The 72,089-nt window shown below is 40.0% G+C and overlaps 1 protein-coding gene across 2 annotated transcripts; it reads right to left on the reverse strand.

The window, feature by feature from the left end:
* Positions 1-9,318: 9,318 nt before the first annotated feature.
* Positions 9,319-38,109, reverse strand: LOC103298007 (guanylate-binding protein 6-like). Of its 2 annotated transcripts, XM_054721292.1 has the most exons (11): positions 37,992-38,109; positions 29,246-29,449; positions 27,989-28,116; positions 25,379-25,488; positions 24,968-25,164; positions 14,902-15,147; positions 13,280-13,560; positions 12,360-12,572; positions 11,316-11,418; positions 10,804-10,997; positions 9,319-9,925 (listed from the first exon to the last, which is right to left on the reverse strand). In XM_054721292.1, the coding sequence occupies exons 2-11, from the start codon at positions 29,433-29,435 to the stop codon at positions 9,713-9,715; spliced, it is 1,875 nt and encodes a 624-aa protein (XP_054577267.1). In that variant the 5' UTR covers positions 29,436-29,449; positions 37,992-38,109; the 3' UTR covers positions 9,319-9,712. The 2 variants fall into 2 exon arrangements, with proteins under 2 accessions (XP_054577267.1, XP_054577268.1); XM_054721293.1 differs by lacking the exon at positions 37,992-38,109 and having other exon boundaries at positions 27,989-28,090; positions 29,246-29,288.
* Positions 38,110-72,089: the final 33,980 nt, after the last annotated feature.

Below are 72,089 nucleotides of genomic sequence, written 5' to 3' on the forward strand. Positions count from 1 at the left end.
TCTCTTTCATTATGTTTTCAGTAAATGCCATTCCCAGTGGCCTTAATTGACCTACAAGATTGCTTTTTCTGGCTGGAAAACCTTTAGATTACAACATTTTAAAACCTAATTACTGTTCACTGTATACTCATACAATGCTATATATATGTCAGTTATATTTTACTAAAGCTGGGGAAGGGAGAATGACAATAAAAGGGTAAAAATGTAGAGGAGAAAGAGAAAAATAATTGTATTTAAGAGTTCCAGCAACTATATTTGTCATTTTCCAGAGCAAATGTATGGCACTTCATTATGTATGTATGTATGTATGTATGTATGTATGTATGTATTATTTCTTAATTTGTTTTTAGTATTTTAAATCTTTAACAAACAGGCTGGTAAATTTAAGAAGCTGCCAGTTGGCCTATTTTTAGGTCTGAATGCATGGCCAGGAATAATCGGTTTTGGCGGTCCTGATTCATATTTACACAGAAGTGAAAATGAGTTTATTAAAACAAATTGTCTTGTCACATTTTTCTACACAAAGTCTTAAATCATTAAAAGCTTGCATTCTCCATACCATGGCTGCAAGATCCTACATATTCTGACTCCTCCCTGTCCCTCTCCTCATCACATGTTATCTCAGCTTCAGATACCAAGCACACCCAACACATCACCAAACAGGACTTTTGTACAAACTCTCCTCTGTCTGAAATTCTCTTCCCAAACATTTTTTCTAATTGTGTTCACCAAAAATTTATCTTAAACTTCATTTTTCCAATGAAGGATTGCTGGCTGAATGGTCTAAATCCAGTTTCCTTTCTACACTTACTCATAGCCCTCTGTATGATTCCTTTACAATGCCTATTAGGAATTCAAATATTACATTTGTTTGTATAACTTGTTTTAATGTCTTCTTTCTGATATAAAAATACTGCATGAGCACAGGGACCATGTCTGCTGTGCTGATCATGGACTCCTCAATGCCTTCCCAATCCCTTCCCCAAAGCTCAGCTACGGTCAGTGGTCAGTACACATGCACTAAGTGATTAAATGCAGTCATGTTTAAAAGTACCCATTTGATGTCATCCAGGATTATATTTGAGGGTTTTTTTCTGCATTGTAACCTTGCAAAAACATCAAAATTCATCAATAATACAGAAAACATGAACTGATAAAAGTGAGCTTTTGTCCTATCTAGTAAAAGAGTAATATGCAAATTAATCATCACTCCACTACACCGACAAGCCATCCTCACCAGCCATCAGGAGTGAGTATGCAAATTAACCCAACCAAGATGGCTGTGGCCACAGAGCTGCAGAAAGCAGGAAGCTTGAATTTCTCCAGCAATGGAGGAAGCCAAGCTTTCTGCACATCCTGGCGGGCCCAGGCCTCCACTCAAGGCTACAAAGTTTCAATTATAGAAGATAAATAAATCCCAACCAAAATTGCGGCAGCCATGGAGTTGGAGAGAGCAGAAGGCCTGAGTTGCCCCTGGCGATGGAGGAAGCCAAGCTTCCCCATCCCTGGCCTGCCTTGGCCTCTGCTTAAGGCTACAAAGTTCCAATTATAGAAGATAAATAAATCCCAACAAAAATGGTGGCAGACACGGAGCTGGAGAGAGCAGGAGGTTTGAGTTGCCCCCAGTAATGGAGGAAGCCAAGCTTCCCCAGCTCTAGCCTGCCTTGGTCTCAACTCAAGGCTACAAAGTTTCAATTGTAGAAGATAAATAAATCCCAGATACCAGGGCCTACATTTGGGTCACTGGGGGGCGTGGCTGGCCTGCAAACAACCACAGGCCCCTCACCCAGGCCACCCCATGCCCCAAGGGAACCCCCACCCTGATCCGGGACACCCTTTCAGGGCAAACCAGCCAGCCTCCACCCATGCACCAGGCCTCTATCCTATCTAATAAAAGAGTAATATGCAAATTGACCATCACTCCAACACACAAGATGGCTGCCCCTATGTGGTCAAAGATCCTGCCCCCATGTGGACACAAGATGGCCACCACAAGAAGGCCAGCAGGGGAGAGCAGTTTGGGGGGGACCAGGCCTGCAGGGGAGGGCAGTTAGGGGTGACCGGGTCTGCAGGGGAGGGCAGTTAAGGGCAATCAGGCTGGCAGGGATGCAGTTAGGCATCAATCAGGCTGTCAGGGGAGTGGTTAGGGGTGATCAGGCTGGGAGGCAGAAGTGGTTAGGGGCAATCAGGAAGGAAGGCAGGCAAGCAGTTGGGAGCCAGCAGTCCTGGATTGTGAGAGAGATATCCGACTGCCTGTTTAAACGGGCAGTTGGACATCCCTCAAGGGGTCCCATATTGGAGAGGGTGCAGGCTGGGCTGAGGGACACCCCCCCCCCCGTGCACAAATTTTGTGCACCAGGCCTCTAGTTAATACTCTATTTGTTGCTATCATTCTTATTATCACAATCATCATTATCATTATCATCACCATCACTATATGTGTTAAGTTTGCCTTTGATTGATCTGTCATACAAACAAAACCACTGTCTCTAAATTAAAAATGTATATTGTAAAACCAAGGAACTTTTTAGGTTGTGCTAAAATTTGCTTTGTGTTGACATTAAAGATTTGGATATTATTCTGAATTAAATTATTTACTTACTGTCATCCTATCTAATAAAAGAGTAATATGCAAATTGACCATACCTCTGCTACGACCACAAGCCATGCCCACAAGCCAATCAGGAGCAAATATGCAAATAAATCCAACCAAGATGGCTGTGGCCACAGAGAGCAGGAGGCAGGCTTGGGTTTCACTGGGAATGGAGGAAACCAAGCTTTCTGCCTGCCCTTGCTGGCCTAGACCTCCACTCAATGCTACAGAGTTTCAATTATATATCCAAACAGAAATGGCGGCAGCCAGGGAGCTGGAAGAGCAGGATGCTAGGGTTGCCCCTGGCAATGGAGGAAACCAAGTTTCTGCAGCCCTGGCCGGCCTAGGCCTCCACTCCAGGCTATAAAGTTTCAATTATAGAAGATACATAAATCCCAACAGAAATGGCTGCCACCACGGAACAAGCAGAAGGCTTGGCTCTGCTCCAGGCTACAAAGTTTTAATTATAGAAGATAAATAAACCCCAGATATCAGGGCCTACGCTTGGGTTGCTGGGGGGTGTGGCCAGCCTGCAAACCACCACAGGCCCCTCGCCCAGGCTGCCCCACACCCCAAGGGAACCCCCACCCTGATCTGGGACACCCTTCAGGGCAAACCAGCTGGCCCCCACCATGCACCAGGCCTCTATCCTATCTAATAAAAGAGTAATATACAGTTTGACCATCACTCTAACACACAAGATAGCTGCCCCCACGTGGTCAAAGATCCTGCCCCCATATGGACACAAGATGGCCACCACAAGATGGCCAGCATGGGAGGGCAGTTGGGAAGGACCAGGCCTGCAAGGGAGGGCAGTTGGGGGCAATAAAGCCTTCAGGGGAGGGCAGTTAGGGGTAACCAGGCTGGCAGAGGAGGGAAGATGGGGGTAACCAGGCCTGCAGGGAAGGGCAGTTGGTGGGGACCCAGGCCTGCAGGGCAGAGCAGTTGGGGGTGACCAGGCCTGCAGGGAAGGGAAGTTAGGGGCAAACAGGCTGGCAGGGAAGCAGTTAGGCATCAATCAGGCTGTCAGGGGAGTGGTTAGGGGGTGAACAGGCTGGCAGGCAGAAGCCATTAGGGGTAATCATGAAGGCAGGCAGACGAGCAGTTAGAAGTCAGCAGTCCTGGATTGTGAGAGGGATGTCCGACTGCTTTTTTAGGCCCAATCCCATGGGATCGGGCCTAAACGGGCAGTCGGACATCCCTTGAGGGGTCTCAGATTGGAGAGGGTGCAGGCTGGGCTGAGGGACATCCCCCACCGTGCATGAATTTCATGCACTGGGCCTCTAATTCTAAATAAAAATTTAAAAACGCCTTTGACATTTTGGCCTAGTGGATAAAACGTTGGCCTGCAGACCAAAGAGTCTGAGTTCCTTTTCAGTTAAGGGCATTTGCTGGGTTGCAGGCTCCTCCCTGGTGCAGGTTCTGGTCAGGGCTCATGCAGAAGGAGGCAACCAATCAATGTGTTTCTCTCACATCAATGTTTCTTTCTGTCTTTCCCTCTCTCTTCCACTTTCCCTAAAAATCAATAGAAAAAATAACCTCAAGTGAGGATTAACAAAAAAAACACTAAAAATTTTAATAAAGTAGCACATACTTCCTTACTCATTAATAAAGCCACAACAAAAATAGAACTGAGACCTGATAAAGTATAAGTGAGTCAGTGGTTTGGATCATGCTGCTTTTAACTTTTCCACAGAGAGTCAGGCAGGTTAAACATATTTTGAGATAAAAAGACATCTTCCTTAGGCATTATTAAGTGGCCCCTTCTTCCATACTTTTCTCAGACCTTATGTCTATTTCGACTCTGGAATATCTATTATGAGATTGGGATGTGATTGAATAGAGACAGTTTTAATGATTCCAATCAATAGCTCCTACAGGTGGTGATTTGCCCCCAGCTGAAATTTAGTAATGACTAGACACATATTTGGTTGTCACATCTGGGTTGTTTAGAAGTACAGATGCTGTGGCATCTTGTGGTTAGATGCCAGGCTGCCTGTTAAACATCCTACAATGCCCAAGACAGCTCCTGCACATTATTTATATATATCATCATACCTAATAATAGACAAGTATATAAATTGACCGTAATGCCCACAGCCAATCAGAGTGAGCATGCAAATTAACCCAACAAAGATGGAGGTTAATTTGCATATGTAGGTGCCCAGCAGCCTGGGTCCCAGGAACTTTCTCAGTACCCAGAGCACTCCGAGGTAGGCCCCCCTGTGGGTCTTGAGCAATTGGGAAGGATCAGAGCCAGGGGCTCCTGGGCAGGGTTGGAGCCAGGCGATCGAAGGGAGCTGGGGGTTCCCTGCCCAGGCCTCGAGGCTTGGGGGCTCCTGGGCAGGGGCAGAGCTGGAGATCGTAGGAAGCTGAGGAGCCCCTGCCCAGGCCTCGAGGCTTTAGGCCTTGGCAGGGGTGAAGCTGGAGATCGGAAGGAGCTGGGGGTCCCCTGCCCAGGCCCCAAGCCCCAGACAGAGGCTTGGGGCTTGGGCCGAGGCCGAACCGGGTGATTGGAGGGAGCTGGAGGGCCCCTGCCCAGGCCTCGAGGCTTGGGGGCTCCTGGACAGGGGCAGAGCTGGAGATCGGAGGGAGCTGAGGGGCCCCTGCCCAGACCTCAAGGCTTTAGGCCTTGGCAGGGGAGGAGCCTGAGATCAGAGATGATCAGTGTTAACTACAGAGGAAGCACCTTTTCTGACCACTCATTGGCTAAGCTCTCTGTATGCTACTGGTAATATTCTTAGTAACTTGGGTATAAGAATCCAAAAAGGTGATCTAGGATTTTTCCACCACACTCCTGGAGAAAAAAATGAAGGTCCGCTGCTGGAGGGCTAAGAAGTGTCATATCCTGCCCTAGCCAGTTTGGCTCAGTGGATAATGCCTAGGTCTGCCGACCGCAGGGTCCGGTTCGATTCAAGGGCATGTACCTAGGTTACAGGCTCCTCCCTGGCCGGGGCCCAGGTCAGGGCTCATACAGGAGGCAACCAATCAAGGTGTTCCTCTCACTTCGATGTTTTTCTCTGCCTTTTCCTTTCTCTTCCACATTCTCTAAAAATCAATGAAAAACATATCCTCAGGTGAGGATAAAAAAAAAAGAAAGAAAGAAATGTAATAGCCTATGAAAGACACATCTTGAAAATGCCTAAGGAAAGTTGTAATTTTTCCATGGTGAAGGGACTGGAGTCCGTATTGATGAAAACACCTTGGTGGCAGTGGTGACTGGCAGTGGCTGCAGCAGCGGGGTGATGGGGCTGGTGCCTTCCCCTGATCAGCCTGGTCGCCTCAGTAGGACATCCCCTGAGGGCTCCCAGTATGTGAGAGGGGCAGGCTGGGCTGAGGATCCCCCCTCCCAGTGCATGAATTTCGTGCACCGGGCCCCTTGTGTGTATATATATATTTCCAGCCCAAAATATCAAGAGTGCTAAAGTTGAGAAATGTTTTGTGGAGCAATGAAGAGAATGAACTTCTGTTTGCAACAAGGATGACTGTCACAAACAAAACATTGAGCAAAGAACTCAGAAAAGAGTACATGAAGTTGTGTTATATGAACTTAAGACAGACTAAACTTTGCTTGGTGTAGAAGTCAGAGCAACAGTTAATCATGGGTAAGCAGTAATAGAAACATTACTGAGATTAAAGTAATGCTTTATATTTTTATCTGTGTGGGAGTTTCAAGGATGCATTTATTTGTAAATAATAGGTACCTGTATATAAAGTCTCCAGTAGACTTTGAACCTCATCTGCAACTTTGGTTCTTCCTGGCCTTCAGACTAGAATTGGAACATCAGCTCTCCTGGGCCTGCTGGCCCACCTTGCAGGTTTTGGACTTGATAACCTCCATAATTATTTGAGCCAATTCCTTTCAATAAATTTCTTTCTATATATACACACATCCTTTTGGTTCTGTTTTTGTTGTTGTTGTTGTTTGTTTGTTTGTTTGTAGAACCCTAACTACAACACAGGGTCAAATTTTGGAATTAACAATAACATTTCCACATATGAAACTTGCCATTACAAATTCAATTCTTTGCACATGACATTCTTTTTTTTTTTTATTGTGAGCCCTTCTTCTACAACCCTACATGAATGCTCTTGAACCTCAATGGAGTATATATATCCATTGTTCTCACCACTTTTCACCTCTCCCATGTTCCTTAACTTTCTAAGATTCCTTGGTTCTAAACTACATCCTCTCCTACAAACACATGTAACTCAATTTTCAGCTCCCTTGCCCAAAGTCTTAACTCTTCTTAGGGTGTTCATCATTCCATGACTGATCTCTTAAAAACATGGGAAAAGAAAGAACTACTGATGACCAGGGTTCTCCATTGAAATGGGTGAAGCAATTGTTAAGACTGTGGCTAACTTTCCCTTCCTTCCCAGTCCCATTTCCTTCCACATCCTTTCATGAGTGTTCTTTCCAGTAGTGTTCCATAGAAAAATTTTACATACAAATTTCAGTCGTTGAATTTGATTTCTAGTGAATTCAACCAGCAGTAGATTGTACCCACAGCGGTCTGAAAAATAAGTTTCTATAAAGGGATTCTAGAACTAGGTAACTGGCTGCCTAGATGACAGGACCCCACCAGTGGTGGTAAGTGTGGCATACATAGAACATGGCACAAGGGAGGTATGCAAATACTAATCTTTATACGGATGCTGTTTGCTGTTAGTGTCTCAGTTAGATCATCTTACAAGGCATTGTGCACATTCGATGCTAAAAAGCTCACAGCTGCTCTTTTCTTTGGAAAATTTCCCTTAGCAGCACAGTGGCTGCTCTGCTCAAGATGGACAGCCCCACATAATGCCTTATGGGGTACAAATATCTAGCACTTTGTTTCAAGGAGGGACAAACTCTCAAGCTATTTCTGCTACAGAAATCCCAGTGTATCAGCTTGAAGCCATTTTTTGCCTGCAACAATAGCCTCTTTTCATTTCTATTTTCTTGCCCTCTCTTGCTTCCCTTAGACCCCTTCTATTGAAAGCACACCATCAAAAATCACATGAACAAGAACCTGCCACCAGGGCTCGGCTTCTAGAGAATCTGACATAAGACAACTAACCCTGCTTTGTGGTTTGGTTTGGTACAGGTAAAATTCATCGGACGTTTCTTAGTGTGCGTTACAAAAAAAGCATATTCTACTATTGTTGGCAGTAAGGTTCTACATTCATACAATAGGCTTAGTTGATCATCAAGTTTTCAAAATATTTTCTAACTTTACTTGACTTTTTTTATCTGTTTGTTGTTGTTTTTTACTTACTGAGATGTATGAAAATCATTTTTATGTCTCCTAGTATAGAAATTGGAAACTTTCTCTGTTCTTTAACTGATTACATTATAAATGATAATCTTTAGTCCTAAATCATGAAACCCAAAATTACTCACCTTAGTCTCTTCAAAACAATTCAAGGACCGAGTAATACTTGATTTATATTCAGACTCTTTTGGAATTATTTTATGTTAATTTTATCTGCTCTCTTTTAATCCCAGAGTACATTATTATGATATTTTTACACAGTCAATATATTTGTTGTTTCACATATATATTACAGTTTTGGATATGCGTCCACTTTTATAATGCAGACATTATATTTAGGCTATCTTTATTTTCACCTGAACTAAAATATTTAGAACATTTCAGACTTTTTCAAGAAAAATTCTCCTCCAAATATAAATTTTGCACCCATTTGTGAAAGTTATTTTTTTGCCACCATACATCTAGGTTGACAATTATATTTCACTAACTTGCACTCTAGTTCTTGCACGGCAGTTTGATATCCTAATTATAAAGATCATGAAAACTCCTCCCAACCCTTTCCACCAGGTGAAGACACAACAAGAAAGCAGCCCTCTGCAAATCAAGAAGAGAATTCAGACCAAGAACCCTCAAATGCTGGCACACTGATCTCAAACTAACAGCCTCCATAACTAGAAGAAAGAAATATTTGCTTTCTAAGACACACAATATATGGTAACTTTTTCTAGCAGCCTGAGCTAAGGCAAACCATGATACTGATGGCATTTACGTGCCAAAACCTGGCCTCCGTGTGACAAGGTTTATCTCCAACACCAGCAGGCCATCCAGTTCTGCAGTGGCACATGTGTCTTTGGCTCTTGATTAGAGCATAGAGGCCACCACTGCACTTTTCTCTCTCACCAGCGCATGTTCTTATGTTTGGTAATTTGTTTCTAACACCTTAGAAGTATAATTCAGGATAGGAAGTAGAAGTTACTCTAGCTGAGATTTCCAAGTGAGACAGGCAAGTGTATGTCTTAGTTTTGAGGCAAATATAATGGATTGAGAACCAGGCCTAAAAGGAAACAAGATGAGGATGCAAATTTTATACTTTGTATACTTTGGACTTAAGCTGAAACACCTACTTTTGCAGGCTGGTGTCATTTCTAGAAGCAGTAAGAACTTCCTTGATCTAATAGCCATTTTTTACATTTTCTTGTTATTATTATCATTATTTGTATTGTACTTTACATTTCTTTGTTATTTATTTATTTATGATTTGTTTTTACAGGATTCAAAAGAAAGAGTATATACTGAAAAGCAAGTGACATGTTTACCCTGACCCCACCCACTTCTCCTGAGTTGGAACTGATATTACTTCTTTGAGGGCTCCCATAGGTATTCAGTGTGTACACATACCTAAGATTGCACACAGTATTTACATTTTTTCCAGTAAACACATTATACACTTCTTGTGTACCTCCTTTTATTCACTTTACAATGTATTTTCAACATTTTGTATATTTATAAAAATAGAGCTCAATTTACTGACTGCATATTATTCCAGCATGTGCACATGTTAAATTATATTACCAATTTATATAGATGAATGTTTTAGTAGTTTCCAATCTTTTGTCACTTAAAGGGATAAGTTGATTAATTGTTTGTAAGTATATTTATTTACACATGCATATTTCATAAAGTAAACATGCTATATCAAAGCATAGGAGCATTAATTCTATCTCATGAGGGCTAGGCATTGATATCCTTTAGTAGGCACCTTTTTTTTGTTTAAGACTTTGATGAATGAAATTGAAAAGGGGACACACAAAATACAATCCATAGCATATACCCGCAGTCTATAATTTATTTCAAAGGATAATTATTTCTTTTTCATCGGTGAAAAAATGCCTCTCACAATATTATGAATAGGTTTACCAGGAACACACAACATTGAAATGACATCTATGGCTTTTTCAATCCAGTGAGTAGTATCTTTTTGAGTAGTATCAATCACATTTTTCAAATGATTGATCTCTGCATTCATCTCTTCAGATTTCTTTTTAAATCCCTCCTTAAGCAGATCTTCTTGAACCTAAAAAAAGTGAGAAGGGAAATAAAACATTTTAAATTCTCTTGTTTTTCAAGAATTTCATTTTATATTTAATAACTCTTTCCTTTCACTCTTAAAATTGTTCTCTCTTACACAATCAAGGATAATTTTCCAATAAGGAATAATCCTGTCGTGGACCTAAACATTGAAAGAAAGATTAGTTTACAAATATTCACATATCCATAGGGTTTTGCTAGGATGCTAAGCCTGGCCTGAGGACAAATGTAATGTGTGCCAGTCATAATATCAGTTGAGCAGTAAGCTTGGTCTGCTGGTACCAATTCTCAGTCCCACTTGGAATAATATGGCCAACCAAATGTAGAAATAATGGGAAATTATACATTGCTCTAGAACCCTATTATAAACACGTTCACATATCCAATGAGGAATTCTTCCTTTGCCATAAGATGACTTGGGTAGATTCTCCACACCTGGGAACCATGCAGCAAGTCTGAAGCTGTCATATCCCTGTATTTTTAATCTGGACATTTCTGATAGTTTATTGTCAGCATAGATCTACCTTAGAGTCTTTGGGTGGTAGCAGGGTTCCTGATAATAGGCAATGATCTTGGTAAAATAAGCCAGTTCGTAGTCATAATAAATACATGTGTGTCAAATAGCTATTTATTCAGGCAAAATAAGTCATTTTAAAATAACCTAAAATCACACCTCAGAACCTATATTTCAAAAATAATTTTTTTACAAAAAAAGGGACAAGGGGAAGATTCAATACTTTAGCAAATCACAAGTAGTAAATGGCAATGGTGTTGCCTCCATGGTCTTGCTATAACATTCTCCATCCCACCTGACGTACCAGGACAATGACCGTGGAACACTACTGAGGCCACAGCAGGACCTACCTTCAATTTATGCTCCAACATCATGTTCTGCTCTTTTACTATAGTCTCTCTTTCCTTCTCCATCTTCTCCTTCAGTTGCACTATATTTTCCTCGAGACTCCTCTTCTGTGCCTCCATCTGTTGCTGCTGCTCCTGTAGTTTCTGTCTCATCAGCTCCTGTTCCTTCTCAGCTGCCTCCTTCTTGGCCCGCTCCACTGCCCCAGGGAGGTTTGAGAGAGGGAAGAAAATTAGGTGAGGACTAATCTCTACCCTCCTGAGCTCTGAGAACAAGCCAAACTGGAAGGGGAGGTGGAAGATTCTGAATTGCTCCCTTTGCCACACCATCAAGAGCACATTTCAGAGTGTGATGGGAAAGGCCCTGGCTGGCTGAGGTGCCCTGGTGTTTTCAGAGTTAGAGAGTGTGTTCCACAGAAGGACAGAAAGCTCATTGTCTCAGGAGGTTTTGTTCTCACAGCTGTCAAAGGACACTGCAGGTACCTGCCACCCATTGTGAGCCCAGCCCTGCCCCTTACCTGCCATGGCCTTCTCCCCATCTGTGAGCGCTTTGTCTGCCTGCAGGATGGAATTCTCTATTGCTGCCTGCGACTGCAGGAACCTCTGGAGAACCTCATTTGCCTGAGGAGACAAGAAGAAACAAAGAACTTTGATGTTCCCTGGGAAGAATAGGCTTCAAAATAACTATGTCCATGTAATTTTTCCTTCCTGATTAAAACTGCATCATGTTTCCACACAGTTTCCAATCTCATTAGAGAGACCAGAAGCTCTTCATATCCCTGAAGTCTCTCTCCTAGTGCTCCATTCTTCTATTCACTCTACATTCCAGCCAGTGAGAACCATGTTCAGTGCTGCAAAACCACTGGCTCTGGTGCTTTTGTATATTTACCTTCCAGGGAGAAATGTTGTCTCCAATTAGTGTTGCTGTTCTCCTCTGACACTTGCTGGCTGTACCTTTAAGCAAGTTATTTTAACCCATCTCTGCCTCTCAATTCAGATGTGTGAAATGTTTACAAAATGTATAGATGCCTCTTAATGCTACTTGAAGGATAAAATTAAAAGTCTAAGAAAAAAACCTCAATATTATGTCTTAACAATAAAAGTTCAATAAATATCAATTGCATTATTATCATTATTATTTTAATATTATTAGTAGATACTACCACCTATATAGCCTACTATCTCAGATTCATAAGTATTTTAATGCTGTATGCAATTATGTACATGATTGAATTCCTTTTCTCTTTTGATAAGTTTTGAATATAAAAACTTTGACTTTAACTTGTAAATTGTTTGCCTTTGACTCACTGAATGTTATACTGTTGGATGGAAAATGATTATTTATCTTCTGTCTTTTATGGATTTCAGAAATCCATATTCTTTTTTGAGAATGGACATTGTGACTCTCTTTAGGAAGAAAGACCAAATTATGGGCCTTGAACACTAAAACAGTCATGATATCCCCATGCTCTCATATTATCCACAACCGGTGCTGTGACCAATTTCCAGGAGACCCTCTTGACTTTAATCTGTAGGATCCCTATGCTCCCCTTATTCCTCACCTTCACTCCTTTCCTGGGCACTTGCCAGTAGTCCTGTTCAATCCTTTTCCTGGTTTCCATGTAGAGCTTGTGACCACCAGGAACAGAGAAAATGCCTGCTGAAATACTTTCCATTAGGGACTTGGAAAACTGCTCAAGTTTATCCTGGCAGTATTTAACAGATGTCTCTTCATTCTGCAGCAAGAACTTATCCTGCTTATCCTTTATGATTTCCTGCAAGGGAAGTATAGAGGGCTGTCACCAGGAGAAAGGAACAGAGGAGAAAAAATTCCAAAGAATCTGGTGGAAGTCTAGATGTGGTCCTCATAAGAAAAGCATTCTGTTGGAGAAGGACATGGAATAAAACAGGAATTACAAGGCTTCCTTTACTCACATCCCTGAAAATTCCATGTGAGCCAGGGAAAAGCTTCCAACCTTCCTGGGTCTCAGGTTCCTCATAAAAAAAGTTGGTGTTGAATTCCCTCATCTCTATGGCTCCCTGCAGCTGTAACTTTTGTTAATTCCATCTTCAATGGCACAATGATACAACAAGGAGCCATAGGAGTTGAAAATAGCCTGGTATGAGGGTCTGTTAAGAGACATTTGGTTCCTGAGAGGGGGAGACTCCCTCAAGAAAGTGACTAGCTGAGGAACGACTTCTGGGTGTTCAGGGAAGGCTTGAACTCAAAATAAGTATTCAGTTCAGAAATATATCTATACTCATTATGCATCAGAGACCAGAGAAATTTTTACATAAAGTACCTGAAGTTTGGTGGGGAGAGGAAGAAGAAAATTCAGTCTTTTTAATCTGTATCCTTCATAAGAATCCAGACCACACAATCAATGAGTGAGAGAGGAGGACTTGGGTCAGAAAAGCTCTTCTAGGCTTCATTTTTCAAGGGGAGAGTCACAAAGGGTAAATAAATAATAAGACAAAGTACCACAAGATTCTGCAGGAACTCCTGGTTGTCATCCTTGAAGGAGTTCTCCAGGAAGATTGCAATGGCTTCCCTCTCACAGGCTGCATGCTGGTACAGCAGTTCCTGCAGGGTGTCTGTGGGGAAGCTCACTCTCTGGGCCATCTGCTCGCTGTAGTGGTTGGCTGCCTTCTGAACCGCCCCAGAGTTCTCAATTTGGGCGAGAGTTGTCACTGCATTCTCCAAACAAGGCACTGCTCCACTTTTGATGGCATCCACATAAGTCACCACCAGAGTCCTTAGCCCTAATAAGCCAGGAAATTTAAGGGCTATCACTCAATAGGATCTACGATTCGAAGACTACATTTCTAAATCTATCTGTCTGTCTGTCTCTCACAACCAAACACACACATATGTGCACACGTATACACACACACAAATGCACACACACACACACACACACACACACACACACTACTTCCTTCTACTATTATTGGTCTACGCAGTTAGTTAGATATTAACAAGAAACTAGGGGCCTAATGGAATGAGACATCTGATAAAGCCTGATTCAATAGAAAAAAATAGTCTTACAAACACCTTGGGGAGTCCACCCAATTAACCAGGATGGGAAAAAATGGTGCAGAAAGAATTCCTTTACTAAGTACCTGCACAATAGGAGCCAAATGACCAAGGAGAACTATGAAGCATGTTCAATAGGAGCCAAAATGTGGACCATATGTGGGGGAGGGCACAAACCGGGGGAAAGATTGCATAGGGGAAGGGCACAAGCCCTGAAGAAAACAGGAATGAGATTGGATAGTTCTAAAGAAAGCCTGCTCTTTCCCAAACCCAAATATATATGGGGAAGCTTAACAAAAATGTCAGGGCAGTAGCTGCTCTCTAGCCCACCAGCTCTCTGTCTCCCTGAGAGTGTACTTTGGTTTTCACTTTAATAAACCTTGCCATTATTGTTTAAAACTCCTCCTACATCAGGGTCCCTCAAATTCCTTTCACACAACACCACAGAAGAACATATTTCCTCCAGTAACATTATTGTCCCATTGACTCTTAATTTTTATGTTTCTTTAGACCACAAACTAACATAATTCAACATATTCCTTCATCTAACATACTAAAGGATATCTGGAAAACATAATTTCCCATTGAAAATCTTAGAAGCAAATTGCTTACATAGGTAAACAGATGAGGCAGGGTAAATGTGATCCTATATTTTTCTGAATTCTGAAGCTTCCTGTAAATTTTCAGAGCTTTATGGGCTAAGGTGCATTGTTAAATTGCTCTAAACCTCCAAAATATCTTTTGTATTCTTCTTGCAAATCTCATTTATTATAAATGACTTCAATTAAGGAAATAGGGTATTCTGTTTTTACACCCAGTTAGTGATTCATTATTAGTAGAACACTTTTTATATGTATGGATGCTGCAGATTTTGCTGTCAATGGTTGTAACTTTGGAGAGGAATTTAAAAACACCCAAAAGTATGATAAGTATACATGTGTCTTCGTGGAGTATGAATATCTGTAGACCCATAATTCTATGTAGAATCAAACACAAATCCTGGAGAACACATCCTATAATATATTCAACAAATATGAGGCCCCACAAAATGTGAAATGGAGACTCACGTTTCCCAGTGATTGTGATTCCCTTCCTGAGGGTCTTGGTCCTCGCCTGGGTGAGGATGTAAGAACAGAAATTCTTTGTTTGTTCCTTGAAGTTAGGATCCAGTTGGTTGTCTGCAACCTTCTCAATACTGGCTAGGAGTTCTTTGTCATTTATTGGCCGGTCAAAGACAAAACACTTTCGTTTTGGAAAGAAATGCCGGATGCACTCTCTGGGGAGATTGGATATTTGGGCTTTGGGATTCCTGCCTGAAAGATAAAACAAACAAAAATAAAAACAGGTATTACAGTAGGAGCAGTCTGAGGACAGAGGATCTAAAGATTTTTATGATCGGGATTTTTGTATCTTTGCCATATTCTCTCTGTATAACTTCTGGTTATAACTCCTTTAGCATGGACATCCAAATGCTTCTTTAACATCAAATTTACCGATGATACAACTTTGGGGAAAAATTTTGGAAGAGATTAAGTATGCTTAAAAAACAACTACAGCAACCTATTGTTGCTGTCGGACCTAAAATGCTAGAGTATTGTCTATATTGTCAATATTAGCTACTGAATGAATAACAGAAACGTGGGTCAAATGTAAGTTTTTGGTCTACTTGATCTCATGGGAAAATGAAGCTGTGGATCAAAATGAAGAGCTCAAATAAGACTTAATGAAGCAATGTTGGAAATAACATCAGATTATCTAAAGAAAACTGTTTAGATGCTAAAAAAATAATGTGTACAACATTAGCTTTTAAAAAAGTAAAATCATCTGAAGAGTGAAGAGTAAATGTAGCTAAAGCATAATTTTAAAATATCACCCATTAGTCTCTAAACTCTTTAAGGTAAAGAACTATATTTCATTTGATAGCTTTGCTGTTCTGTGGAGCCCATTTCTCATTGTTTTGAGAAACCATAAATAGAAACATGAAATCAAGAGTGTATAAATCAGAAGTGCAATTTCTTTCAAGGGTTCATCAGATACCTACATGCCTATGTAAATGTAACCCATTCAAATATTTTTATTATTTTGAAATTGTAGCATGGGTAAATATGGGGAAATTGAAAAAAAAGTTATGATATAGGTAGAAAGAATTAACATAATTAAAATGTCTATAATGCCCAGAGAAATCTATAGATTCAACACAATCTATCTCAAAATACCAATGGTGTTTTTCACATCACTATAAGAAATAATCCAAAAATGTATATGAAACCATAAAAGACCCTGAATAGTCACAGACATACTGAGAAAGAATAAAGTTGGAAGTATTATGCTACCTGATACCAAACTATAATACAATACTGTGGTAATCTAAGCAGCATAGTGCTGAAATAAAAATAGACATAAAAATCAATTGAACACAACAGAGTGCCCAGAAATAAACCCATGCAAATACAATCAATTAATAGATGACAAAGGAGGTAAAACAACATATAATGGGATAAGGCAGCCTAGTTGGTGCATGGTGTTGGAAAATTGGACAAATATGTGCAAAAGAAGTGAAACTACACCATCTTCTTACACCATATACAAGAATAAACTCAAAATAGATTAAAGACTTAAATGTAAGACTCAAAACCATAAATCTACTAGAATAAAACATTGACAGTAAAATCTCAGACATAAAGGCCAATACACATATGAAAAGATGTTCAACATTGCTAATCATCAGAGAAATGCAAGTTAAAACAACAATGAGATATCACCTCATGCCAGTCCTAATTAATAAATAAAAAAGAAATAAGGATTGCTGATGATGTGAAAAAAAAGGGAACCATTGTGCACTGTTGGTGGGAATGCAGATTTGTGCAGCTACTATGGAAAAGAGAATGGAGGTTTCTCAAAAGAATTAAAAATAGAGCTACCTTATGGCCCAGTGACTTCACTTCTGGTTATATATTTGAAGAAATCCAAAACACGAATTCAAAAAGAATATATGACTCCTATATTAATTGCAGCATTATTTACAATAGCCAAAATATGGAAGTAACCTAAGTGCCCCAAAATAGAAAGTAGATAAAGTACAGGTGGTAATATACACAATGGAATACTACTCAATCATAATAAAGAATGAAATCATACCATTTGAGATATCATGGATGAATCTAGAGAGTACTGTGCTCAGTGAAATAAGTTAGACAGAGAAAGACAAATATCATATGACTTCACTTATTTGTGGATTCTAAAAAACTAGCAAACAAAATTGATACAGACTAATACATATAGAGAAAAAAATTGATGGCTGCATGGGGGGGTGAAAAAAGTGAAGACATTAACAAATATAAGTTGGTATTTAGAAAATATTCATGGGGATGTAAAAAACAGCATACAGAATATAGTTAATAATATTGTACTATCTATGCATGGTACCAGGTGGGTACTTGAAATATAGGGGAGACCTCATTGTAAAGTATGTGTTATCTGACTATTGTGCTATATATTTGAAAATAATACAAAATGATATTGAGTGTAAACTACAATTGAAAATAGGTGTCAGTGAGTGAGGGACATTTAAATCCAGCAGGAATATCAGGGGCTGGCAGACCGGGCTCTCCTGGACAGGGAGCACCTACCGTCGCCAGCGGCACTCCCTGGACTGTGGGGCTGGGGCACAGGGCCCTTGTCATCTTGAAGGGGACAGCAGCCTCTTCTAGGAACTCATCAGCACCACCTTCCAGACTGGCCTTGGACACTGCCCGTAACCCTGCAGTCACTCCAGTCAAAATCCTGTTGCCCTGCCCACAGACCTGCAGATCCCTAGGACTTCCACCTCCAAGGGTACACAGCTCCCACAGCATTAAGTGTGACTTCCCTCTCCCTGGCTGACGACCTCCAGACACCACAGTCATGTCTTTCCATTGTGCAGGCCTCCTGAGCCCACCCCCTCAAAAGTGGCTCTTCAGTGCTGCTGTGAGCCCCCATTGGGTGCACTTGTATCCAAACAAGGGAACACGCCCCAGCAATAGAAATTGGAACCCCCTCCTTCCTGGCTGCCTGCCCATAGACACAGCAGGTAAAACAGCTTCAGTGCCAGGGCCTTTCTGAGTGTTCTGCCATGGCAAACGACCACCGGGTGCCTCTGTGAGCCGCTGCTGGGCTCATGAATCCAATCAAGGGCACAAGGTCACAGCAGCAAAAACTGAGTCTTCCCAATCCACAGCTGCCAACCGCCAGACACCACAGTCGTGCCTATCCAATGCATAGGAAAAGGCAGCACTGAACCAGTAAGTTGACTCTCAGCACTCACATGCTGGGACTCTGTTTCTCATTGCACACACATGGGATCCCTAATTCTCAGTGCACGCAAACTGAGCTCCGGTGACTCCAATTCTTGGCACAAATGCACACAGGGACCCTGATTCTCAGCGTAAGGTCGCACCAAGTGGCAGAGACTCCAATACTTAATTCTCGGTGCATACATAAGGTGACTCTGCATATGCCAGAGGACTCTGATTTTTGGTGCATGACTACGGGGACTTATTTTTTTCAGCGCGGCGCATGTGAGATCCTGATTCTAGGTGCACGCATGAGGCTGCACTGAGCACCAATGACTCTGATTCTTGGCACATGTGGCACCCACTGACCCACAGCAGCCACAGGTCTCGGTGTCAGAGCTCTTCAGTGACAATCTGGTGGTGCGATGTTTCCACTGCACATGGCTCAGGGCCCCTGCAACTCAGCATTTGGACCTTCTGATGATAGTTAGAATGGAAAGACAAGGAAACAATCCCCAGAAGAAAGAAAAAGAGGAATCACCAAGAAAGGAAATAAGTGAAATGGAGACATGCAATATGACAGAAAAAGAATTCAGAGTAATGGTCATACAGTTCATAAAGTGGATGGATGAGAGAATCAACAACCTATGCAAAAATAAGGAAGAAATCAAAAGTGATATAGCTACAATCAAAAATGTTATGGAAGGTTTCAACGGTAAACCAGAAGAATCAGAGTACTGAATTAGTGAATTAGAAGTTAAGGTAGAGAAACAAGCCCAATCAGAATTCCAACTGGAGAAAAAAAATTTAAAAAAAACAGAAGGAGAGCATAAGGGAACTTTGGGAAAACACAAAATGAAGAAACATACTCATAACAGGGTACCAGAAGGACAAGAAGAGGAGCAAGGACTAGAGAATCTATTTGAAGAAATAATGACAGAAAACTTCCCTGATATGGAGGGAAAAAAAGTCTCACAAGTACAGAGATTCCCAAGAAAGATGAATCCAAAAAAGATCCACACCAAAACACGTCATAATTACAATGGCAAATGTTAACGACAAAGAGAGAATCTTAAAGGCTGCAAGATAGAGACAGACAGTTACCTACAAAGGATCCCCCATCAGATTATCAAATGATTTCTCAACAGGAACACACCAAACTAGAAGGTAATGGAATGAAGTATACAAAGTGATGCAAAGCAAAAGACTAAATCCAAGAATACTCTATCCAGCAAGACTATCAATCAAAATTGAAGGAGAAATCAGGAGCTTGGCAGACAAAAAAAAAAAAAAAAAAAAATGCTAACGGAGTTTATCACTAGCAAAGCAGAAATGCAAGAAATGCTAAAGGGAATGCTGTGAAAAGAAGAAATAGATAGGGAGGAACACACAGGCATAAAGTACAGAAATGTCTACAAACAAGTACCAATCAATAATAACATTAAACTTAAAAAATTAAATGCTCCAATCAAAAGACATGGAGTGACTGAATGGATAAGAAAACATGACCAATATATATGCTGTCTTCAGGAGAACCACCTCAGAACAAGGGATTCACACAGACTGAAAGTGAAGGGATGGAAAAATATCTATCAGGCAAATGGAAATGAAAAATATACTGGGGTAGCAATACTTATATCTGACAAAATAGACCTCAAAATGAAGGCCATAACAAGAGACAAGGTAGACCACTTCATAATTCTAAAGAGATCGATACAACAAGAGGATATAAGTCTGTTAAATATACTATATATGCACCCAATGCAGGAGCACCCTAATATATAAAAAAACTTCTGAGATATCAGGGGAGAAATTGATAGTATTACAATCAATGTAGGAGAATTTAACACCCCATTACCATCACTGGATAAATCCTTGAGACAAAAAATTAGAAAAGAAACAGCAATGCTAAATGACTCACTAGATCAGATAAACTTAATCAACATCTTTAGAACATTCTACCCCAAAACTACAGAATATATATTCTTCTCAAGCGCACATGGGACATTTCTAAATATAAACCACATATTGAGACACAGGCAAAGCCTCTCCAAATCCAAAATGATTGAAATCATATCAAGCATCTTCTCAGATCAGAATGGCATAAAATTAGAAATCAACTACAATAAAAACAATCACAAAAATTCAAACACTTGGAGGCTGAATAGCATACTACTAAACAATGAGTGGGTTGCCAAAGAGATCAAAGAAGAAATAAAAAGCATCCTGGAAACAAATGACAATGAAAACACAACAATCCAAAATCTTTGGGACATACTGAAAGCAATCCTGAGGGGGAAGTTTATAGTATTTCAGGCCTACCTCGAAATACTGGTAATAAACCATCTAACTCTGCAACTTGAAGAATTAGAGAGTAACAAGAAAAGCCCAGAGTGAGCAGAAGGAAGGAAATAATAAAGATCAGAGCAGAAATAAATGACATAGAGACAAAAAAAAAAAAAATACAAAAGGTCAATGAAACTAAGAGCTGGTTCTTTTAAAGGATAAACAAGATTAATGAACCTCTAGCCAGGCTTACCAAGAAGCAAAGAGAGAGGACCCAAACAAAATCAGAAATGAAAGATGCGAAATAACAACAGACCCCATCACAAAAAAATATTATGAACAACTCTATTCTAACAAACTTGTAAAAATAGAAGAAATGTACATATTCCTAGAAAATTATGACCTTCCAACACTCAACCAGGAGGAATAAAAAAAAATTGAATAGGCTGATAACTATGGAGGAAATTGAGGCAGTAATCAAAAAAAACTTCCAATAACCAAAAGCCCTGGACCAGACAGTTTCACAGGGGACTTTTATCAAAAATTCAGAGAAGAAATAAAACCTATCTCCCTCAGACTATTCAAACAATTCAAGAGGAAGGAACACTTTCAAGCTATTTCTATGAAGCCAATATTACCCTAATCCCAAAACCAGATATAGAAAAAAAAAACAAAGAAAGAATTATGGGTCAATATCCCTCATGAACATAGATGCCAAAATTCTCAACAAAATTCTAGCAAATCAAATCCAGCATTACATTAGAAAGATCATACACCATGACCAAGTAGGATTTATTCCAAGGATGCAAGAATAGTACAATATCTGCAAATCAATAAATGTGATACATCACATAAACAAACTGGGAGATAAAAACCATATAATCATATCTATTGATGCAAAAAAAGCATTTGACAAAATCCAACACTCTTTCTTGATAAAAACGCTCAGCAAGGTGGGATAAAAGGATGATACTCAATAGGCAAAAACTAAAACCATTTTCCCTAAAAACAAAAACAAGACAGGGATGCCCACTCTCACCACTCCTGTTTGACATAGTACTGGAAGTACTAGCCATTGCTATTAGATAAGAAGAAGAAATAAAAGGCATCCAAATTGGAAAAGAAGAAGTAAAACTGTCCTTATTCACAGGTGACATTGATATTGTACATATAAAACCCCAAAGACTCCATCAAAATCTACTAGATTTAATAAATGAATTTAGCAATGTAGCAGGATACAAAATTAGCACCAAGAAGTATATGGCTTTTCTATACACAACTAATGAACTCACAGCAAGAGAAACTAAAAAAGCAATCACATTTACCATTGCAACAAAAAATTTAAGACACCTAGGAATAAATTTAACCAAGGAGATAAAGGACCTGTACTCAGAAAATTTTAGGACACTGAAAAAAGAGATAGAGGAAGACATGAACAAATGGAAGAATATACCATGTTCATGGATTTGGTAGAATAAACATTATTAAAATGATCATACTACTCAAAGCAATCTATAAATTCAATGCAATCCTCATTAAAATACCAACTACATACTTCAAAGACCTAGGACAGACTCTCCAAAAATTCATCTTGAATAAAAAAAGACCCCAAATAGTTGCAACAATCTTGAGAAAGAAGAACAATGTGGGAGGGATCTCAATACCAGATATCAAGCTATACTACAAAGCCACAGTTTTCAAAATTGCCTGGTACTTGCATAAGAACAGACATATAGACCAGTGGAACAGAACAGAGAACCAAGAAATTGACACAAGTCACTATGCTCAATTAATATTTGACAAAGGAGGCAAGAACATACAATGGAGTCAAGAAAGTCTCTTCAATAAATGGTGTTGGGAAAATTGACAGATACATGCAAAATAAACTAGTCCTCCAACATAAGCCATACACAAAAATAAACTCAAAATGGATAAAGGACTTAACCGTAAGATGGGAAACCATAAAAATCTTAGAAAAATCCATAGGCACTAAAGTAGAAGACATTTGTCATAGCAATATCTTTATTCTAGGGCAATGGAAACTAATGAGAAAATAAACAATGGGACTACATCAAAATAAAAAGCTTCTGTACAGCAAAAGAAACCATCAACAAAACAACAAGAAAGCCCACTTCATGGGAGAACATATTTGCCTATGTTATCTCTGATTTAAGAGTTTAATCTCCAACATTTACAGGGAACTCATATAACTTAACAAAAGGAAGGTAAACAATGCAATCAAAAAACGGGCAAAAAAACCTAAATAGGTACTTTTTGAAAGAGGACATATAGAAAGTCAAGAGACATATGAAAACATGCTCAATGTCACTAATTATCCAAGAGATGCAAATCAAAACAACAATGAGGTACCATCTCACACCTACCAGAATGGCTATCATCAACAAATCAACAAACAACAAGTGCTGGCTAGGATGCGGAGAAAAAGCACCCTCCTTCACTGCTGGTGGGAATGCAGACTGGTACAGCCACTGGTACAGCCACTGAGTTTCTTCAAAAAATTAAATGGAACTCCCATTTGACCCAGTAATACCACTTCTAGGAATATATCCCAAGACACTAGAAACACCAATCAGAAAGGATATATGTGCCCTTATGTTCATAGCAGCACAATTCACAATAGCTAAGATTTGGAAACAGCCTATATACCCATCAGCAGATGAGTGGATTAAAAAACTGTGGTACATCTATGCAATGGAATACTATGCTCTTATAAAAAAGAAGGAACTCTTACCATTTGCAACAGCATGGTTGGAACTGGAGAGCATTATGCTAAGGGAAATAAGCCAGTCAGTGAAAGATAAATATAACATGATTTCACTCATTTGTGGAATATAAAGAACATTATAAACTCACTAGAGGCCTGATGCATGAATTTTGTGCATGGGGGAGAGGGGTCCCTCAGCCCAGCCTGAACCCTGTCCAATCTGGGACCCCTTGAGGGATGTCTGACCGCCTGTTTAGGCCCAATCCCACTGGGACTGCTGGCTCCCAACCACTCGCCTGCCTCTGCCTGATTGCCCCTAACCACTCTGCCTGCCAGCTTGATCACCCACTAACCACTCCTCTGCTAGCCTGATCAACGCCTAATTGCTCACTGGCCAGCCCAATTGCCCCTAACTGGCCTCCCCTGCAGGCCTGATTGGTCCCAACTGCCTTCCCCTGCTGGCCAGGTTACCCCTAACTACCCTCTCCTGCTAGGCTGGTCACCCCCAACTGTCCTCCCCTGCAGGCCTGGGTCCCCCACAACTGTCCTGCCCTGCAGGCCTGGTCCTCCCCAACTGCCCTCCACTCCAGGCCTGGTCCCCCAGCAACTGCCCTCCCCTGCAGGCCTGGTCTCCCCCAACTTCTCTCCCCTATAGGCCTGCCCCCCCAACTGCACTCCCTGCAGTCCTGGTCCTCCCCAACTGCCTTACCCTGCTGACCTGGTCCCTCCTAAGGGCCCCTCCCTGTAGGCCTGGGTTCCCCCCAACTGCCCTCCCTTGCTGGCCTGGTCTCCCCCAACTGCCCTCCTCTGCTGGGCTGGTCATCCCTAACTGCCCAAAACTTCCCTCCCCTGCAGGCCATCTTGTGGTGGCCATCTTGTGTCCACATGGAGACAGCCATCTTTGACCACATGGGGATGGCCATCTTGTGTCTTGGAGTGATGGTCAATTTGAATATTACTCTTTTATTAGATAGGAAGAACAAAAAGAGATACAAAGGCATGAAAGCATCCAACACACTGTCAAACTACAGCGGGAAGGGAGGGGAGGGTGTGAGGGAGTGGTAAGAGCTCAATCGAAGGGCTTGTATGCATGCATATAAGCATAACCAATAGACACAAGACACTGGGGGTGAGGATGAAGTCATGTGCCTGAGGTTAGGGGAGGCCAGGGAGAGGTCAATGAGGAAAAAAAGGAGATATAAGTACTACTATTTTTAGTACTTTAAATAAAATAAAATTTAAATAAATAAAATAAAATTATTTAAAAATAAAAAATCTTTGATATAGAAATTAAAATTATATTCTGATAATTATCAAAAATTACACAAGTGGGTAGATTGAAAAGACAAAATATACTACTTCAGGTTTATGAGAACATAAAAGTCATTTTTATAAATAACATGTATAAAGATATTAGAAAATTATATGCCCATTTTAGAAGAATTATGTCTAATTACATGAAAGACATTTTTTCATTAGTAGGCTTTTCATTGTAATTTTATGCCAAACAAGTATTTGATCAGTTGTTTTTCTCAACACAGAAAAGCAGAAGCTAAAACAATAAACATAAATGTCTGCTTTTTAGAAGGCTTTAGCAACTCTGTATTCAAAGTTACAGTTGGATTCTCAGTTACAATGTGTAAAGAACAAATGGGTTATGAATAGTTTTACTCTTCTTTAGGCTCTCCTTTTCTTAAGTAAACTTAAACTCCAGTCCATAGAGCTTTTCAACCCATTCCCAGCCACCATTTCTGCAGACTGCTAGTCTCAAGTACAAATGCAACTCCAGACATGAAGACAGTACCTCCCACCCTCTATTTGACCACCCACTGCCCAGCCATGCTCTGTTACCTGGAATCAGCTTCAAGGCATTCTCCAGGTACTCATCTGCTGTGATAGGGTGGCCATTTAACTTCAACTCCAGGGTGAAATCCCGTACGGTCCAAATAAAGTCTGGAAAGAAACTCACAAACTCTAATGAATCGTCTACTTCATCTGGTGTAGGGGAGGACTTTGCCCTGATCAGTTCTGACAACTCTGTCACATAACTAGGACCTGGCTAAGGAAAATAAACTTTCTACACACAATTCCCACATTTCTCTAATTAAAAAAAAAAAAAAAAATAGTATTACAAACACTCTCTTTCACTCTGGTTCCTTTTGGTCTACCAAAAGTAACTAAGTGAGAGGAAAGGAGAAACTGACTGGATCTCCATTCCCACAGCCTCCATGGCACATGGAGGTTGGGTTCCTGGAAGGATACTGCAGCTGCTCCAGGGCCTGGTGGTTGATGGTGCTCATGCTGTTGTAGACGAAGCTGCTACTCAGAAGCACGGCCAGGGCAAAGATCCACGAGTCATTCTTAGGGTCTCCCTAGAAGTACATTAGGACAAGACATTCGGGGGTTTACCCTATAGAAATTCATTCAGACACTATGTCTAACAGTCCTTCCTTTTATTTCAGGTAATGTACTCACCATGCAAACAAGTAAGTTTGAAGATGGGAATAAATATACATATGAGCTTTAGCAATTACAAAAACATTACTTGTGAATGTGATTTTTGTCATCACAGAGTTTTCTTTTTAATGAATTGGATGAAATAAAATAACGTATAAAATAACTTAGTGCAGCACCTGGTGTGCTATTATGTTAAATGAATGATGTTAGCACATATTTATTCTACATATATTTGTTGGTCATGGGCTATATAAAATACTCCATAGTTAACATAACTGTGGATACATCCAAGAAGTGTTTATGAGAAACTACTGAATATGTCCACTGTTGTTAAAATAGAAGTCAGTTTAAAATGACAAATATTACTTTCTTTTTTTTTAAATATATTTTATTGATTTTTCGCAGAGAGGAAGGGAGAGGGACAGAGAGCCAGAAACATCGATGAGAGAGAAACATTGATCAGCTGCCTCCTGCACATCCCCCACTGGGGATGTGCCCGCAACCAAGGTACATGCCCTTGACCGGAATCGAATCCGGGACCTTTCAGTCCGCAGGCCAACACTCTATCCACTGAGCCAAACTGGTTTCGGCGACAAATATTACTTTCAAGGTGACTATCTCAAAGCCATGATGAACATAGCAAGGAATATAACAAGGATAATATCTATAGGATGCTACATCAAAGTAATGTATATAAGCATTGGAACCTGTAGTTCTAATAGTAAATTAAGGGGGGAGGAAGAGATAATATCAACCGAAGAACTTACATGCATATATGCACAAAATATGGACACTGACAATAGCATGCTGAAGGTCTGCAGAGGAGATAGGTGTGAGGAAGACGTGGTCAATAGGAGGGGAAGAAGGAAAAAATATGTAATAGTTTCAATAATGAATATAAATTTTAAGAAGTATTAAATTAAAATTTACAAGTCTAGCATGGAAGACCAGAGCTCTGAAAGCTGTAAAATTTTACATAACATAAAGTCTTCCTCAGCATCTTGATTGAAAATTAAAGACTTAGCAGAGTGTGAATTTGAATAAATGAAGATATCCTGCACATGGAAAGACACACAGAAGCAAAAGTAGACATGGCCACATACAGAAGTCTTTTCAATAAAAGTAGTTATTTGATCTGACTGGAACAGAGGGTAGGTCAAGAAGTTAAAACTGGATAGTGAGTCTAGTGCAAACAGATGAAGGACCTTAAAGGAGAGGTTAATTTGTTTGAATAAATACAGCAGATCTAAATAACGGCACAATACAGAATTTTCATTCTATTACAAACACTGTCTAAATTTTCACCAGGCAAAAGTGAAAAATGCCTAGAAAAATTTTGAGGGAAATGCTGATTTGTCCATTTATATTCCAAAGCCCAATTTAAAAAAATGATTACAATAAGAAGTGGCACTTATGACAAACAATAGGTTATACAGACAGCAAGACTGTTTGATACATACATAAAAATAAACACAAAATTTCTAAGTCTTCTTTGGGTAGAAATAAAAAGTTGTAGTAATTTAGGTACTATCTATATAATAAAAGCCTAAGCGACCATTATGGCTGAATGACCAGAATGGCTGGTCCCTATGATGCACACTGACTACCAGGGGGCAGACGCTCAATGCAAAAGCTGTCCCCTGGTGGACAGTGCACTCCCACAGGGAAAGCACTGCTCAGCCAAAGGCCGGGCTCACAGCTGGCAAGCACAGCAGCAGTGACAGAAGCCTCTCTTGCCTCTATAGCAGCTCTAAGGAGCAGCAAGCCAAGCAGTAAGAAGCAACGGCAAGCAGGCGGGTGTAAGAAGCAAAGGGTCCCAGACTGCAAAAGGGCACAGGCTAGGCTGAGGGACACCACCCCAGTGCACAAATTTTGTGCACCAGGCCTCTAGTTTCCAAATAAGTCTCAAACTAAAGCAGAAAAGGAAAAATCATTCATTTCATCCTTTAGTAGAAAACTAAAATATCAAAGACCCATCTTAAAATGTTGTAGGACAAACACATGCTTTTATAGAACCATCTCATTCAGAGCTGTCTCAAAGTCTTCCAGAATGCTTGGTGAGCCCTTGGTGATCTCCACCAGAGAAATGCAGACTTTTTTTTTTTTTTAAGAACTGCAGACTTTTTGAGGGCAGGGCTTTTACATGGGTCACTAGTATCTACAGTACTAACTTAGAGACCCAGGGATATGGTGTTCAGCAATTGAATCAAATTAGTCATGCATTGCCAAGAAATAGAAAAAATTTACTCAATGTACCATGACACCTTACCTAGAAATAAGAGTCAAACAAGCGAGCATTTGCCTGATGTGTAGTTGGATTTCTAGATTTTACAAATAGATCAAGCAGTTAAATTAAAGAGTTCATTATGAGAATATCCAGGTTGAAATCATTTTATCTATGAATCTCTGCCTTACCTTTTCCACATCTCCCAGGCCCTCAGTGTCTAGAAGGACCAGAGTGCAATCAGGCTTACAGGGGTGAGGCACACACCACATCCAGATGCCCTTGGTTTCAGACTGCACCGTAGATCCCAAAGGAAAACCTATAAATAAAAGGGAGACTGAACCCACAGTGACAATAGACAAACTAAGCAGCCAAGGGACTACAAAATCAGACTTTTTGGAATGGAAGTACCCCAGAATATAAGATGGTGCTTTCTCTATTTTGTAAGAATGCTTTACTTTGTGTGTCATCTATTCAAAGGAGGAGATGAATGTTAACTGTGAAAATGATACCCAGCAAGAGCTCAAAATGGAGGTGAAATGCATCCATGAATCAGACATACCGTATTTTCCGGCGTATAAGACGACTGGGCGTATAAGACGACCCCCAACTTTTCCAGTTAAAATATAGAGTTTGGGATATACCTGCCCTATAAGATGACACCGGCGTATAAGATGACCCCCGACTTTTGAGAAGATTTCCCTGGGTTAAAAAGTCGTCTTATATGCCGGAAAATACGGTAATAAAAGTCATTGAATACCACAATAAGAGCATTTCAAAAATGGTCCAGTAAAGGCCAAATAGAAGTGGATAGAAGAGAGACGTCTAAAGAAAAAGAAATTCAGATAATATTTTTCCAATCAAAGTGATAAAAATAAAAATGGCAAATGTTGTGGGAGAGGTTGTTAACAACAATGGGATGTGAACTCACAAAAATCTTTAAACATGGTGATAGATATGCAATTATCTTTATATATTCATAGGAAAAGCAAAATTCTATAGAGAGAGTAAAACATATTATGAGCAAGAGAGGAGGCACAATTTTAAGACCTCATTGGCACAGGTTAAAAAAAGGAGTCTATGTATTACTAGGAGTGATTTTCCTTAACAGAAATAAAACTATAAATATGGCAATAGAATATATTAAAGTAATAATTTAGTGATGAAAATTACACTTAGAAATTTGGTTTATTGAGAGGAGTTTAGTTCTCACTTCATGTAATCAGGGAAGAAAACTAATAAGCTGTGATTTAGTTAGAGTAACAAAATTGGCCCTGGCCTGAGATAACACTAATTAAGGTCATAATTTATTAGTAAGAATTCGAATTAGAAGGTTGGTTTATTGAATGGAATTTAGCTCTTTTTTTTTATGTGACTAATGAAGAAAATTAAGAAACTGTGATATAGCTAGAGTCAAAGAATTGTCCTCTGCCTGAGATACCACTCACCGTGATTCTGTCCTGCAAGCTGATTCATCAAGTAGGATTTGCCTGTACGATACAGTCCTACAATGGCCACCACCACCACTGGCTGAGATATCTGGTCAAGAATCTCTAGAGCTTCCTGATTCACTGACAGCTGCTCATTGTTGTTTTCCACCAGGCAAATGGGGGCCATCATGTTGGGTCTAGATGCCATGGCAACCTGCAAACCTAAAAGAACATCCCAGTAGAAATAAGATTACAATGTTATTCTCTGAGGCAGAGTTGTGCAAAGCACTCTCCATCTCAGGACAATATAAGTGTTCTACTTTGTTCCTGTCATAGTAAGCATAAGACAGGACCTGCAATGAAAAATTCATCTATTTTTGGTTCTATACTTGCAGTGAATCATTGCAAGGGCCATTGTGTTCCCCATGCTGTGAGGAACTCAGATTGAATGTTGTTGCTGGCACTGAGCAGCCACATCTTGTAATGCAGTCGAGTGGCTCTACCCAATGCCAGGATCACCACTGAGAAGCAAAGCCATCACCTCATGTGAACATCCTCTCCCCAAACGTAAGGCTTAACCAGCTGCTAGGAGGATAGTGAGGCAGATTCTGAGGAAGGACCAGAGTGACCTGGGGACAAAGTCAAGGTATTTTAAGCCATAGGTTTCATGCATCAATCTGTTTTGTGGTCCTAGTTGTTGAGAACAGCTATAGAACTAGTGATGAGTATGACTAGTATTCATAACAATCTGAGGTTTTAGCCTGACAATTTGTTTTGACATATGACAGACCAATAAAATGTAATATCTATGGCTCCATTTATGATACTGAAGGGACTGAAGGAGTTTGGGGCTCCAGAAGAAACACAACTTTTGATTTTTCTCCCTTCTTATAAGTTTTCAAAATAATTTAGGCCATAAAGTTTAACAGTCATTCCCTGTTTAGAGAAACTGAGTCATGTGATATCTATTTTGTTTTTTAAAATTAAGTGTGCATCAAAATTTAAAAATAAATTGATGTTATAAGCCAATAAAAAGTGTATATTAATAAAACTGTCAATAAAGAATAACAAGAACTCCTTCCAATTTTTGCAACCTCCATGTCCTGTTAAAAATATCCTTGTGATTGAAAAAATCAGCAACTTATGTAAGACTCTAGAGGAAATAAAGAGTAATATAGCTACAATAAAAAAACACTATGGAAAGTTTCAATAGTAGACTAGGAGAAGCAGAGGTGTGAATTAGCGAATTAGAAGATAGAGCAGCAAAACACACCCAAACAATTGGAGAGAAAAATTAAAGGCCAGGAGGAGAGCCTAAGAGAGCTTTGGGACAACATGAAACAAAGTAACATACAAATAATGGGGGTGTCAGAATGACAAGAAGAGGAACAAGGGTTAGAAAACTATTTGAAGTAATAATATCAGAAAACTTCCCTGATTTAGGGAAGAAAAAGGTCACACAAGCACAGAGAATCCAAAAGAAGATGAACCCAAAAAGACCCACACCAAGACTCAACGTAATTATGATGGCAAACGTTCAGGACAAAGAGAGAATCTTAAAGGCTGCAAGAGAGAGACAGAAAGTTACAAAGGATCCCTCATTAGACTATCAAATGATTTCTCAACATCAGGCCAGAAAGGAATGGAAGGAAGTTTACAAAGTGATGCAAAGTAGGGGAGTGAATCTAAGAATACTCTGTCTAGCAAGGCTATCATTCAAAATTGAAGGGGAAATAGGAAGCTTCACAGACAAAAAAAAATGCTAAGGGAGTTTATCACTACCAAGCCAAAAATGTGAGAAATGCCAAAGGGCCTGGTGTAAAAAGAAGAAATAAAAAAGGGAGAAGGAACAAAGGCACAAAAAATAAAAATGGCTACAAACAAGTACCTTTCAATAATAACTTTAAATGTAAATGGACTAAATGCTCCAATCAAAAGACACTGAGTGGCTGAATGGATAAGAAAACATGACCCATATACTATATATGCTGTCTACTAGAGACCCACCTCAGAACAAGGGACTCACACCAACTGAAAGCAAAGGGATGGAAAAATATCTTTCAGGCAAATGGAAATGAGAAAAAAGCTGGGGTAGTAATACTTATACCTGATAAAATAGACCTCAAAGTGAAGGTCATAACAAGAGATAGGGAAGGCCACTTCATAATACTAAAGGGATCGATATAACAAGAAGATAAAACCCTGGTAAACATATATGCACCCAATGCAAGAGTACCCAAATACATTAAAAAAAACTCCTAGAAGATTATCAAGGGAGATATCAACAACAATATAATCATAGTAGGGGACTTTAATACCCTGCTGACATCACTGGATAAGTCTTCTAGGCAAAAAATCAGCAAAGAAACATCAATCCTAAATTACTCACTAGATCAGATGGAATTAATTGACATCTTCAGAACATTTCACCCCAAAGCCACAGAATATACGTTCTTCTTAAGTGCACATGGGACATTTTCAAAGATAGACCACATATTGGGTCACAGGCAAAGTCTCCAAATTCAAGAAGATTTAAATCAGATCAAGCATCTTCACAGACCACAATAGCATAATATTAGAAATAAACTACAATAAAACAATAAAAAAATTTCAAACACTTGGAGGTTGAATAGCATGCTATTAAACAATGATTGGGTTACCAAAGAGATCAAAGAAGAAGTAAAAAACATCCTGGAAACAAATGAAAACACAACAACCCATAATCTATGGACACAGTGAAAGCAGTCATGAGAGGGAAGGTTATAGCTCTACAGGCCTACCTAAAAAAAATTAATAAAAAAAATAAAAAAACAAGTAAAACTGGTAATAAATTATCTAACTCTACAATTTAAAGAATTAGAAAGAGAGCAACAAGAAAAGCCCAGAGTGAGCAGAAGGAAGGATCAGAGCAGAAATAAATGACATAGAGACAAAAAAAAAAAAAAAAGACAATACAAATGATCAATGAAAACAAGAGCTGGTTCTTTGAAAGGATGAACAAGATTGATAAACCTCTAGCCAGGCTCACCAAGAAGCAAAAAGAGAGAACCCAAATAAACAAAATCAGAAATGAAAGAGGCAAAATAACAACAGACCCCACAGAAATACAAAGGATTGCAAAAAAATACTATTAACAACTCTATTCCAAAAAACTAGACAACCTAGAAGAAATGGACATATTCCTAGAAAAATGCAACCTTCCAAAACTCACTCAGGAAGAATCTAAAAATCTCAATAGGCCAATAATTATGAAGGAAATTGAAGCAGTCATCAAAAACCTTCCAGCAAACAAAAGCACTGGACCAGACAGCTTCACAGGAGAGTTTTACCAAACATTCAAAGAAGAAATAAAACCTATGCTCCTCAGATTATTTGAAACAATTCAGAGGAAGGAACACTTCCAAGATCTTTCTATGAAGCCAGCATTACCCTAATACCAAAACCAGATAAAGACAACACAAAGAAAGAGAATTACAGGCCAATATCCCTCATGAACATAAATGCCAAAATCCTCAACAAAATTCTATCAAATTGGATCCAGCATTATATCAGAAAGATCATACACCATGACCAAGTAGAATTTATCCCAGGGATGCAAGGATGGTACAATATCTGAAAATCAATAAAAATGATATATCACATAAAAAATTGAGAAATAAAAATCACATAGTCATATCAATTGATGCAGAAAAAGCATTTGACAAAATCCAACACCCTTTCTTGATAATAACTCTCAGCAAAGGGAATAGAGGGATCATACATCAACCTAATAAAAGCATTATATGACAAACCTACAGCCAACATCATACTCAATGGGCAAAAATTAAAACCATTTCACCTAAGAACAGGAAAAGACAGGGATGCCCACATTCACCACTCTTCTTTGACATAGTGCTGGAAGTGCTAGCCATAGCGATCAGTGAAAAGGATGAAATAAAAGGCATCCAAATTGGAAAAGAAGAAGTAAAACTGTCGTTACTCGAAAATGACATGATGCTGTACATAGAAAAACTTAAAGACTCCATCACAAATTATTAGACTTAATCAATGAATTCAGCAATGTAGCAGGATACAAAATTAACACCCAAAATTTATGGCATTTTTATACACCAATAGTGAACTTACAGGAAGAGAGGTTAAAAAAAACCTCCATTTACCATTGCACCAACAAAATTAAGACACCTCGGAATAAAGTTAACTAAGGAGGTAAAAGACCTATACTCAGAAAACTACAGGACACTGGAAAAAGAGGCAGAGGAAGACATAGATGGAACAACATACCATGTTCATGGATTGATAGAATCAATATCATTAACATGTTCATACTACCCAATGCACTCCCCATTAAAGTACCAATGGCATATTTCACAGACCTAGAAAAAATTATCCAAAAATTCATCTAGAATAAAATAAAACCCTGAAAGCTTCAGCAATCCTGAGAAAGAACAAACTAGGAGGGTTCTCAATACCAGATATCAAGCTATATTACAAAGCCACTGTTCTCAAAATGGCCTCGTACTGGCACAAGAACAGGCATATAGACCAATGGAATAGAATAGAGAACACAGAAATCGACCCAAACCACTATGCTCAATTAATATTTGACAAAGGAGGCAAGAGCATACAATGGAGTCAAGATAGTCTCTTCAATAAATGGTGTTGGGAAAATTGGACAGATACATGCAAAAAAATGAAACTAAACCACCAACTTACACCGTACACAAAAATAAACTCAAAATAAAGGATTTAAACGTAAGATGGGAAATCATAAAAATCTTAGAGAAATCCCTAGGCAGCAAAATCTCAGACATATGGCCAAGCATTATCTTCACAGATGCAACTCTTAGGGCAATGGAAACTAAAGACAAAATAAACAATGGGACTACATCAAAATAAAAAGCTTCTGCACAGCAAAAGAAACCATCAACAAAACAACAAGAAAATCCACTGCATGGAAGAACATATTAGCCAATGTTATCTCTGACAAGGGTTTAATCTCCAACATTTACAGGGAACTCATACAACTTAGCAAAGGGAAGATAAACAATCCAATCAAAAAATGGGCATCAGACCTAAATAGACACTTTTCGAAAGAGGACATACAGGAGGCCAGGAGATATATGAAAACATGCTCAAAGTCACTAATCATCTGAGTGATGCAATTCAAAATGACAATGAGGTACCATCTCACACCTGCCAGAATGGTTATCATCAACAAATCAACAAAGGACAAGTGCTGGCAAGGATGCAAAGAAAAAGGAACCCTCATGCACTGCTGGTAGGAATGCAGACTGGTGCAGCCACTGTGGAGAATAGCATGGAGTTTTCTCAAAAAACTAAAAATGGAACTCCCATTTTGACCCAGTGATCCCATTTCTAGGAATATATTCCAAGAAACTAGAAATACCAATCAGAAAGGATATATGTACCCCTATGTTCATAGCAGCATAATTTACAATAGCTAAGATTTGAAAACAGCCTAAGTGCCCATCAGCAGATGAGTGTATTAAAAAACTGTGGTACATCTATACAATGGAATACTATGATGCTATTAAAAAGAAGGAACTTTTATCATTTACAACAACATGGATGGAACTGGAGGGCATTATGCTAAGCAAACTAAGCCAGTCGGAGAAACATAAATATCACATGATCTCATTCATATGTAGGATATAATGATCAACATAATTTGATGAACAAGAATAGATCGATCTGGAGACAAATGGTAGGGGAGGGAGGTTAGAGAGCAACCAAAGGACTTATATGCATGCATATTAGCATAACCAATGGACACAGACACGGGCAGTGGGGGCTTGCCCAGGCTGGAAGGGATGGGGGAGGGGGTCAATTGGGGAAAAAGGAGATATATGTAAAACTTTAGAAAAAAACAGTGGTACATCTATGCAATGGAATGCAATGCTGCTGTAAAAAGGAAGGAACTCCTACCATTTGCAACAGCATGGATGGGCCTGGAGAGCATTATGCTAAGCAAAATAAGTCACCAGAGAAAGATAAATATCACATGATCTCACTCATTTGTGGAATATAATGAACATAAACTGATGAACAAAAATTGATCCAGAGACAGAGAAGCATCGATCAGACCATCAAACCTGAGGGAAGGTAGGGGACAGAGGGTGTAAGACGGAGAGATCAAAGGACTGTATGCATGCATGTAAGCCTAACCAATGGACACAGACAACAGGTGGGTGAGGGCATGAGTGGGGGCGTGGAGGTGGCAATTGGGGGATAAGGACACAAAGTAATTAATACCTTAATCAATAAAGAAAAAAAAGATAAATAAAACAAACTCTATAAATAAATAAAAACTATCCATGTGAAAATATCAAGTGGGTGTGCATATTTTCTGGACATGGCTGACCTAGGACTTTGTTAGGGCGGAGAAAGTACTTCTTATATTCCAGAAAGTGCTGCGCTGGTCCTTCCTAATTTTCAGATCATGCCAAGAAAGAAGCTGAGCTGGGCAGTGTCCTAAGCAAGTGTTAGCCTGAGCAGTGAATTATAGCCTTGTCAGGGGACAGCATGCTCTTTGCCCAACTTTTAAGGATGTGACTGGGAGCTGAGGGTGAGGCCACAATCATAATGCAGCCCATCTGTGTCTGGCCCTTTCTTTCTTTCCTTCCTTCCTTTCTTTCTTCCTTCTTCCTTCTTCTTCCTTCCTTCCTTCCTTCCTTCCTTCCTTCTTTCTTTCTTTCTTTCTTTCTTCCTTCCTTCCTTCCTTCCTTCCTTCCTTCCTTCCTTTCTTCCTCCTTCCTTCCTTCCTTCCTTCCTTCCTTCCTTCCTTCCTTCCTTCCTTCCTTCCTCTCTCTTTCTCTTTTTCCATCCAATAAATAAAGGCCTCCCAGAGCTCTCTGAGCCAAGTCTGCTCTTGAGAAAAATAAATTAACTAAAAATGTAAAACTTAAAATGCTGTGTACGCAGTGAATCTAACGTGGAATTAGAATAGGACCATAAGTCCAACCTAGTGCACATTACAATGAGGAACACTGAGCTCATGCATGAAGAAGCTGCCTCCATGCCCCACCCCATCCCATTAAGCAGCCAGGAGAAGACCCTAATCTCTTATCTCTCCATGCACCCACATTCTCTGCTGCACTTGCTACTATCTGAAGTATGGTAGCAACCATGCTTAGGTAAAAACTGCTGTTTGAATTTTAACCCTGCTATTCTGGCTTCTGCACGCACTTGCTTGCTTGGACAATAGGGTGGTTACCTCAGCTTCCAGACTGGGACCTGGAGACTCACAGAGGTAATTTTCCTGTGCCTGTGGACCAGAACCAGAGGAGATTGATTCCCACTGACTCAGTGGCTCCAGGAGTAGAAACTGTAGATAACCTTTAGAGATTACTGACTCTGCTTGGGTCTGCTTCTGTAAAAACCTGCTTTCCCAAGATAGGGCCACATTCCAATAATGTCCAGCAGGGCCTGGGAACCCCCCTGCAGGCTGTTCCCAGACTTTAGAATTTAGAATTTAGAACAAAGGAAAATTTTTGTGGTTTGGACCTTTAAAAGGACTGCCTTCACCTGGGACAGTGCGGTCGTGAGGGTGGCCACCTGTGTGTGGTACCCTCGCGGCCGTCCTGGCCAGTTCAATAAATCCTTGCCTGCTTTTTTAATCAATTAGCAGCCTCCGGTGGTCTTATTTTTGACTCCAGGGTTTGACCCCACAACACTATCCTGGTTATGTGAAGTCCTCCTAAGCTGTCACTTCACAACTACCACTGCCCCTAATGGGGAAGCTAAAGCCAGCAGCTGAGCCCTGCAGTCTAGGCTACAGGCTACAGGTGTCCCTACCTCCCCATTCCTCAGTCCATTTTGAATCAGAAAGTGAGAGGTTTAAGCTCAGGACCAAGTTGCTTGCAAAAGAAAGTTGGATTCCCACTTCTGTCCCACAGCTCCTCAGGTCAGTGTGTCCCAGAATAAGCTCCCAGGTCCTTTCACTCCTCCTTGCTCCCTCTCTTCCTCCCACTTTTCTGTTGCTAGTTTACAGAAGTTAAAAAAAAAAAGCTGAGGAATTTTGTTTAAATTCTTACAGAGGACTCAGCAAAACAACTGAACCTAAAAACAATAATTGATGTAATTTTTTGGTAGGGTCTAAACATTTGTAAACTACATATTAAAATCCTGGCTTAGACCTTATAGGTATTTTTAACAGTTGATTAAAATATGTGAGAATGAATTATTTCATCTAAATACCACTTTATAGAATCTTTGGAATACTAAATACAGTGAATGCAATAAAGAATGTTTTAATGTTTAAATTGTATGTTAAGGATCATCTTCCCTCTGTTTTTTCAATGTCCCACAGACATCAGGGAAATGTCTGAGATGGGGAGGGGAAGATGGGGGAAGTGACAGGAAAGGGCAGGTTTGGTTCCTCAGTCAGAGAAAGGACTTCAGCCCCTTCAAGCAGGTGATGTAGGGTGCACCCCTCCTTCTCCCAGGCAGGGCTCTTTGTGCAGCCTGGGAGGGTGCCATAGAGGGAGCTGGGCATCCCAGGAACAAGCTGTGCCCCTGCCCTGCAGCAGCCTTCTATCCAAACAGAGGGGCTGAGCTGCCTCCAGCTTATAGCCCCGCGGGCCACCCCTCCTCTGCCCCCACCATCGGCCAGCTGCCTCCAGGGCTGACATGGGGGGGAGCCTTTGCCTCCAGAGCCAGGTGTGCTGCAAAGGAGCATGCATTGTTCTTGTTGTTGTTAGTTAATGAACCTGTGAAGGAAATCCAAGTCTCTGAGCCAACTTACCTGTCTCCTAAGCTGCAGACAGCGGATAAGTTCTTGCCTCTTGCTGCCTTGCTCCTCCGGAGTCTGGCTCCGCAGGGTGCTCACCGTTCTCTTTAGAAGCTGAAAATGAAGCCGAATATGATCGCGAAGCAGTTTTCAGTGGGATTGGGGAAAAACCGAAACCGAAAGGACACATCCTTTTCTGGGAAGTCCCGTGTTGGATTTTCATCCCCTCTCCCCGTCCCCGCGAAGGCAAGCAGGGTGGATGACATTTCTTCCACACCGGCTTGGGAATCCCTGGCTGGCACCTCCCCCTCAAGGGGCTTGTGTTTCCTGACCCCACAGCGAACACGGCGCGGCAGGGCTGAATGTGAGCCAGCAACAGCAGGCTGACAGGTCTGCAGCGTGCCGCACTCTCAGAAGTACTTTGGAAAGGCACTGAGGTTTTTCTTATTGTTGTTGTAATTTCATGCTAAGACTGCCTTTTCATTTCTGGCTTTTTAAAAAACTTATTATTAATGTATCCTTCTTCATTATCAATAACTCTGTGCATAAAACTCCTATTTTTCCTATCAGGAGATAGACCCTAGTATTTTGTAGTGTATTCTCCCACTTACTGTTGTGTGTTGTTTTTCTTTGTGGTGGCTCTGTGGGGGACTGTAAGGGTCCTGAGTTTATATTTTGAGTGTTTCTTTCAGTGAAACAATATAAAAATACAAACTCAAAACTGAACATTCAAAATGAACAAAGAAGTCATAACCATGAACAAGTTTTTAAAAGTTGACAAGTGCCACAGATATTATCTGTTTTCTGGGGTTTTTTTGCCTATTAAGTTTCATTCCCCATATTTGCATTTTCATCTGAATAACAATTCAGAAAAAAATATGTGATTATAAAGGATTCCACTCGGTTAGACTATTTTAAAAAACTGTGTAATCAAAGTATTTTTTTTGTTAACACCTATTGTCTTGTGAACGACAGAAGCCACCTGCTAACCTGACAAGCTCAGGGGAGGCCTGTGTGGCAGTCTTGAAAACTCAGAGACCTAAAATAACCACAAAAGATGGTCTGAAAATTAAATATTTAACTACAAACAGATTATAGTGGGCAGTCATTCCTAGGCTGATATCTTCCGTGACAAAGATCAACTTAGATCTCCTTTCCTGAGCCCATTTGCCTTTTTGCCTCTAAGATAACATATCTATGAGATGTCTGGGTAACTTGTAACTTCCTTCTTTTGCTGGAGCCCCTGGGGCACAACCAAATGTGGTGGGCGCCAGGACAGATACTTCAAATTCCTTCATTATCATGTTAATTGTTCCTGTACCCACCTAAGTATGTGTCCATCATTTTACTTTTTATCAAATCCCAGGGGTTTCCCACCGTTTGACTTTATCCCACCTCCTTAATCCGTCACCAATGAATTTCATGTAGCCCACCTATGTCCCTCCTTTGATGGCAATGTATAAAAATAGATGTAACCCTGCATTCTCCGGAGCATTATCTCAATTCATTGAGGTTCTGCTTCCCAGCATATGTCGACAGTTTGGCTCAAATAAACTCACTAAAATTCTTTACAGGTTTCAATGTTTTTTTTTTCATTAACAGTCTTCTGGATGGATATAGGTGGGAGTTGTGTTATTAGAACAACTTTAGGTTAGTTTCATTGCCTATTTTTCTCTGCCTAGAATATTCTGATTTGGTTTCAAAGACATTAAAACGTTAATTCCACTTTCACCAATATGTTTGATATTTTGCTGCCTATAGATCCTTCTAAGATTTTTATGATTTCAGGCTTACATTTAAGTCTTTTATCCATTTTGAATTTATTTTTGTGTATGGTGTAAGTTGGTGGTCTAGTTTCATTTTTTTGCATGTATCTGTCTAATTTTCCCAACATCATTTATTGAAGAGACTATCTTGACTCCATTGTATGCTCTTGTCTCCTTTGTCAAATATTAATTGAGCATAATGGCTTTGGTCGATTTCTGGTTTCTCTGTTCTGTTGCATTGGTCTATATGTCTGTTCTTATGCCAGTACCAGGCAGTTTTGAGAACTGTGACTTGGTAATATAGCTTGATACCTGGTATTGTGATCCCTCCAACTTTGTTCTTTCTCAGGATTGCTTGGCTATTTGGGATCTTTTTTTATTCCATGTGAAATTTTGGAGAGTTTGTTGTAGATCTGTGAAATTTGCCATTCTTTTTTTAATGGGAGTGCATTGAATCTATAGATTGCTTTGGGTAGTATGGACATTTTAATGATGCTGATTCTACTAATCCATGAACACGGTATATTCTTCCACTTGTTTTTGTCTTCCTCTATCTCTTTTTCAATGTCCTGTAGTTTTCTGAGTAGAGTTTCTTTCGTTAAGTTTATTCCTAGGTATCTTAATTATTTTTGGTACAATGGTAAATGGGATTTTTTATTTATTTATTTTTTTTAGTTTCTCTTTCTGTGAGTTCATTATTGATGTATAAAACTGAGTGTTAATTTTGTATCCTACTACATTGCCAAATTCATTTAAGTCTATTAGTTTTTTGATGGAGTCTTTGGGGTTTTCTTTGTACAATAACATCTCATCTGGTAATAATGACACTTTTACTTCTTTTCCAATTGGATACCTTTTATTTCTTCTTCTTCTTCTTCTTCTTCTTCTTCTTCTTCTTCTTCTTTTCTTCTTCTTCTTCTTCTTCTTCTTCTTCTTCTTCTTCTTCTTCTTCTTTATACCTTTTATTTCTTCTTCTTCTTCTTCTTCTTCTTCTTCTTCTTCTTCTTCTTCTTCTTCTTCTTCTTCTTCTTCTTCTTTTCTTCTTCTTCTTCTTTATACCTTTTATTTCTTCTTCTTCTTTTTCTTCTTCTTCTTCTCCTCCTCCTCCTCCTCCTCTTCCTCCTCCTCCTCCTTCTTTCTTCTTCTTTCCCAGCACTATGTCAAACAGGAGTGGTGAAAGTGGGCATCCATGTCTTCTTCCTGTTCTTAGAAAAGATGGTTTCAGTTTTCGCCCATTGAGTATGATGTTGGCTGTAGGTTTGTCATATAAGGCTCTTACTATGTTGAGATATGATCCCTCTATTCCCACTTTGCTGAGAGTTTTTATCAAGAAATTGTGTTGACAAAGGACCTGTTTGCATGCATATAAGCCTATCCAACGGTTAAGTTCAACAGGGGATTGGGGCATGCGTGGGGAGAGGGGTGGGATGGGAATGGGGGGATGAGGACAAATATGTGACACCTTAATCAATAAAGAAATTAAAAAATAAATAAATAAATAAAATAAAATATACATGTTAAAAAAAAAAAAGAAATTGTGTTGAATTTTGTCAAATGCTTTTTTTTTCATCAATTGATAGGATTATGTGATTTTTATCTCTCAATTTGTTTATGTGATATATCACATTTATTGATTTGCGGATGTTGTACCAGACTTGCATCCGTAGAATAAATCCCACTTGGTCATGGTGTATGATCTTTCTAATGTAATGCTGGATCCAATTTGCTAGAATTTTGTTGAGGATTTTACCATCTATGTTCATTAGAGATATTGGCCTGTAATTCTCTTTCTATGTAGTGTCTTTTTCTGGTTTTGAGATTAGGTTAATGCTGGCTTCATAGAATGAGCTTGGAAGTGTTTCTCTTGAATTGTTTGAAATAGTCTGAGGAGGATAAATTTTAGTCCTTCTTTGAATGGTTGGTAAAACTCTCCTGTGAAGCCATCTGGTCCAGGGCTTTTGTTTGCTGGGAGTTTTATGATGACTGCTTCAATTTCCTCCTTAGTTATAAGCCTATTGAGATTTTTAGATGCTTCCTGATTGAGTTTTGAAAGGTTGTATTGTTACAGAGATTCGGAACAATCAAACAATGCAGGAGGAGAGTTTGGAGATCCACTTTATTCACCGCGGTGGGCTTAGAGAAAATGAATTCAAATTCTAAGCAAAGCTACAAGCAGAACTTCCCTTTTTATTAAGGAGCCAGCCCTATGTGCACTTAGTGGTAATCTCGCTGCTGGCCTTGAAAACAACACAGTTCTATCCAATTAAAACGTACACCTGGCATGGCATTGAGATTATGGGCATATCTAGTGTCTGGCCTACAAGGTCAGGCAGCTAAGTTTATCTTCCTCATTATTCAAGCAGGCTAAAGCAAGTTTATTTTTTTAGAATAAGAGTCTGTCTAAAACAACAGCAGAGAATTCCAAACAGTAGTTTTACAAAATAGGGGTTTTCCTTCTCAGTATTTTTCTAGGAATATGTCCATTTCTTCTAGGTTGACCAGTTTTGTTGTAATAGAGTTGCTCATAGTATTTTTTTTTTTATAATCCTTTGTATTTATGTGGGGTCTGTTGTTATTTTGCCTCTTTCATTTCTGATTATGTTCATTTGGGTCCTCTTTGCTTCTTGGTGAGCCTGGCTAGAGGTTCATCAATCTTGTTCATCCTTTCAAAGAACCAGCTCTTGTTTTCATTGATCTTTTGTATTTTTTTTTTTGTCTCTATGTCATTTATTTCCACTCTGATCTTTATTATTTCCTTCTTAATGCTCACTCTAGGCTTTTCTTGCTGCTCTCATTCTAACTCTTTAAGTTGTAGATTTAAATAATTTTTACCAGTTTTCTTGTGTTTTGAGGTAGGCCAGTAATGCTATGATCTACCCTCTCAGGGAGCGTCCTTTCTTATCAACTGGATCCAAGAGCCTGCCCTTTCGTTCTCTCTCTTTTTTCTTTATTGTTATTCTTCTTATTTGTTCCAGGAGGCTACAATAATAAAATATGAGTCTAGACTTTGAAGAATATAATTCTAGATAATTCTTTTAGCCTTAGAGTTAATATTTTATCATTGTTGTTATTTTAGTATTATTTATCATATTTAACGCTTATTAACTTATTTTTAATTCATAAATATTATTATCATTGAAGAAAAATACATTTGGAGTCTTTTACAAGCTTCCATGGTGGGAAATTAATTGCAAGAAAAAATATCTTTGGACAGACCATGTGTTTCCAACATGACAACAACAGTGGGAGTGGACACCCTGAGTGGCACCCACAGCACACCAGCAAGAAGTGCTTTGAAGTGAAAAAGTAGGATGCGGTAGCCTTCTGGGCCTGGGATACTGTGGTTGATACTGTGCCATCTGCAGGAACCACATTGTGGATCGTTGCATAGAATGCAGGCTCACCAGGCCTCTGCCTCTTCTGAAGAGTGCACCCATGTGTGGGGAGTCTGTCATCATGCTTTTCACCTCCACTACATCTCTCTGGGCTCAAAACATGGCACGTGCGTCCGCTGGACAACAGAGAGGGAATTCCAAAAGTATGGGCACTAGACAAAGAATATTCTTCCATCAAGCTCAACTGTGTTATTCATTTAATAACTTTCCCTTCTGTTACTTAATAGTAAGTTAGATAGAACCTGGTCTTTTCTGCTTTGCCTTTTCAATTTTCTATTCCTGCAGTCCTATTGTGTTCTGTGTCAAATAAAAGCCAGTTGGATTCTATTTTTAAAAGTATATTTTAAAAATATATTCTATAATTTAAGTCACAAAAGTGTAATATTGGTAAAGGAAGAATTATTAAAATGAGTTCTTAAACTGATGGAGGTTAATAAGATTTTATTTAACTGAAATGAAATTTTTGCATGTTTTATTATTTTAACTCCAGAAAAAATGACCAATCACTTTGTTGTTGAAAGTGTATTTATTTGGCACCAAGTGTACTCAGCTTGGTGGACTAGTGGAAATTCTTAGACAAGAAAAGTTTCATTTTATTTAATCTTTATTGTTGAGAGTATTACAATGTCCCTCTTTCCCTTCCATTGCCCCCTCCACTTGGTTCCTGCCCCACCTCAGACCTTCACTACCCTATTGTTGATGTCCATATAAGATCTTTGATTAATCTAGTCCCACACTCCCCTCCTTGAGAAAATTGCAAATAGACAAACTTAGTCTTTGATGAGAAAAGTCATTATGGTGACTATCTTGGATCAAGATGGAATGGTTGTTGGGTAAAAAGGTCCCAAGGAAGTTATATATATACTAGAGGCCTGGTGCACAAAATTCATGCACTCAGGGGGATCCCTCAGCCCTGCCTGCACCCTCTCACAGTTTGGGAGCCCTCAGGGAATGTCTGACTGATGGCTTAAGCCCAATCCCGCCACCACCACTGCACTCGCCAGCTAGAGCCTGGCTTCTGGTGCACTGACCACCAGGGGGCAGCTCCTTGGTGGTCAGTGCACAGGATAGCGATCAGTTGTTCTGCCATTCAGTCAATTTGCATATTAGCCTTTAAGATATAGCCTTTTAATATATATATATATATATATATATATATATATAGAGAGAGAGAGAGAGAGAGAGAGAGAGAGAGAGAGAGAGAGAAGGGTGGGGGGGCTCTTTAGAACATAAGGAAATTATCTTCTTGCCTGACATAGATTACAAAATATTTTCTTCACATGATATTTGTATTTTTGTTTTGCTTATATCTATACTAATAAAAGGGTAATATGCTAATTAGACCAGACGTCTTCTGGATGTCCTTCCAGACAAAGCCACAGTGACTGCAAGGGCTGAGGGCCAGCAGCCATGGTGACTGCTAGGGCTAAGGGGTGGGAGAGGCTGTGGCATGGGAGAGGCGGGGGTGTAGGCCAGTCCAGCGCCATGGCCCCTTTTGCAGAGGCCACACGGGAGAGGTGGGCAGTGCTGCGGGTTGGTCCAGCACCGCAACCCCTTGCGAAGAGGTAGTGCCACAGGAGAAGGTGGTGCCATGCCCCCTTCAGCAGAGGTAGCGTGGGACAGGCCACGGCACAGCCTGGTCCCAATGCTGCCCCTTCCACAGAGGCAGCCATAGAGGCAGCAGCGGGCCTCATCCCGGTTCCACACCTCTACAGAGGCTGGACAGGGTTCAACCTGCTGTGCCTCAACCTCCCACAGCCCCTCCACCAGCTGGCCTGGCCCCAGATCGCTCCCCAACCACCAGTGGGCTGGGGGCAGGGCCAACACTAAGAAGCGATGCCTGAGGGCTGGCAGCTGCAGAGGCCAGCAGTGGCAGCAGCAGCAGGGTGATGAGGGCAGTGCCTTCCCCTGATCAGCCCAGTCACCCCCCACAGAGGAGGATATCCCCTGAGGTCTTCTGGATTGTGAGAGGGGGCATGTTAAGCTGAGGGAGTCCCTCCCTCCCAGTTCATGAATTTTCATGCACCAGTCCTCTAGTATTCTCACAAAGAATTTCATAATTTTATGTAGGTGAATTTATTAACCTTTTATTTATGTCTTTATTTAATGTCACAGTTCAATGGTTCCTCTTTACTACAATACTATTTTTAATATATATTTTTATTGATTGATATCAGAGAGAAAGGGAGAGGGGGAGATAGAGATAGAAACATCAATGATGAGAGAGAATCATCGATTGGCTGCCTCCTGCATGCCCCCCACTGGAGATCAAGCACTGAACCCAGGCATGTGCCCTGACCGGGAATTGAACCCATGACCTCCTGGTTCATAGGTCAATACTCAACCACTGAGCCATGCTGGCTGGGCTACAATACTATTGTTTTAAGCTCAGGTATCATCTTTGTTTTTAGTTCACATTTTCATGTTGCACCATGATCTGCCTGGTGCAACATGAAAAATAAAAATAAATTAAAACTTTTATTTTTGTTAAAAGTTATAAAAGAATCTCCAACTTTGAATTTTTTCATATGGCTACCTGTTCTACAGATACTATTTACTGAATATTCCATAATTCAAAACACCAAGTCCATCATGTACTGAATTCTCTTATGAATTTGAGTCCTCTTCTGAAGTTTCAAGTCTATTTTGTTGCTCTTTAAATATTTATGGGTCAGTACCTTTGTGCTAACTGTTGGAATGTTTTATTATGTGATTACTGTGTGTCCTCCCACATTTATCATCTTTGTTTCAAAATTCCATCAGAGTTTCTTGCTTTTAGTGTTTCCATATTTAGTTTAAATTAAGTATTTCTACTTCCAAACAAATCTTTGTGCCATATTTATTTCAATTATATTAAATGCATTCATTCGCCCTAACCGGTTTGGCTCAGTGGATAGAGTGTTGACCTGAAGACTGAAGGGTCCCAGGTTCGATTCCAGTCAGGGGCATGTACCTTGGTTGTGGGCACATCCCCAGTAGGAGGTGTGCAGGAAGCAGCTGATCAATGTTTCTCTCTCATCGATGTTTCTAACTCTCTATCCCTCTCCCTTCCTCTCTGTAAAAAATCAAAAATATATATTAAAAATAAATAAATAAATAAATAAATAAATGCATTCATTCACTTATAAAGATTGACATATTTATGTCTATCCTTTTTTTCAGTAACATTTTAACATTTCTTCATATATTACCTACTGCTTGATTATTTTAGTCTAAGGTATTTATTTACTTATTTATTTATTTTATATTTTTTATTTTTTATTAATATATTTTATTGATTTTTTACAGAGAGGAAGAGAGAGGGATAGAGAGTTAGAAACATCGATGAGAGAGAAACATCGATCAGCTGCCTCTTGCACACCTTCCACTGGGGATGTGCCTGCAACCAAGGTACATGCCCTTGACCAGAATCGAACCTGGGACCCTTGAGTCCGCAGGCCGACGCTCTATCCACTGAGCCAAACCGGTTTCGGCTATTTTTTTTATTTTTATGATACTGCAAATTCAGTCTTTCTTCCACTGTATCTTTTAACTTGGTTCTCATTTCTTTATATTAATTATTTCCTCAACATGCAATTTATTTTCTGTATTACAGATCCTTATAGCTTTTAGAAATTACTTTTTATTTTTAAAACTTTCTTTGAATGAAAAAAATAAAAAGCATGACACATATACTTCAAAAGTTAGCCACAACATTATACTATTAAAAATTCCTTAACAGGAATTCTAAAGCCTGCTCATAAATGTTTTCTCTACAATAACTATCCTAGCAGTACAATATAGTCCCATACAGAATACACTGCCAACTTCATCGGGGAAGTTGCCAACACTGAGCTTTCATTGCTTTAGTTCTTTCTATCTCTTTTTTGTAGTTTATATTTCTGGTCCTTTACTCTTCAGATTTCATTCTAAAGTCTTCATGAAGCAGTTCCTTTGGCTTTTAAAAATCTTTAATTATCAAGATTTGGGGTTTGCATTTAATATCAGTGGATAAGCATTTATGCCTATTCCCAATATTTGCATATATTTGGACTTATGATTTGAACCTTCCTAAGATTTCCTCAGCATCTTTTCATTGGGCATGGGAAGAGATTGTTAATAGTCCAGGCCTGAAAACTATCCCTATAATATGTTTTACTCACATTATGCTCTTTGAGAGGAAATGTTGGTTTGATGCTAATGAATTCTCAATCCTAATTGAGGTTATTTAACCACCTACTTCTAAAATATATGGAATGCTGACCCTATAGGGAAAACTGATTATCAAGCTCCATGTTGGGTCAAAGAAAAATTTTCTTCTGTGCTTTGTAGGGTGATGCAGACAGATCTAGAAACAAATGCAGCAAAATTTAGAACTTTCATCATATCATATTTTATATCAAGTTAAATCTGGGACTTTGAAGATGGGATTGAAAGGGCAGAGCAGGACAGCACAAAATGTACTGTACCCTCCATCCTGTGTAACTATGTATATGACTCCTTTTTCTTAGAAAACCGCGAGAATGTAACAGTTGCATAAACCTACCAATAGGAATGTAGAGAAGTAGACTCAGTCCAAATTAGGCAATCTCTGTAACCCACGTCACTTCCCTAAGCCCACCTAAATGACCAACCCTTTATAAACTACCGCTCTCCCGGGGTTCGCTCTCTTTGGTCTCACTGCTATGCCAGAAAGAGGCCGGGAGCCAAACCCGGGTTTGAATAAAGACTCTTTGCTTTTGCATCGGAGAAAAGGCTCCCTGGTGGTTGATTATTGGGGACCCTGAACTCTGGGCATAACATTTGGGGGCTCGCCCGGGATTCCCCAATACTCACGAGGGACCCGATCCGAAGAGTCTGACTGCTGAATAACCATGGTAAGTGTCTGTATTGTCTCTTCTGTGTGAGCTCGCTTCTGAAGCCAAGTCTGAAGTGCCCAAAAACGGTCTAAGTAGACGCACAGGTGGACCTTGGGTAGGAGGGTCAGAGGACGCTCTGATTCTCCATCTGGAGGGGCGTAAAAACCCCAGTCTGGAGGGGAGTGGCTTCCCCTCAAACCTCTGGGACGAAGCGGGTCGCTCCCGCTGGTTGGCGCAGGGCCATCGTCCAGCTGTTCCTGGGTGTCTTTGTCTGTTTGGTTTCTGTGTCTTTCTGTGGACTTCTGTGGACTTACTGGACGGACATTATGGGATAGACTCAGTCCACTCCAAGTGAGTGGAAAGGGGAGCTTAATCCCCCCTCCCCCCCCCCCCCCCCCCCGGAGGCTATAGAGCTTCCTCAGGCAAATTAATCAGGTGACTGTTTAAACTCTGGTAAATATCTAGTAGGAGTCAAAAACTCAGACTGTTTGGTATATAAATATAAATGTGAAAGTATTTGTTATCTCTTTCTGCTCTTTAATTTATTTAAAGATAGGGCGGACCTGCTGTGGCAGAATACAAAGGTCTTTAGCAGCTGCTGAGACACCTTTTTCTCAGAGTCCTTTGCTCTCCGTCAGAGAGGGAATCAGCCCACTTAGATGATAAAAATTCCTCTGTTTTTATAAATGAAGGTTTCAGTTTGCTCTGATTTGTGAATTTACTGTATTAAATTAAATTTTAAAGTCCTAGGGTTGATTTAAAAGTATCCATTTATAACATTTCAAAGAACAAAAGAACTTTTATTTACAGCTTCCTTATCTCTTTTGGTGCTGGGAGACTCCCAGCTAACAGCTTCACAGGGTGAAGAGATTTACAGGCCCTGTCCCTGCCTGTGACATCATAGTCCAACGTGGAACTAAGGCTGAAGTGACTATTAACTCTTTATAGACCCCGTTAACCATTTGTTTAACTTACTGTTTTCAGTTATTAAGATCCTCATAGAGGACATAACCTGATCTTTCCCTTCCTCTCTCATTCTGATTCTAATAGCATCTATAACTGGATTAAAAATCTTTTCTTTCAGGAGGCCATCCAGGCTTTCAGCTCACAAGAAATCTCCTCCTGCGAAAGGAGAGAGGGACCCCCCAGAAGGGGCTGGAGGCTCTCCCTCTCAACAGGTGTTTGTTTTGTGTTTTGTCATGTTGGTATCAGGACTGTTTGTTTTGTCTTTTTGTCTTATATTTTCTGTCATAATTGGGCCCTATATGTATATATTATTTGTTAAGTTTTGATTTGTCAAGGTTTTGTCAGTTTGTTATCAGTTTGTTAAAATCCTCTTAGAGGAAATTGAGTGGTTCTTCCCTTCCTGTTTAACCTTTGACTGTGTGATTGGATTACTGAGCTTTTATCAAGGTTTTGCCTCTCCTGAAATAATGCTCTCTGTGTAACCTGTCCCTCCCCGAGCTGGACTGGGGAGAAGTAGACTCAGTCCAAATTAGGCAATCTCTGTAACCCACGTCACTTCCCTGTTCTTCAGAAAGCTGACAGTGTTCTGTGAAAGAAGGCTACGTGCTGGGAAGGGGCCATGAGACCATATCTCAAGGCTTGGCCTGGTGTCAGCACTGACATCTCTATCTGGGGCATAGTCCATGGCCTCTCTGGAATGCTCAAAAATTCCCACTCTCCAACAAAAGGATGACTTTTCCTTCAACACACTGGTCCCGCCCACTGGCCTATGGCAGAAGCCAGAAAAAGTGATGATAGGAAAGGGAGGCCCCCATCAGGGAACTTAGAGGCAGTGTTCCTGTTATCTGCTTAGATCCCAAGAATGTAAGAATACTTATTTACTGAAATTGTTGTGGAACAGATGCGAGTGAATGACCACTGGAGCCCAGACCAAATTAAAATTTAGGGAGCCTTTATTAGCCGGGCGGCCGGACGACCCGGCGACTGCTCTGCTATTCTCCACACAGGGAGACCAGAGAGCAGCAGCGACCCTTTGTGTAGGACCGCTTTTAAGCACATTAACCACATCCAGTTTTTGCAGAACAAGTAACCCAAGACAAAACAGTTTTTCCCAAGCAACGTCAGGATCATGCCAATGACGACCATGTTATTCACAGGGTCATCCTGTTCTTCAGAAAGCTGACAGTGTTCTGTGAAAGAAGGCTACGTGCTGGGAAGGGGCCATGAGACCGTATCTCAAGGCTTGGCCTGGTGTCAGCACTGACATCTCTATCTGGGGCATAGTCCATGGCCTCTCTGGAATGCTCAAAAATTCCCACTCTCCAACAAAATGATATAAGGACAGATGTTTGTTTGATATTTTGTTGTCTGCCTGGTTATAATTATTTGTTCATATATAGAAGTCTGTAAAAGGAAATAAGAAACATTTAATTTGTTTAAGGCTGAGTGCTCTGACAGGTAGCAACCCCCCCGAGTGGCCACTGGGATTCTTTTTTCCCAGGGGTGTTTTCTCTCCGTCAGAGGGGGAATCAGCCTGCCTAACAACATTTCTGTCTATATTTATTAATTTGAAGATATAAAGTTATAACAATTGTAGTCCAAAGAGATTTAAAGCAGGGACCACATTCTAAAATTAACTATAAGAAGGAAGCTGGAGCTGGCAAAGTCACCAAGTCTGCCCAGCAAGCTCAAAACCTAAATGAATCTTATTTCTGACACCTGCCACCACCCAGTCTTAATCAGTGGTGGAGGAACGGTCTCAGAAGTGTTTATCTCAATTGGCCATTAAGTTTGATGTGATTAATGTACATTGTAAAACCTTTAAGAGAAAAAGAAAATATTTTGTAGGCCACTTGGTCCTTGAGACTTCTGAACTTCTGCAAGGCAGGTACTCTTAGATAAAATAATTAAAAGCATAGTCACTAGAAGTACAGTTTGTGCACAGATAAATACTAAGCAAGGTAAAAAGGTCCCCCTGGAAATTCAGGCCCCAGGGAAATTCCCCAGGAGAGCATTAGGAGGTAGATTTCACAGAAATTAAGCCACCAGCATCAGAGTACAAGTACCTGCTAGTTCTCATAGACACCTTCTCGGGTTGGGTTGAAGCATACCCCACTAGGACAGAAACTACCTCTATAGTTGCTAGGAGATTATACCTAGATTCAGGCTGCCAGTAGTCATAGGATCAGATAACAGCCCCGCCTTTGTAGCCAAGATATCTCAAAGTATAGCTCAAGCCTTAGGACAGGCATGAGCAAGACTCAAAAAAAGAATTTAACTAAATTTATCCTAGAAATCAGTGAAAACTGGACCAACCTCCTGCCCTTCACCCTCTTATGAGCCCTGATGGTTATAGCAAAGAACCCTGTTAAATTTTTATATTTACAATTTATAGATCATGAGGAGTAAGGCCCTATTCATTGGGACACATAGAGACCATCATAGTCACTTCCATTCATTCATGGTTTTTTCCCAAACCATGATTTTCCCATGTTTCAGTGAATCAGGATTATTCTAGAAAATCCCATTTGGAAAATCAACTAGACTCAAGAGTCCCCAAGACCAGCCCTCCATTTCAATGATTTACTACAAGGACACTCAGAGCTCTTGGAAGGTTTTATGCAAAAGGACAATTCATTAGAGTGAAATTCAACAAATTAAAATCAGCAAAAGGTGCATAGGCTCGAGTCCAGGAGAGACCAGGCACAGACCTCCAGTTGTCTTCTCCCAGGAGAGTTGTACAGACAGCATCCAATCCTCCCAGAATCACGTGTGTGACAACATGCATGGGATATTGCTAACCAGGACAGTTCACCCAAGCCCTGGTATCCAGTATTATAATTGGAGGCAGTCAAGTAGACATGGAAGGCTCAGTGGCTGAATTTAATTGCGTGGACTCCAGTCCCTTTAGAAGTCAAACTGAAATAGTGTACCTAGACTTTCACCATAAATCACATTGTCAGCATAAACTACCTGGTATGGCCAAAGCCTCCACATATTCAAAACATTCTTATTAGGCAGGATATTCCAAGGGATTCAAGGTTATCTTCCAGGAGCTAATGCCAGACTTCTCCTTAGAATGTAAAGGAAGAAAAGCCTACTGAATCAACCTTTATTGGATGTGCTATAAGAATGAAGAAGATGGTGTCTTTAGAGGGATTTAGGAGTCACTTTTCATTCACTCATTTGTTCTTTCACTAGACCAGCTGTACTATATTCAGTGCGACCTTGGTTCTCAAAGTTAATTCATTCCTGAATGCTGTTCAAGAAGTGATTTGTTCAAAAACCAAATCATTTTTTTCCCTTTAGAAATAATGTAAATTGAATTGATTCATTCCAGACTCCCAAATGATTCCTTGTTATAACCTTTCTTCTATACAGTACAGGTCTAATGTACTGTTTAATCTATAAACAAGTACTTATTTTCTTAAATTTATCAAACCAGCCCCTACTAGCCTTAAATCCATCACTTTCAACACTGGCTCCAGGGGTCTTTCAGGAGGTCAGGTTGTGACAACTTCACTTTTTCACATATCACTCCTCCAAAATGCTAACTGCTTTTAATTTATCCAAATCAACAACAGTTTTCCTACCTCTTCAGTTACCTGTGGTCATTGTTTCTTTAACACCCTTAACAACTTTGGCACTCTTGATGGCCTCTTTGTATTTTAAAATTGTGCTAATTATCCATTTCATCAGCAACCAAAGCAAAAAGAAGAAAAGAAAAAAGAAAAGAAAAAAACACACACATACACAAAATATTCACAGCACAATTTCCTGAGATATTAACAACACAAGGTTTAGCAGTAAACTGACTCAGATTTTCTCCTTTGTTTGTGTCCTGAGAGACACTTTTTGTTAAGCTGATGTATCAGCATAAAAGTTTTGTCCAATGACCGAACTATTTTTTCCATGAACAGCTTGTTCAAGAACCAAATTGTTCAAGATGGGAGACATTTGGGAAGGGAGATTTGACTGTGCAGCTAAATAGTAGGGCAAAAATGTACGTTTTGAAGACAATCTTAAATTTAAATTGTAACTTTGATATTTTCATTAACCCTTCTCAGGGTATTCTTTAGCTCGTAAAATAAGTAAGTGTGTCAATTGTATGGGTTTGTGTATTCTTGAATGGCCGCATTTTTACCACAGTTATAATATTTGGCTTTACCCACTCAAGCACATTTATACTGCTTTCGTGTTTTTTTTTTTTTTACTATCTATAGGAATATCCTTAGTTTTTGGCAGCACATAATCTGTAGTGCATTCTCTAGTTTTTATCTCAGAGCAGATTTTGTGCTGGGAACTCAGGTTCTAAGACACTCTGTCTGAACACATGAGACATAGTTATGAACTTGGAATGGTCCAAGACTATGTGGCTGAACCTCCATTCCCTTACCTAGGAGTTCACTCTCAAAGCTCTTGTTTGCTACTTCATGATAGACTTCATTCTGCTTAGGTTATTCATTGGTGTAATGCCCAGTGTTCAGAATCCCCAAAAACCCCCTAGGAAGGAGCCAAGGCCCGTTGTAACTGCAAGAGAACCTTTATTCGTGCTAGCACGAGCTCTCATCTCCAGCGATCACCGGGGGGAAAGAGGACCTCTCTTGCCAGAACAAAGGCTTTAAAGGGGGTCTCAAGCAGTGGGCAGGGAGAGTGTTTATGACCCCCATGATTGGTCAGGGGCAGGGTGAGGGGTCCAGTTACACAGGGGCACACTGGGCAGTTTGCCTAAAGTGGACTGAGTCCACCTCTCTACATTCCTATTGGCAGGTACGTGCAACTGTTACATTCTTGCAGTCTACAGGGAGGGGCAGCATGGCGGGTACAGAACAAAAGCAACAGAGAAAGGACTTCATGGGGTCAAATTAATTTGGCTCTATCAATTGGAATAAAAAACACTTTCTCAAATTCAAACATATGTCTCCAATTACCTGGCATCCTAAAGGGCAAAGCAGACCAAGGAATGGTTCCCATTATTTCTTGTGACATTTGGGGAATTTCAAGGACTAGCTGAGGCCATGCTGTGTCGCTGTCTCATTCCTCACAGCATGACTATGGCAGAAATGACCTCTCCTGGATGGCACTTCAATCAGACATAGAACTGTATATATCATCTCCTATAACCTCGTTGCCAAATGCAAGACTACCCAAAAAGCTTATGTGAGTGTAATAGATTTTATTGAAAATGGGGGAGAACATCTTTTGCCCTATGATTTCTTTGCCCATCACAGCTCTTCAACCCACCGAAGCCCAGCCCCTTTTTGCCTTGCTGGTTCCTCTTTCCTCCCCCTGCCCTAGTCTATCCTTAACACACTACCTTGCATTTAGAGCAACTAAACTTTCTCTAACAAAGCAACTGGGCACCAGCTTTTATTATTGAGGTTTCTGCTGACACTTACATCCTTATATTCTCCCTTCTGCTTCAATAGACATATTAATGAATTTTTACAAACACACATCTTCTTGTCTATCAAGAATTGGGAGTCAACCCTGGCCAGGATGGCTCAGCTGGTTTGAGTGTCATCCCATGCACAGAACAGTTGTGGTTTCAATTACCAGTCAGGGCACATAACCAGGTTGTGGGTTTGATCCCTGGTCCTGGTGGGCTTAAGTGTTTCTCTCTCACATGGATGTTTTTCTCTCTCTCCCTCTTCCTTCGATTCTCTCTAAAATAATTTCTAAAAAGGGAATTGGGGGGTCAAATGTTAAAATAATAAACATTTTTTAAATCTTTTTGTAAAATGGTATCCCAATACCTATTCTGCTATAAGAAAGAAGGAGGCTGTATGTGCAAATAGTGAAAGAAGGAGGCTGTATGTGCAAATTTCTGAATGTGCAAATAGTGCCCACTTTTGTTTTGTAAACTCTGTGGTAAAATGTACCACAGGAGGACAGGCGCATGCAGTGTAAATTAAATACCCCATAGCTCTCTGGAGTTGCAGTCAAGTTCCCAAACAAGCAGCAGTTGCATATTTCATGAATTTTTTTGTCCAAGAAATATAAGTGGACCCCAGTGGAAGAATGTAGATTCAAAGAGAGAGTGCAAAGCACATTAGGGAGAGTGCTTTAATTGTCTGAACACTTTTATACATTCTGCTATAGTTTGTGTGTGTTTTGTGTGTGTTCTAATAAAATTTTATTTACAAAAAGAAGTAACAAGCTAGATTTGGCCTATAGGTTGCAGTCTGCAAACACTTTTTTCTTTTTTTTAAATATATTTGTTATTGCTGATAGTATTACCAAAATCACCCATTTCCACCCCCACTTTTGGCCCCTCCTCCCAGCCCCTTTCTACCCCCAAGGTCTTCACTACCTATTGCCCATATCCATGGGCTATGCATATAAGTATATAAATTCTTTGGTTTATCTCTTCTCATCACCTCGACCCCACATTGAGGTGTATGTCCATCTGTTCCATGCCTCCATGCTTTAGGTCTTTGTTGGAAGCCACCCATTGTCTTCACTAGCAGAGAGGTTGGACAAGGAACTGAGAAGGCTGGGCAACCTTAAAGCTCTGAAAGGTCAGAGCCAAGCACCCACTGTTTAGCTGAGACAATGGTAGCTAAAGCAACTTCCACCTTTTAGTCTTATGTAAATCCTTACTGATGGGCTATCATGGAGCTATTACTGGAATTGCCTGCCTAAGGGCTATGGGTGTACCCCATAACCTGAATAAAAAAGCCAAGTGGAGTCCTTCCCCTTGAGTTGGGCTTTCGCCTGGCCCCCAATTCCTAAATTCATATTTTCTTATCTAGTCTCTTTCATTTGTGTGTGGCCTCCTCCAGAGCCCGAACCCTGAACCTGAACCCTGAACCACATGGGACGTGGGGGGTGGGGGGAGACACTCAAAGGTCTTATTTTGTTGGTCAATCTATTTTGTTCATTAGATTTCACAAATAAGTGAGATCATATGATATTTGTCTTCCACAGTTTGGATTATTTCACTTGGCATAATATTTTCCAAGTCCACTTATTCTATCCTAAAGGATAAGAGATCCCTGTTTTTTACAGCTGCATAGTGTTTCGTAGTATAAATGTCCCACAGCTCTTCCTGAGAATTCATTATTGGTGTATAAAAATGCCATCAATTTGTGGATGTTGATTTTGTATCCTGCCATCTTGCCAAATTCATTTAGTAAGTCTAATAGTTTACTACAGAGTCTTTAGAGTTTCTATGTACATAATCATGCCATCTGTGAATAATGAGAGTTTTAGTTCCTCCTTTCCAATTTGGATGCCTATTGTCTCTTCTTCTTGTCTGATTGCTGTGGCTAGGACTTCCAGTACCATGTTGAATAAGAGTGGTGAAAGCAGACAACCTTGTTTTATTCCAGTGCTTAAGTTTTTCCATTGAGGATTATGTTGGCAGTAAGTTTATCATATAGCCCATTGAGTATTATGTTGGCTGTAGGTTTGTCATATACCAGGTATGGTCTTTATTACGTTCAGTTATAATACCTCTATTCCTACTATAATGAGAGTTTTTTATCAAAAAAGGGTGCTGGCCCCATCTGAGGAGTAGCAGCTGCATGAGCAGCCTTCCACCCTGCCCCAGCAGTAGGAACCACCACTGATGAGAGCAGAGCCCATCAGAGGAGCCGCCACCAACTAAAGAGCATCTGCTGCCATGACTGCCCAAGGAGCAGCTGCCACGTGAGGAGCAGCTGCCACGTGAGGAGCTGCTGCCACATGCAGAGCAGCCCCCACATGACACAACACTTAGATCAGTGGTTCTCAACCTTTCTAATGCCACAACCCTTTAATACAGTTCCTCACGTTGTGGTGAACCCCAACCATAAAATTACTTTTGTTGCTACTTCATAACTGTAATTTTGCTATTGTTAACTTGTGGGTTGAGAACCGCTGCTGTAGAGCCTAAGACCATCGGAAAACACAGATATTTACATTACGATTCACAACAGTAGCAAAATTACAGTTATGAAGTAGCAAAGAAAATACTACCATCTCACACCTGTAAGAATGGCTATCATCAACAAATCAACAAAGACAAGTGCTGGTGAGGATGCAGAGAAAAAGGAACCCTCATGCACTGCTGGTGGGAATGCAGACTAGTGCAGCCACTGTGGAGAACAGTATGGAGTTTCTTCAAAAAAACTAAAATTGGAACTCCCATTTGACCCAGTGATCCCACTTCTAGGAATATACCCCAAGAAACTAGAAACACCAATCAGAAAGGATATATGTGCCCCTATGTTCATAGCAGCACAATTTACAATAGCTAAGATTTGTAAACAGCTTATGTGCCCATCACCAGATGAGTGGATTAAAAAACTGTGGTACATCTACACAATGGAATACTATACCGCTGTATAAAAGAAGGAATTCTTACCATTTGCAACAGCATGGGTGGAACTGGAGAGCATTATGCTAAGTGAAATAAGCCAGTCAGAGAAAGATAAATATAACATGATCTCACTCATTTGTGGAATATAATGAATAACATAAACTGATGATCAAAACAGATCCAGAAACAGAGAAGCATCCATCAGACCATCAAACCTTAGAGGGAAGGTAGGGGACGGGATGGAGGGTGTAAGAGGGAGAGTAAAAAATACAGTACAAATGATCAATATATCCTAGAGGTGATTCTTTGAAAAGAATCATGCATCAATCAAAGGACTGTATGCATGAATATAAGCCTAACCAATGGACACAGACAACAGGTGGGTGAGGGCATGAGTGGGGGCGTGGAAGTGGCAATTGGGGGATAAGGACACATAGTAACACCTTAATCAATAAAGTAAAAAAGGGTGCTGGATTTTGTTGAATGTTTTTTCTGTATCTATTGATATGATCATGTGGTTTTTACCTTTCAATTTGTTTATGTGATGTATCACATTTATTGATTTGTAAATATTGTGCCATCCTTGTATCCTTGGAAAAAAATCCCAATTGATCATGACATGTACTCTTTTTAATATATAGCTGGAACCTATTTGCAAATATTTTGTTGAGGGTTTTAGCATCTGTGTTCATCAGGGATATTGGCCTGTAATTCTCTTTCTATGTAGTGTCTTTATCTGGTTTTGGAATCCAGATAATTCTGACTTCCGAAAAAGAGCTTAGAAGTATTCCTTTCTCTTGAATTTTTTGAATAGTTTGAGGAGGATGGGTGTTGATTCTTCTTTGAATATTTGGTAAAATTCACCTGTAAATCCATCCAGTTCAGGACTTTTGTTTGCTGGAAGATTTTTAATTATTGCTTCAATTTCATCAATTGTTGTTGACCTATTCCGGTTTCCTGATACTTCCTGATTGAATCAGAAAGAATTCAGAAAGAATTTTGGAAGATTGTACCTTTATAGGAATTTGTCCATTTCACCCAGCTTGTCCAGTTTGTTGGCATATAGTTGTTCATAGTATTTGCTTACAATCTTTTGTATTTGGGTGGTACCATTGTTATATTGCCTGTTTCATTTTCAATTTTATTTATTTGGTTCTTCTCTCTGTGTTTCTTGATGAGTCTGGTTAGGGGTTCATCAATCTTGTAATCTTTTCAAAAGAATCACCTTTAGGATATATTGATCTTTTGTACTGTATTTTTTTACTCTCTATGTAATTTATTTCCATTCTGATTGTTATTATTTCCTTCCTTCTACTTCCTCTGGGCTTTTCTTGTTCTTCTCTTTTGAATTCATTTCGTTGTAGGATTAGATAGTTTATTAGTGCTCTTTCTTGTAGCTTGAGGTAGGCCTGTAGTGCTATGAACTTCCCTCTCAGGACTGATTTTGCATAAGGTTTTGGTGGTTGTGTGTTCATTTTCATTTGTTTCCAGGAAGTTTTTAATTTCTTGCTTGATCTCATTAGCAATCCATTCATTGTTTAATAACATGCTATTTAGTCTCCATGTATTTGAGTGTTTTGAGTTTTTTTATAGTAGTTGATTTCTAACTTGATGCCATCGTGATCTGAGAAGATGCTTGGTATTTTATCAATCTCCTTGAATTTTTATTGACTTGTTTTGTGCCCTAATATGTGGTCTATCTTTGAGAATGTTCCATGTACACTTGAGAAGAATGTATATTCTGGTGATTTAGGGTGCAATGTTCTATAAATATCAATTAGATTCATCTGATCTAGTGTGACATTTAGGGTCTCTGCTTCCTTGTTGATTTTTGTCTGTAAGATCTATCCAGTATTGTCAGTGGGGTGTAAAGTCCCCCACTATGATTGTATTGCTGTCTTAAAGTCCATCAAGAGTGTTTTTAGAGATTAAACCTTTATCAGTGATAACATTTGCAAATATGTTCTCCCATACAGTGGGCTTTCTTGTTGTTTTGTTAATAGTTTCTTTTGCTGTAAAAAAAGCTTTTTATTTTGATGTAGTCCAATTTGTTTATTTTCTCTTTAGCTTCCATTGCCCTAGGGGTAGTATCGGTGAAGAAGTTCTTTTGGCATATGTCTGAGATTTTGCTGCCTGTGGATTCCTCTAGTATTTTTATGGTTTCCCAACTTATGTTTAAGTCCTGGATCAGAAAATTATGGTACATCTACACAATGGAATACTATGCTGCCATAAAAAAGAAGGAATTCTTACCATTTGCAGCAAGCTGGATGGAATTGGAGAACATTATGCTGAGTGAAATAAGCCAGTCAATGAAAGAAAAATACCACATGATCTCACTCATTTATGGATAATAAAGAACATTATAAACTGTTCAACAAAAAGATAGATACAGAGGCAGTAAAGCATCAAACAGTCTGTCAAATTACAGCAGGAAGGTTAGGGAGAGGTGGGGAAGATAAGAGATCAACCAAAGGACTTGTATGCATGCATATAAGCATAACCAATGGACGCAAAACTCTGAGGGGTGAGGGCATATATGGGAATGGGGTGGGGGGGGCAATGGTAAGACATGTACACATATAATACCTTAATAAAAAAAATGGGGGGAAAAAAGAGCATTTGGACGCTCCTATATTGGATGCATATATGTTTACAATGGTTATATTTTCTTGTTGAATCTTTCCTGTTAGTATTATGAAGTGGCCTTCTTTGTCTCTTGTTATAGCCATTGTTTTGAAGTCTATTTTGTCTGACATAAGTATTGCTACTCCAATCTTCTTTTCCTTTCCATTTGCATGGAATATATTTTTCCATCCCTTCCCTCCCAGTCTGTGTATATCTTTGGTTCTGAGGTGGAACTCTTGTAGACAGCATATATATGGATTGTGTTTTCTTATCTATTCATTCTTTCTATGTCTTTTGACTTGAGCATTTGATCTATTTACATTTAAGGCTATTATTGATAGGTATTTATTATTACCATTTGTATTTTCTTTATACCTATGATCCTCTCTCTGTCCTTCTTCTTAAAGCAGTCCCTTTAACATTTCTTGCATTGATGATTTGGAGGTAATGTACCCCTTTTATCTTTTTATGTCTGAAAAGATTTTACTTTGCCTTCAATTTTAAATGATAGCCTCACTGGATACAGTAGTCTTGGATTTAAGCCCTTGCTTTCAATTACTTAGAGTACTTCATACCACTCCCTTCTGGCCTGAAATTTTTCTCTGGATAAGTCAGTTGAAATTCTATTGGGAACTTCTTTGTATGTAATTTTCTCTCTGTGTGTCCCTTTGCACTCGCTTGCTTTTTTTGATTCCTTTATTCTACTGCTAACCGTGTCGAGTCACACTCGACATCCGAGTGCAAAGGGTTAAGATTCTTTCTTTGTCTTCAACATTTGCCATTCTAATTATGATGTGTCTAGGTGTGGGTCTCTGAGTTCATCTTGTTTGGCACTCTCTGTGCCTCCTGAAATTTTGTTAAAATTTCCTTCACTAGGTTGGGGAAGTTTTCTGTCATTATTTCTTTCAACAGGTTCTCTGTTCCTTGGTCATCCTCTTCCCCATCTGTTATTCCTATAATATGGATGTTGTTATGTTTCATGTTATCCCAGAAGCCCCTTTACCTATCTTCCTGCTTTTTAATGCATTTTTCTTTTTGCTGCTCTAATTGGGTATTTATTTCTACCTTGTCTTCCAAATCACTGATTTAGTCCTCTGTTTCATTCAATCTACTTTTAATCCCTTTCAGTGTGTCCTTCATGTCAGATATGTCATTCTTGATTTCAGTATGATTCTTGTTAATGGCCTTTAATTCCCTTTTCATGCTATTGTAATTTGCACTATGTTTCTTAAGCATCTTTTAAACCATTGTTTTGAACTCTATGTCTGATAAGTTGCTTGCTTCTATCTCATTTAGTTCTTTCTCTGTAGATTCCTCTTTTCTCTCATTTGGGGATTGTTTCTTTGTCTCCCCATTTTAGCTCTCTTTGTATTTGTTTCCATGTATAAGATAGAACTGCTAAGACTCCCAGTCTTTGTAGGATTGCCTTTTGTAGGTGTTTTGAGGGGTTCAGTGATGTGGTCTTTTTGTACATCTGAGCTGGATGCTCTAGGAATCCCCTTGTGTGTGTGGTTTGGGCTCTCCTGTTGTAATTGGGACTTTATTGTTGATGTCCCGTATGTGGCATGGTTGTCCTCTTTGACTTGCTGCCAGTGAGGTTCAATCCCAGTATCATTGTGCCAGTTGTCAAATTCTCATGAACTCCTTAGCCCAGAGGCTGAATCTGCCTTGAATCTCACACTTTGATTGACCCTGTTCTGAGCTGTACTTCCTTCCCCGACAAAGCTGGTCCCATAGGTGTCAGCTACAGGTGCTTGGGGTCCCACTGGCTTTTATTCACTGAACAGTCTAGGATGGTGTTTGTGGCAAGGACCCAAACTGATGTTTCTGACTAATGAGATCAGGCAAAGCCTCAAAGCCTCTAAAGAACCACCTCTGTCTACAGAATGATTGGATTCCTCTGGAGTAGGCTCAAGCAATCATCACAGTTTGGGTGATAGGTTTTCCAACAGGAAGGAACAACTGCTTCTACCTGGATGTTAATTATTATTCACAGTCTTTTAATGCTCCCCAGAAACCACAGGGTGGAACAAGGAATTTTTCAATAGGATGGGTCAACTGTTTTCTCCCCAAACAAAAATGATAAGATAGTAAAAGTTTACCTGAGAAAGATGACCTCTATAGCATGAGGGAATGACTCAACACATGAAACCAGGATGTCTGCCTTCTGAACTCTAACCTCAGATTCCCCAACCTTGAATTACATTCATACAGTTCCAGTCCACTTGCCCTCCCTCTGCCAGAGCCCAATGTGAATGGCTGTACTCAAGATGTTGTGTATTGGCCCTTTAAGAGGTTGCCTGCATTTCCAGCCAACTTTCCTTGGCAGAGAGCAACCCTACCGTTTTTCACAGCCAGATGTTATGTGGGCACCTTTCTCAATATTGTTGCTCTCTGCTGGGGGGCCCAGCTTAGGGATTTGACCCCAGAGTTCTCAGTGGCAAACCCCCATAGCTGAGACAACTCTCTGGAACTTCAGTTGCTATCTGTGGGAGCCTGGCCAGCTCTTTCATGCCTCCACTTTCCTACCAGTCTCTATGTGATCTCCACTTTCTGTCCTTGGTTATCAGATTTCTCTCTAGGTAGTCTTCTGTTGATTATTCTGGGTGGGCTGTTTTTTTTGTTGTTGTTGTTGTTGTTAGTTTTTTTTTTTGTTTGTTTGGTTGGTTGTTTTTTTTGTATTTTAGTTGTAATTCAAGTTTGGTCCTGGGAGTAGATCTGTGAATTTCTGCTGACATCTTCTATATCCTCTGCAATGAATTTAGATTGTCAAAACCAGGCTCAAGAATTGTTCCTACAGAAAGGCAGCTGTTTTTTTGGAAATGAACCTGTGATAAAAGTCGCTCTTCCCTGCTTTCAGTTTCATCTGAATTACGTTTCCAGGAAATGCTATTTCCAGTGGCCTTAATTGACTTACAAGATTGCTTTTTCTTGCTGGGAAACCTTTACATTACATCATTTTAAAATCTAATTACTGTTCACCACATACTGGTATATATGTATGTATATGTATATGTATGTGTGTTTATATATGTATATACTGGTATATATGTATATACATAAATACTGGTATATATATGTGTATATATACATATATATGTGTGTATATAGATATGTATGTGTATATATATATATATATATATAGTCAATTATATTTTACTAAAGCTGTGGGAGGGAGAATGACAATAAAGGGGTAAAATTGGAAAAGAGAAAGAAAAAAATCATTATTTAAGAGTTCCAACAACTTTCATTGTCATTTTCAGAGCAAATGTATGGCACTTTGTTATTATTTATCTATGTATGTATTATTTCTTTTTTGTTTTCAGCATTATAAATCTTTAACAAATAAGCTGGTGATTTTAAGAAGCTGCCAGTTGGCCTATTTTTAGGTCCGAATGCATGGCCAGGAATAATCAGTTTTGGCAGTCCTGATTCATATTTACACAGAAGTGAAAATGAGTTTATTAAAACAATTTGTCCTTTCACTTTTTTTTCTACACAGTCCTAAAGCATTAAAAGCTTGCATTCTTCATACAATGCCTCAAGATCCTACATATTCTGACTCCTGCCTGGCCCTCTCCTCATCATATGTTATCTCAGCTTCAGATACCAAACACACCCAACACTTCACCAAATAGGACTTTTGTACACAAACTCTCCTCTGTCTGAAACTCTCTTCCCTCACATTTTTCCCAGGTGTGTTTAACCAAAAGTTTATCTTAACCTTATTTTTCCAAGGAAGGATTACTGAATTAGGAATCCAAATCCAGTCCCGTTCCTACACTTACTCATAGTGCTCTGTATGATTCCTTTACAATGCCTATTAGGCATTCAAATATTACATTTTTTTTGTATAACTTGTTTTAATGTCTTACTTCTGAAATAAAAATAATGCATGAGCACAGGGACCATGTCTGCTGTGCATATCATAGAATCCTCAAAGCCTCCCCAATGCTTGGCCATGGTCAGTGGTCAGTATATATGCATTGAGTGATTGATGCAGTCATATTTAAAAGTACCCATTTGATGTCATCCAAGATTATATTTGAGTTTTTTTCTGCATTGTACCCTTGAACATATATCAAAATTCATCAACAATACAGATAACATGAACTGATGAAGGTGTGCTCTTGTTAATACTATATTTGTTTCTATCATCCTTGTTATCACAATTATCATTATCATCACCATCACCATTTGTGTTAGGTTTGCCTTTGATTTTTCTGTCATTCAAACAAAACCACTGTCTCTAAGTAAGAAATGTATTATGCAAAACCAAGGAACTTTTTAGGTTGTGCTAAAATTTGCTTTGTGTTAACATTGAGGATTTGGAATTTACTCTGAATTAAATTATTTACTTACTATCATTCTAAATAAAAATAAAAAATTGCCCTTGGCAGTGTTGCTCAGTGGATAGAACATTGGACTACCAGATTCCATTCTGATAAAGGCCACTTTCTGGGTTTCAGGCTCCTCCTTGGCCCAGGTCCTGGTCAGGACTCCTACAAGAGACAACCAATCTATGTGTTTCTCTCACGTCAATGTTTCTTTCTGTCTTTCCCTTTCTCTTCCACTATCCCTAAAAAATCAATGGGAAAAAAATAACCTCAGGAGAGGATTAACAACAAAATAAAAAAACATTAAAATTTTTAACAAAGTAGTACATACTTCCTTACTCATTAATAAAGCTACAACAACTGAGACCTGATAAAGTATAAGTGAGTCAGTGGTTTGGATCATGCTGCTTTTAACTTTTCCACAGAGAGTCAGGCAGGTTAAACTGTTTTGAGATAAAGAAGACATCTTCCTCAGGCATTGTTAAGTGACCCCTTCTTCCATACTTTTCTCAGCTCTTATGTCTACTTAGACTCTGAAATACCTATTATGAGATTGGGATATGACAGAATAAAGACAGTTTTAATGATTCCAGATCAATAGCTCCTAAAGATGGTGATTTGCCCCCAGCTGACATTTAGTAATGACTGGAAACATATTTGGTTGTCACAACTGTGTTATTTAGAAGTACAGATGCTGTGGCATCTTGTGTTTAGAGGTCAGGGCTGCCTGTTAAACATCATACAATGCCCAAGATAGCCCCACACAAAAAAATTTGCAGCCCAAAATGTCAAGTGTGCTGGGGCTGGGAAATGTTTTGTGGAGCAATGAAAAGAATGAACTTTTGTGTGCAACAGGGATGACTGTCACAAACAAAACATTGAGCAAAGAACTCAGAAAAGAGTACATGAAGTTGTGTTATATGAAGTTAAGACAGACTAAACTTTGCTTGGTGATAGAAGTCAGAGTAGTAGTTAATCATGGGTAAGGAGAAGTAGAAAAATTATTGGGATTCAAGTAATGCTTTATGTTTTTATCTGGGTGGGAGTTTCAGGTTGCATTTATTTGTAACCTGTATACTAAAATCTCCAATAGACTTTGAACTTCATATGCAACTTTGGCTCTTCCTGTCCTTCAGTCTAGAAATGGAACATCAGCTCTCCTGGGCTTGATGGCCCACCTTGCAGGTTTTGGACTTGATAACCTCCATAATTATTTGAGCCAATTCCTTTCAATAAATTTATTTCTATATATATACACACATCCTTTTGGTTCTGGTTTTTTTTATTTGTTTGTTTGTTTTTTGTTTTGTTTATTTATTTGTTTGTTTGTAGAACCCTAACTACAACACAGGGTAAAATTTTGGAATTAACAATAACATTTCCACATATGAAACTTGCCATTACAAATTCAATTCTTTGCCCAACAGTTTCTTTTTTGTATTGTGAGCCCTTCTTCTACAACCCTACATAAATGCTCTTGAACCTCAATGAAGTATAAATCCATTGTCCTCACCACTTTTCAAATCTCCCATGTCCCCTTACCTGCCTATATTCCTTTGTTCTGAACTACACCCTCTCCTACAAACACATATAACTCAATTTTCAGCTCTCTTCTAAATTGTGACATGCCAGCATGGCCAAGGGTGGACCTGAGCAGGGGCGGTGAAGGATTAAAGAGGACAGACAAGAGAATACAGCTGGGGCTTGGAGAATCTGCTGTGCCTGAATGAGGACACAGAAAAGATCCAGCCTGCAAGCCGAGGCTTTATTTTATAGTCAAAGCAAAACAAGGAAGTGGTCAACATGGTTACAATGTTCTTGTGAGTTTTACCTTGTTTTGGCAGCACTTGTAGCACCACCCACAGCCCATTAGCTACCTATGAAGGAACTAGTGCAGGCTATAAGGTTAAACTTAAATATTCTAAGAGTGCTCTGCCCTCCAAGATGGGACTTGTTTGTGGCCCTGCCATAGGTCAGTCTGAATCTTGACCCTATATCTGCTCCCTACATCTCCCCCTGTATTTTTTTTAAGCTACTATAATAAAAGTAAAACTTAAATATCAAGAACAAAGCTCTGGTTATTAAAACAATAACAAAACAATGCCAATGCAAAAAAACAAACTACAAACATATTAACATTTTGAAACTTGAATGTCAAGAACAAAACTCTGGCTATTAAAATAATAACAAAACAATGCCAATGCAACACAGCAATAAGAGATAAATCAAACTACAGTCATGTTAACATTTACAGCTACAAAATGAAAGTTTCTTTTGCAGCTGGTGTATATTTACTCAGAGTCCTCAGACTTGGCTGAGCAAAACTTTACAGAAGACTGGCAGCTAACCAATGCTAGCATAGCTAGAAACATGGTTGAGGGAGTAGCTTCCACTTCTTGCTTTTCTCCCATCTGCTGGGCTTCATTATTAACTTCTTCAGGGGACCTCATGTTGGCACCTCGGCACCTTGAGTAACCTTCATTTTTTTTCTTCTTCTGCATTGCCCCAAACTGCTTGTCATTTATATTTTTTAAATGGTTGCAAACTGCTATTACACGAGAACCACAAAATTAGAAAAATGACTCTGTAGGTCTTTGCATACACTTTATAAGAACTTTCTTAGGATTCCTAAGTATATTGAATAAATTTGTCATTTCTCCCATAGAGATTTTTAGATAAGGTCTTAACTAATTAATGTCCTCTAATAATTTCTAAAAGTCATTTAAGGTCTTGAGGCAATCCTTTGGTATTTCTACCTTTTGAGGCCTAATACATTGATTTTTAAGTACCTTTCTTAGGTATTTGAAGGGCATTTCCCACTGTATTTTTTTCCAGAGCAATCTCTAAGCCACATTTAGGGAGTTTCTCTTAAAAATTTTTACTTTCTTTTAAACAGAACAACCAACTTGGTTGCTTTTCAGAAAAACTAGTAGGAGAGAAAGATGCTGGCCAATACTGCAATGCATACATCTCAAGTAAAAGTAACTTTCTTTTTCTTTGTGGTATCTCATTAATGGTGAGATTTAATGCCTGAACAATAACTTATTAGTTTACTTTGTAAATAGCAGTGGAAGAGATTTTAAAATTTCTCCTTGTTAAGCTTCAATTTACTTTTTTTTTTTTTTTTCTTTTTTTTTTGTTTTGTTATTATTATTTTTTTTTAATTTAATGAATCTTTATTGTTCAGATTACAATTGTTTCTCCTTTTTCCCCACATATCTCCCCACCACCCATTTCCTACCCCCCCTCTTCCCGTACCGCCCCCCCCCGCTGTCCTTATCCATAGGTGTATGATTTTTGTCCAGTCTCTTCCCATCCTCCCCACACAGACACCCCTTTCCCCCTGAGAATTATCAATCCACTCCCATTCTATGCCTCTGATTCTATTAAGTTCACCAGTTTATTCTGTTCCTCAGATTTTTAATTCACTTGACTTTTAGATTCACTTGTTGATAGATATGTATTTGTTGTTCATAATTTTTATCTTTCTTCTTCTTTTTCCTCTTTTTAAAGAATACCTTTCAGCATTTCATATAATGCTGGTTTGGTGGTGATGAACTCCTTTAGCTTTTTCTTATCTGTGAAGCTCTTTATCTGCCCTTCAATTCTGAATGATAACTTTGCTGGGTAGAGTATTCTTGGTTGTAGGTTCCTGCTATTCATCACTTTGAATATTTCTTGCCACTCCCGTCTGGCCTGCATGGTTTCTGTTGAGAAATTAGCTGATAATCGTATGGGAGCTCCCTTGTAGGTAACAAACTGTTTTTCTCTTGCTGCTTGTAAGATTCTCTCTTTGTCTTTTGCTCTTGGCATTTTAATTATGATGTGTCTTGGTGTGGTCCTCTTTGGATTCCTTTTGTTTGGGGTTCTGTGCGCTTCCTGGACTCGTAAGTCTATTTCTTTCATCAGGTGGGGGAAGTTTTCGTTCATTATTTCTTCAAATAGGTTTTCAGCATCTTGCTCTCTCTCTTCTTCTGGTACCCCCATAATTCTGATGTTGGTTCGCTTGAAGTTGTCCCAGAGACTTCTTACACTATCTTCAACTTTCTGAATTCTCTTCACTTCATGCTTCTCTGGAGGAGTGTCCTTGGCCTCTTTGTATTCCAAATCTTTGAGTTGATTCTTGCAATCCTCTAGTCTGCTTTTGGGTCTCTGTATAATATTTTTTATCTCAGTCAGTGTATGTTTAATTTCTAGTTGGTCCTTTTTCATATCCTCAAGGGTCTCATTGAATTTATCGGCCTTTTCCATGAAATTCTTGAAAAACCTTATAACCGTGGTTTTGAACTCTATGTCCAGTCGCTTATTCTCCTCCATTTCTTTGGTTTGTGATCTGTTTCCTTGCCTTCTCATATTCTCTGCTTCCCTGGGTTGGTAGGGTAGTTTTGTGTACTAGGTGTCCTATTGGTTCAACGGGTCAGCCTCCCAGTTACTTGAGGTGGACACTCTTGGTGTACCCTTGTGTACTGTGTGTTCCCCAGCAGGAGCTACAGCAAGGGCTAGTTTTCTCCTCCTTTGCTTGGGCGGTTTTGGAGCAGTCTGACTGGAGCTGCAGTTGGTTAAGCTGCTCCAGAACAGGCCATTTATATGCAAAAGCCGCTGTGTGGAGCCTGGGCGGGTTTGTAGGATGTGCGGGGCGGGGCCTCAGGGCAGGGCAGGGTCTCAGGGCGTCACTAGGCTGGGGCGTGGCCAACGGCAATGGCTGCCGTCAGCCGTCTCTGCCTTTCCACGTTTCCAAGTCCCTGCGCCCCGCGCTCCAGCGCAGTAAACAATGATTGCTGGGCGCACCACTGCAAAAAAGTCACTCTCACTTTCCGACCCGATGGCCGAGAGTCCAGCTTCTCCCCGTAGGCGTCTGGGTCCCCGAGTGTCCCCAGAAACTGGATTTCAGAGTGATCGGGAGCTTGTCTCCCTGCGGGTTGAAGAAAAGCCGCGCACCCAGCCGCCCGCTGCTGCCGGCCCGATTCGCGTGCCTCCGTACCTCAGCTTTTCAGCGATTGTGCTCCTTTCTCTTCTCAGCTGTAAATCTTCCACTCAGCCAGCTTTCCCGTGGTTCTGGGTGGTAGACGTTTTTGTCTTTTAGTTGTGTTTTTGAAATTGTTGTGTGAGGCAGCAGATTAGTTGTTTAACTATGCCGCCATCTTGGTTCCTCTCCTCAATTTACTTTTAAACAGTATACTTTTGACTAGTGCTTATGTGCATATGTATGCAAATTTTACTTTAGAGTTTATATAAGACTTTGATTATATTGTGAAAAGCTAACGAAGTATTCAGCAACCTTGTCCTACCAAGCTTAGAGGTTGAAACCTTTATAACATTTAAAATATATGTATTTAAATAAAAGATAATTATTAATTTTTATTTGATAAAGCTTCCAATGTGATTTTGAGTATATCAGATCGGCCTAATTTAGTTTTAAAATATTTCTTTTAAGAAGAGAGAATAAATCCTTGAATAATTCCAGAGCCCTTGAAATGTCCCAAAGCTATCTCTCGGTTAAAGTCTTAAAATTTAATGTGGAAAGACTATCAAATATACATAACCCAAAGATTATATTATACACATTTTGTAATTATTTTTTCAAAGATATCAATTAAATTTAAATTTGCTTAATCGTTTTTTAATTAAGCCAATAGAATATTATATCCTTGGTTGAAATTTTACCACATGTAATACACATAAGGACTACAATATATTTTGAACTACTAATTTCTCCAGAGAAAATACAAGAATTATTTTTCTTAAAGATGTATTTCTATACTTTATGCATTTTGTTATCACAGCCATATAATTTCTCCCAACTTAATTTGAACTTTAAACTCTTAGAAGCCTTAAATTTTAGCTGGCAAGTTAAATTCTTAGCACTTCTCAGATTAGTAATATATTTATATTTTTAAGGATATCTATACATATAAAAAGGTAATATGCTAATTTGTCCATGGCCGTGTCTCTGTAATGACCAATTTGCATATTGTTGAACAAGCAGCAGAGGATGGGCAGCCAGAGCCAAGTTCCTGGGGGTCTGAGGAGATTGCCTGACAGGAGCCTGGACAGCAAAGAAGGAAGAGGAAGCAGCCACGGAAAACTCTTCCTACCCCCCTTCATGGACACCCTATCCCAGCCCCCACACCCCCAGGGGGAAGGACAAACACCCTACCCCAGCCCCCACAACCCCAGGGGGAAGGACAAACTCCCTGGGGGGATGAGGAGGCTGACCAGATGGGGAGAAGACCCAGGCTTGGGGGTAGCTGCAGCCCGCACCTCCAACTCCCGATCTCTTCCCCCACCACCCCTGCCAGGGGCACCCACAACAATAGCACACTCGTGACCACCTGTCAGCACCCCCGGGGCCTGCGGCCCGCCACTGCCAGGTCCCCTCCACTGGGGCAAGGCATGCCTCTCCTCCCTACAACTCCACACCTGAGTGGAGGCAGGCCTGAGTGGCCCCCTAGGGTCAGACTCTTCCCCCTGACAACAGGAGCACCATCTACGCAGAGGAAGGGCACTGAACCTCGCTGGGAGCGGCTAAACCCTCCTTCCTAGCCAACCTGGCTCTGCCCTGGCCCAGCCCCCAGCCTGCTCCAGGAGATTCGAGCCCCGCCCTGAGCAGGTATAAATGTGAAACAGCCACATACAATTTAAAGAATAGCGTGAAGAAGGAAGGTTTGACAGTTGCTTATCCTTCAGCCTTGCTGCCCTCCTAGTTCCCCGCTAATGCCCTGCTCCCTGCCAGCGCCTCCAGGGAGGACCACCCCTACAGGGATGCTGGCCAGAGCCCGCCCCTCCGAGGCCTTCAGAACCCTCTGCAAAGCTTCCATAGCTACAGTCCCAGGAAACAATCAGGCCATCCTCCCCTAATCAGCACCTGCTACCTGCAAGGGTATCGATGAGCTTAAAAATAACAATCCCTTCTGGTTTAGCCATCACTTACTTGATGAAACATTTCTAGGTTTATTAGCTCAGAACCTCCTCATGACAACCCAGTGAGGTAGGTGGAGAAGAGATTACAATTCCCATGGTATATGCATATGTATTCAGAAATGAAGCTCAGAAATGAAAAGTGTCAAGCCCCTGGTTCCCAAATTGCCTCACAGAGGGGACAATTTGACTATAAGGGGAACAATTCAAGAATAAGTTAACAATGAATTTTTTGCATTTCTTATGGTTCTAAGGTGCCTCATCTAGAGTGTATCCTACATAATAAAAGGCTAATATGCAAATGGCAGAATAGTGAAATGACTGGTCACTATGATGTGTGCTGACCACCATGAGGCAGACACTCAACACAGGAGCTGCCCCCTGGTGGTCAGTGCACTCCCACAGGGGGAGCATCATTCAGCCAGAAGCTAGGCTCACGGCTGGCGAGCACAGTGGCAGTGGTGAGAGCCTCTCCCGCCTCTGTGGCAATGCTAAGGATGTCCGACTGACAGCAAAGGCCCCCTAACACGTCATTTGGACATCCCCCCAGGGCTCCTGGACTGCGAGAGGGTACAGGTCAGGCTGAGGGACTCCCCCCAAAGTGCATAAATTTTGTGCACTGGGCCTCTAGCATCCTATCTAATAAAAGAGTAATATGCAAATTGACCATCACTCCAACACACAAGATGGCCACCCCCATGTGGACACAAGATGGCTGCCTCAAGATGGCCAGCAGGGGAGGGCAGTTGTGGGCACACAGGCCAGCAGGGGAGGGCAGTTGGGAGGGACCAAGCCTGCAAGGGAGGGCAATTGGGGGAACCAGGCCTGCAGGGGAAGGCAGTTAGGGATGACCAGGTTGGCAGAGGGCAGTTGGGGGGTACCAGGCCTGCAGGGAATGACAGTTCAGGGGGACCAGGCCTGCAAGGGAAGATAGTTTTGGGGGACCAGGCCTGCAGGGAA

The sequence above is a fragment of the Eptesicus fuscus genome, chromosome 9 (genome assembly GCF_027574615.1).
Source record: "Eptesicus fuscus isolate TK198812 chromosome 9, DD_ASM_mEF_20220401, whole genome shotgun sequence".
Taxonomy (NCBI): Eukaryota; Metazoa; Chordata; class Mammalia; order Chiroptera; family Vespertilionidae; genus Eptesicus; species Eptesicus fuscus.

Bases quoted from the DNA above. Each gene is read 5' to 3' on its own strand.
- LOC103298007 (XM_054721292.1), bottom strand. From the start codon at position 29,435: ATGGCATCTAGACCCAACATGATGGCCCCCATTTGCCTGGTGGAAAAC. The intron at 25,489-27,988 runs GTAAGGCAGAGA...ATGTACTTCTAG, and splicing joins GCCTGGGAGATGTGGAAAAG to GGAGACCCTAAGAATGACTC. The intron at 13,561-14,901 runs GTGAGTCTCCAT...CTGGCTTATTAG, and splicing joins AATCACAATCACTGGGAAAC to GGCTAAGGACTCTGGTGGTG.